General features: G+C 34.6%; 3 protein-coding genes and 1 non-coding gene across 6 annotated transcripts; 2 read left to right on the forward strand and 2 right to left on the reverse strand.

The window, feature by feature from the left end:
• Positions 1 to 1,513: 1,513 nt before the first annotated feature.
• Positions 1,514 to 3,669, reverse strand: LOC112710534 (universal stress protein A-like protein). The gene is made up of 4 exons (XM_025762789.3): positions 3,309 to 3,669; positions 2,407 to 2,519; positions 2,189 to 2,307; positions 1,514 to 1,887 (listed from the first exon to the last, which is right to left on the reverse strand). Exons 1-4 carry the CDS (start codon positions 3,472 to 3,474, stop codon positions 1,812 to 1,814), a joined length of 474 nt encoding a protein of 157 aa, XP_025618574.1. The 5' UTR covers positions 3,475 to 3,669; the 3' UTR covers positions 1,514 to 1,811.
• Positions 3,670 to 9,974: 6,305 nt separating this feature from the next.
• On the forward strand, positions 9,975 to 19,394 carry LOC112708949 (histidine kinase CKI1-like). Its single transcript, XM_029288987.1, has 10 exons — positions 9,975 to 10,031; positions 10,531 to 10,770; positions 10,918 to 10,973; positions 12,974 to 13,059; positions 13,529 to 13,572; positions 15,156 to 15,845; positions 16,188 to 16,563; positions 16,848 to 17,431; positions 18,073 to 19,110; positions 19,182 to 19,394. The coding sequence occupies exons 1-10, from the start codon at positions 9,975 to 9,977 to the stop codon at positions 19,392 to 19,394; spliced, it is 3,384 nt and encodes a 1,127-aa protein (XP_029144820.1).
• A 20,613-nt stretch (positions 19,395 to 40,007) lies between these two features.
• Positions 40,008 to 40,111, forward strand: LOC112713521 (small nucleolar RNA R71). The gene has a single exon (XR_003158494.1). It is a non-coding gene; the product is annotated as a small nucleolar RNA R71 (small nucleolar RNA).
• A 4,310-nt stretch (positions 40,112 to 44,421) lies between these two features.
• On the reverse strand, positions 44,422 to 60,465 carry LOC112710535 (uncharacterized). Of its 3 annotated transcripts, none has more exons than XM_025762790.3 (25): positions 60,050 to 60,465; positions 59,005 to 59,380; positions 58,016 to 58,170; positions 57,234 to 57,472; positions 56,826 to 56,935; positions 56,645 to 56,722; positions 56,465 to 56,568; positions 53,675 to 53,769; positions 52,982 to 53,112; positions 52,775 to 52,878; positions 52,610 to 52,687; positions 52,427 to 52,505; positions 52,088 to 52,256; positions 51,179 to 51,249; positions 50,776 to 50,856; positions 50,614 to 50,684; positions 49,302 to 49,398; positions 49,149 to 49,208; positions 48,982 to 49,036; positions 48,520 to 48,905; positions 47,699 to 48,450; positions 46,612 to 47,527; positions 45,626 to 46,183; positions 45,392 to 45,450; positions 44,422 to 44,861 (listed from the first exon to the last, which is right to left on the reverse strand). In XM_025762790.3, the coding sequence occupies exons 4-25, from the start codon at positions 57,409 to 57,411 to the stop codon at positions 44,660 to 44,662; spliced, it is 4,434 nt and encodes a 1,477-aa protein (XP_025618575.1). In that variant the 5' UTR covers positions 57,412 to 57,472; positions 58,016 to 58,170; positions 59,005 to 59,380; positions 60,050 to 60,465; the 3' UTR covers positions 44,422 to 44,659. The 3 variants fall into 3 exon arrangements, with proteins under 3 accessions (XP_025618575.1, XP_072058747.1, XP_072058748.1); XM_072202646.1 differs by having other exon boundaries at positions 57,790 to 58,170; positions 60,050 to 60,227; XM_072202647.1 differs by lacking the exons at positions 56,465 to 56,568; positions 57,234 to 57,472; positions 58,016 to 58,170; positions 59,005 to 59,380; positions 60,050 to 60,465.
• Positions 60,466 to 62,137: the final 1,672 nt, after the last annotated feature.

Genomic DNA, 62,137 nt, shown 5'->3' on the forward strand with positions numbered 1-62,137 from the left:
CCAATTAATAAGAGAGTAAGATACAACTCAATAATAACTAACTACATCAAATTAAACAAATTATCAAAATCTACATCAACATTTAAAATTAAAAAACTGAAAAATTCAATATTAAAAAATTTATGGAATAAAAACTGAAAAAGAATTAGTGAAAAGATTAGTGAACTCACCCATACGGCAGAAGCAGAACCAAGAATACGACGATGGAAGAATCACGAGAAGAGGAAATAGAGGACGGCAATGTGGCAGGAACTAAGTACAACTATCAGCGAGAATGCGAGACGGCGAGAATGTCTGAACCACGGACCATGGTCACTGAAAAAAGGAGCGAGATAGGGTTAGGATTTTTTTATTTGAAATAAAGTAAAAGGAGGGATGGAATAGGAAGAGGGAGGAAAGACGCAGGTCGGCAATTGAGGGAGCAACGACGGAAGCAGTGGCTGGGGCAAAGAGCAATCAACGCGTTGCAAAGAGCACCTAGCCGAGTTCACGCAGTCTTTGGACGCTATTGGTGGTAGCCAATGTTGGCGAAGGGCTTCTTGGAGGTGGTTTAGAGAGAGAGAGAGAGAGAGAGAGAGAGAGAGAGAGAGAGAGAGAGAGAGAGAGAGAGAGAGAGAGAGAGAGAGAGAGAGAGAGAGAGAGAGAGAGAGAGAAGTGTTCGCGGTTTGAATTTAGGGCAAGATTATCGTTGAATTTTTTAGCAGATAAATCCGACAGTAATCTCAGCGCAAAATTTTTTTTCAATTATTTCTGACGAATTTATCGTCAAAAAATCAAATCCAAAATAATTTTTTTTATCCAACGAATTTATTACCAAATTCACTAGTAAACCTGCTACTAATGTCTGACGCTAAATTTAATGATAGATCCAATAATATTTAACATTTTTTTTTGTAGTGATATATAATGATAGATCCAATGATATTTAACATTTTTTTTTGTAGTGATATATAATGTTGGAGGAGGGAGCCAGAGTGAGAGTGTTTTTTTGTTTTTTTTTTTTTTTTTCATCAAGTTACATCTTAACATACATACTCCTTTTTCTTTTTGTTGGATATTCCATATAAACACTCCTAGTCATACCTAGGATTTGAACCGTGATACACCTTCTAGCAATATGTTATGGGCTATGCTCACCCCGATGTTGGAAGCAATTGGTTTCTGCTTCATATATCACTCCAAAATATTAGTGGTTAAAAATTTATTCTATTAATTTAAGATAAATTCTTTGATCTTTTTCTATTTGGCGTCGAATTTATTAAACTTATCTTTTAAAGTAAGTATTAAGTATTTAAAAATGATTTATTTTTATATTTTTAAATTAAATATTAATTTTTAATTTTTTTTAAATAAATTAGAGAGGTACATATAGACAACATAGCAATAAGTGCACTTAAACCACGATAATGGTGCCATTATATAGAGTAATGATACGCGCATATGGACTAAAATTAGCCACTAAAATCAGTTATCAGTATAAAATATATGTTAAAATATAAATACACAATAAAAATAAATTAAATTATAGATATATTTATACATAAATACATTAATGACTTATTTTAATAACTAATTTTAACGTACAAATAACCATTTTTACATTATATATGTACATGACCGTCTCAAAACTAGATCATATAATCAGCAACATAATAATGTACTTTGCTACGTCTATTATAGATCAAACTAACAATAGAAAATATAGAAAAAAGAAATATTCATGGACTATGTATAGTGGTTGAAGCTATGACTTTGAAACTGCTTCCCTTGAATCGAGCCAGCACTTACTTAAAGAAAGTTGGGAAACTCTTTCATGGTTGTTTGACAATTATAACAGGACACTTTGCATGCTTGGCACAGTGGTCGCTCACACTTCCAAGGAGTGTTCTGCAATTGATAAAGAAAGCTACTTAATTATACTAGATTTCACGTGTATTTATTACTGTTCAATAATGTTTGTAGACAGTAAAAAATTATTTTAAATAATTTAAAATTACTTTATTTAATATTCATTAATGATAACTAAAATAACTGTACAATTTTAAATGTAATAAATATATAATTACGGAGATTATGTATATAAAATTATAAATCCTATGTGATATAAATTAATTTAAATATTGTCTCTGCGGCATTGTAGATATATCATTTCATACACAAATAAGTACCAATATTAGCTTTAATTTACCTCTTGAAGAATCCATAACCATGGCTTCCCATGACCAAAGTGTCAGCATCTAACTTCTGCACTGTACTGCAAATTACATTCTTTGCATCTCCCATCTCAATTACTCTCTCCATAGTTATCTAAGCGCAAAATTATAGACATAGCCACAATGATATTAATAGAATGGGGGAAATGGACACATTATAGTAGAAGAATTTCTGAATAAAGAGGCTTATTACATCGGTGGCGTTCAAATTTCTGCAAATGGCTTCAGCTTTATCCATTACTGAATTAGCAAGCTCCATACTGTACTTTTCCATAGCAGCAATAACTTCAGGGGAAAACACATACCCTGTAAAAAATTATCATATTGCAGTGCCTCTGTCAGACAAAACCTCAAAATAAGAATATAATATAAAAGGTAGTTTTTCTTTCAAAAATGATATAAGTACACAACAAAAATGTTTTAAGTCAAGGTATACTCTTTCATTATATGTGATTTGCATAATATTTTTATATTTTAAGAAACATTACAGAAAAATTATAAGCGTTCAAATTTTTATGTTAAATATACAAAAAAAAATCAGTTATTCACTTATTTGTATGGTTAATAAACGTATTTTTGTTTATTTTTTATAAATATTTAATAAAGTTTAATCTTTTTTAATAATTTTATACAATTAAAAATAGTTAATTTAAGAAAAAGTAAATATAAAATAAACAAAAATTAAATAAATATAAAAATAATATTTAATTAAATATTTTAAATTATATATATTGATTAAGAAATTGAATATATGATGATTATGTAATATATTTTTAAAAAAATATAACATATAACAAGAAGTAGCTTGGTATAGTGGTAAGTAAATTGATCTCCATCTCTCAAATCTTCTACATATAGAATTTTTAAATACGTATAAACCCAAAAAAAATAATTAAGATATATAAAATATAATATATAAATATACACATATATGATTGATTAGTGTGTGTGTATATAATATTTTTTTAAAAAATTGGTATAAAATTCTAAAAAATATAAATCCATCCTGCAAAAGGCCTTAGACTTAGTAATCAATTGTAATGGAAGTATGAATTTCACTTAGAAGTATTTCATGGTGTGGGAAGAAAATAAAACCTGCAGTGTCGAAGGAGCAGATAGCAGGAGGAGGCTTGACATGGAGCAGAAGAAGCTTCTTTTTGTTGGTATCTGAAATAAGATTGCTTAGGCACCATGACAGTGCATGCATGCTTTCCTCACTCTGATCCACAGCCACCATAATCTTTTGCTCTTTCTTTTCCATTTTTTTTTTCTTAGCCAAAGTAATCAAAGAAATGTGTCTGGCTATTGTTGGAATGTTGGCCTTATAATAAATAAAGTGTGGATAAGGGAAGGAATTGAGATTATGTACTATGATGTGCTTGCTAGTGTTATCTAGTAGCACAGTAGCTACTGGTTTTTGACTTGTCACTCCTTTTGCCAAGTGTTTTTCAGACACTGACATATTAGCACAACGACTGATTAGATATTTTTTATAAAGAAAGTATATATTCAGAAGTTTTATTAAAATTTAATCAACATTTAATTAATAAAAAAATGAGTAATTTTATATTATTAGATAAAATTTTACATTATTAAAAATATTAATAATGACTAATTAATTATTATAAATTACAAAATTTATTAACCTCTAATACTCTTCTAAATTAAAAACTACTCAAATAAAGATATTAAAAATATTCTTTTATAAAAATATTTTATATAAAAATGTTATTTATTTATTTTGTCACACTTTAAATAAAAACAATATTTTTATAACATATCAAAATCTAACTCTACAATTTATTATTCAAAAATAAAAAAAATTTATATAAAAACAATTATAAAATTTTCGTTGAAGTATTTGCCTTTTATATTTTAGAGTTGCGAATATTTTCAAACAATTACTAGTACAAGAAGCTTATGCTAGAAAGGATTTAACTTACATATATTTTTAAAGAAAAAATTATGAAAGAAATGTAAAATTTAGAGTAATATCTAAATCAATTTTTAAGAAAAATTTTAATTTTTAATAAATTTTAATTATTAAATTAGCCTTTAAATTTTTAGTTTAATTAAACAAATTAATCTCCACGTTAAATTATTTATTTATAAAAAATTAATGTAAAAATGTTGAAATTTTTTAGGAACTGTTATGTTTTTATTAAATAATAATAAAGATTAGTTTATTTGATTTTTTACAAAAATTTAATATAAAGATAAATTTATCTAACAAAATAAAAAGTTAAGAATTGACATGATAATTAAAATTTATTAAAAACTAAAATATTTGACTAAAAATTTTTTAAAATTTTATTTGGAATATTAGTCTAAAATTTAATATTTTAATATATTTGTATATATTTATTACTATAAAAAATAAAAAATTTTATTTATAACAAAATTTTATTGAAAAATTAAGTTAAAATTTTTTGGACCGTTACTGTTGAATTTATATCAATTTATCACGCTCAAATTAAATAACAAAATCCGTTATTAAATTTAAAGATAATCGTAGCGCAAGGTATAACATAGCATAAGAAGAAGTGGAGTACGAGGAGTATGTCCTCTTTCAAATTACTCTGTTAGAATTTTTAACTTAATAAAATTTTTATGCAGTTAAGATTAATGTTTTTTTTACACATATCATAATTTTATTCCTAACTTAGAGTCATTCTATAACCTAGGTTTTTTTCTATCTTTTTTCTCTTGGCATTACCTCCCTGAACCATAGCAGAAAGTGAAGGGAATTTAATTGGCTCTGTTCTTTTGAGTAATGAAGAAAGGGATGATGTAATACAATTGTCAGAGAAGGATATGAAGGTGGCTATTCACAATTGCATTAATAGTCTGGTTGGAAGACTTTTGCTAATAAATAATTTTCAATCAAAATCATAGATGGGACACTTAAAGCAATTTAGGGGAGATCAGTAGAGTTTCGAGTAAAAAAGATTGATCACAATCAATTCTAATTCTTTTTCGATAACGAGTGGGATGTTATGAGAATTGAGAGAGGCTCCTTATGGCTTTTCAAAGATTATGCTCTTCATATCCAGCGTTGGAAAGAGGGGATGTGCATTGGAGAACAACCAATAAATGAGATACCAATATGGGCCCAATTTTAAGGAGTTTCTGAAACCTTTAAGGTGCTGGAGGTTGCTTGAAAGCTTGGTGAAAGGCTCAGTAAGGTGATGGATATGAGACTGTTTGATGTTAAATAGAGAGAGACACGTATCATCAAAGCAAGGGTGGTTATTGATGAAAATCGAGCGGTAAAAGACTCTGACACCTGGACGTAGTTTAGGTTACCAATCTTGACGAGGTTAACAACCCCATTATGATGAAAATAGTCAAGAACCCACCCTGGTTGGCTAAGCCAAGGATGTACCCCTTTACTCTCAAAAGATCCTAGAAGAGATAAGCGCAAAGCTTTTAATATAAGAAGTATTTTTTACTCAAGTTACGTGACAAATGAAATACATGGACTTATTTATAGTAGTAAGGGAATGGGGAGCCTTTGAGTATTAGGCAGTATGGGACTAATTCATATGTATACTATAATAACATAACTAAGTTTTACTACTTCAACTAGTATTTCTAATAACCTAATAGATCCTCCTGCATCATTCTTCCTGGGTTGGAAGAGGCTTGGTCTTATCTTCTATTGGTTCTGCATCTTCTTTATAGTAAGGTGACAGATCAGCAATGTTAAAGGTGGCAGATACTCTATAGTCTCCTGGAAGCTCAATCTTGTAAGCATTATCATCAATGTGCTCAAAGACTCTGAATGGTCCATCCGCTCGAGGAGATAATTTTTCCCGAGACTTAGAAAATTGTTCTTTTCTCAGATAAATCCATACTAAATCTCCTATATTGAAAATATTTGGTCTCCTATGTTTGTTGGCTTAGGCTTCGTACCGAGCAATCTGACGTAGTATCTTCTTTTGTACCTCCTCGTGGAGCTTCTTGATTTGTTCATCACGTTCATCAGCATTTGCACTATACTCTCGTGGAGTTGGTAACGGCGGAAGGTCTAAAGGGCTCAGTGGTCACTTACCATATACCACTTCGAATAGGCACCTCCCTGTTGTTTGACTAGTAGAATTGTTGTAGGAGAATTCGGCTTGTGACAACACAAGATCCCACTGGCAAGGGTGTTTGTCCGCAAAATTTTGTAGCAAGTTTTTCAGCCTTTTGTTGACCACTTTTGTATGACCATCTGTTTGCAGATGACTAGCAGAGCTAAACTGTAGGTGAGTTCCCATTTTCTCCATAAAGTTCTCCAGAAGTGACTCATGAACTTCACGTCTCAATATGAAGTGATTATTTGAGGAATACCATGCAAGCGCATAACCTTTTTAAAGTACAAATTTAATATGTAAGAAGCATCATCTATCTTATGACAAGGTACAAAATGAGCTATCTTCGAGAATCTGTCAACAACCACCATAACAGCATTCTTTCGTCTCTGTGTCCTAGGTAATTCCAAGACAAAGTCCATGCTAATATCTTTCCATGGGGCATTCAGAACAGGCAACGGCTTGTACAAACCAGTGTTTTGATTCCCACTTTTAGCAATGTGACAAATGTGGCATCTTTGAATGTGTAGAATGACATCCCGCTCAAATTTTGGCCAATAGAATTTCTCTTTTATGAGTGCCAACATTTTGTCCCTTTCAAAGTGTCCTGCTAATCCTCCATTATGGGTATGTACAACGAAGAATGCACAACTGATTATCAAAAGATAACCTTAAATGAAGAATTGTCAATAGGGTTGTTGCAAGCAACACGTTCAGATTTCTCCGAAATCTTGATCTTCTTCATATAACTCCTTTACAACCTCAAAACCAACAATATTAATTTGTAGAGTGGAAAGGAGAGTGTGTCATCGACTTAAGGCATCAGAAACCTTATTTTGAGTTCTAGATTTATGCTTACGAAGAAATGAAAAAGATTGTAGAAACGCACTCCAAGTGGCAACGCATCAATTCAACTTTTGTTGGGAGTTAATATGTTTAAGAGCCTCGTGATCAGTATGTAAGTTGAACTCCTTAGGCAATAGATAATGGCTCCAGTGGCTTAATGACCGCACGATTGCATAAAACTCCTTGTCATAAATGGAATACTTTAACGTCCTTAAGCTTTTTACTGAAGAAAGCAATTGGTCAACCTTCTTTAGAAAGTACAGCACCAATACCAATATTTGAAGCGTCACAATCAACCTCAAACATGGAATCAAAGTTTGGGAGTGCAAATACAGAAGCCGTAGACATCCTTTCCTTCAAAGGCTCGAAACTCTATTGCGCCTTAGCACTCCATTGAAAGGTATCTTGCTTAAAACATTCAGTAAGTGGAGTAGCAATGGAGCTAAAATTCTTAATTAATTGCTGATAGAATGAGGCTTATCCATGAAAGCTCCTTATATCATGCAATGTCTTTGGAGTAGGCTAATTAACAATAGCATTGATTTTACTACAATCCACCTCAATGCCTTACTTTTCACAACATATCCCAGAAATATGACTCTATTCGTCAAGAAGTCACACTTCTTGAGATTAGCATATAGTTTTTACTCTCGAAGTACCGCAAATATTTGACATAGATGTACTAGATTTTCATCATAATCTTTACTATATATTAAGATGTCATCAAAGTAAATAACAACAAACTTTCCAATGAAAGATCGAAATACCTGGTTCATCAAGCACATAAAGTGCTTGGTGCATTAGAGAGGCTAAATGGCATAACCGTCCATTTATACAATCCATTTCGTGTCTTAAAAGTTGTCTTCCATTCATCACTAGGCCTCATATGGATTTGATGATAGCCACTCCTTAAGTCGATCTTAGAGAAGATAACAGCACCATGTAATTGATCCAGCAGATAATCAAGCCGGGAAATAGGAAATCTGTACTTGATAGTGATCTTATTCACAGCATGACTATCAATGCACATACGTCACGAACCATCTTTCTTCGGAAATCAATTTGGGGGTTAAATTACCATCCAAAGTAAAAAATTTTCTGTGAAGAGCAGTCCATAAAAAAAAACCTGTACTCAATTTGATCAACCAGAGATTCTCATATACTTCACCAATGTGCCCAACATGCAGAAATTATAACGAAACAATCCTTCACGCCTTGGTGCAAAGCTGTCCCACTCCTAAGATTTGGTCTTCCTCTCCTTTTATGAATGCTATAGTGCAAAATAGAACCATGGAGTTTGCAGTCTGGTAGCAAAGGACAAGTGGAGGCATTGGAAGAGAACAATCTTCTATAGCTCTCTTTGCATCTCTGTGTTGGGCATTGTAGAAGGTGAGAAATTTGGAGGTCTTTGAAAGTGAAAAGCTGACGGTAACAATAATTGTGGAAACAGCAAGGAATGACTCAAGTCATAGAGCGCCGTTCTTTGTGAATCCTCAATCTCTTCTGTTAGTTTTCTTTTTGCTAGTATTTGGTATTTACCAAAGTGGGAGACCCCCTTTTTCTTTTGTCTTTGTCTCTATAATGGAAAATGTATTTCTTTCTTACAAAGCAATGTAATTACATATCTTTGAAAAAAAGGATAACGTAATATAATATTTAAGTTAAGTGTACACTAAAATTATTTATTAATATAAAATACATATTAAAATACAAAATATATATTAAAAATGAGTTAAACAACACATATATTTATATGTATTTGTACACAAATACATAGTGATTGATTTTAGTTACTAATTTTAGTGTACAAATAATATTTTTACATAATATTAGGTGGGAGATTATGTCAAATTTTCAATAATAAAATATTAACTAACAAAAAATGTTATAAGGTTAACATTTTTTATTAATATTAGCTAACACTTTGAGTTAATATCTTATTTTTATACTATTAATTTAAGATTTAAAGTTCATAATTGAAATTTTATTCTTTAAAATTTAGAATTAATCAAGTATTAATAAAAAATAATAAAATTTATTAATCATGTAACATTATTTTTAACTAGAAAAAATATAAGAAGACAATGAGTTTAGTGAACAATATGAATAATAGAATTAAAAAGAAAATTAAAATCAGATGATAATTAATTTAATTAATTCTATAATTTCGAATTTTGAATTTAAAAAAAAAGAATTTACAAATGGTAGTGCAGTTATGTATACGGTAACCTCCCTTCTCCGCGTGTGATTTTTGTTCTGCAGAGCCTTCCTCTCGCCATTCTTTTCCCATCTCTCTGGTCCACCGTCGCCTAGAACACCAGCCGACGCCGCCCAGCTCTTGCGAATGTCCGAGCAGGAACCCTCTTCGTGGACATTATGTCCCTCGTGCAACCCACCAACGCGCCAGCCATGCAGGCCCCACCGCATGCCGCCGTCTCCCATTGCGCCATTTGTGCGGCACCCTTCCTCCCACCGATTTGACTTCTCCTCCTCTTCCATCTCAGACCGCTGCGCGTTCGGGTTCGAATCCCACGGAGCAGATTTGCAACCTCACCTAGCTGAAGTTGTCGTTGCGTGACTGCTCTGTCACCGGATCTCCTCCCTTGTCTCCATACGTCAACGTCGACTTGATCCACCCCTGCAAATGTGCTGGATGTTCAATTCACTAGATATGTAGATGGTTATTTTGTTTGATTCAGTTTAAGTATATACAATTAACAAATAATGGATGGTCATTTCACTAGGTAATTGGATGATTATTTTAATAACTACGTGGATGGTTGTTTCATGACGATCTTGCGACAGTGACGGGGGAGGGGGTTACAGGGGGTGGATGATGATGGCTGGTGAGGGAGCTTCTAATAGCCAGAAAGGTGGGATGATTGATGAGGGTGGGGTGGCATATGGTTTGGGGAGAAAAAAGTGTTTCGGTGAATTCTTTTGGTAAATTAGAGTTGGGATGGTTACTTTTTTTTTAAATAGCTATTTGGATTTCTTACTTTCCTTGTGTTGGGCCTAATTCGAAGCCCATTGTTCACAACTTCACATTGTTAAGATTTTTCATTGTCTCTTTAGAGGAGTTTTTTTTAAAGTATTGGTAGTAATTTTTAGATCCAGTTGGATTCAGATGGTTTACATAACTCAGTCTGAATTTACAATTCGAACCAGGTTCACATAAACCGACCGGGTCTTTGTTTTTTTTTTCTTTTTTAAAACACGATGTGATTTAGCATTCCTTCCTGAGCTCTCACATTCTCCTCTCTTAGTGTCACTCCCTCACTGAATCTCTCTGTCACTGCTCTCACTGTGGCTCATTACTCTCGCCTTCGGTCTCTCTCACTATCTCCGGTGTCGCATTCAAGCTCCTCGGCTCCAGTCTCTCTTATTGTCACCAGTCTCGCACTCAGTCGCTCTCGCGCGGCTTTCCTGCTATCGTCGTCACCGGCTGCATAAACAGCAGGTCCCGGGATTGGTCATCATTGTCGCTCCCTGTCTCATCGTCATCTCGCACTCAGTCCGAGCCTTTGTTGCGTTTGTCGTCACCGGCGGCAGAAGCAACAGGTCCTATTGCTGGTCGTCAGACTCATCGCTGTCGTCTTCTTGGTTCGACTCTCGGCATCAGCTTCCTCCTCGCTGTGAGCTTCCTTCCCGTCGTCAGCTTCCTTCGCGCAACCAGAAGCTGGTCCCACCCAACCTAGAAGATTTGCATCGATCTCCTTCTTCCTCGAGCCAGAGGCGCTGGTTGCCTAGTTCCGTTAATCGGTTCTTCCCCCTTATCGCAGGTGTTATCCATCTTCTACTCTCTTGTAGCTTCTCGTGCCCCAGATGGTCGTCTCAGGTCCCATTCCTCTTTTCTGTATCGCCACTTTTCCTTCTCTTGCTTAGTTCAGTTCGTCTTCTTCCCACGGTTCTGTCCGTGTTGGTGCTCTGGCGACGCAGCAATTTGGATGAGGGACCCGACAATGCGATGAGAGAACTTTATTTTCCAATATGCGACTTGCCTCCTCGATGTTTTCCATCCAGCTGCTGCCTCCATTAGCCTGCTTCCTCGCCTTTGCCTGGATTTTTGCCAGTGGTGATGTTATTTTGTCTGAGATGCTGTTTTCGTAGTCTGGTTAATACTCGATTTTTCAGCAGCATCATAATTTCTCCCCTTCTGCGCCGATTCTCTTTTCTTGTTGTTACTACCGATTTCATCTTCTCCAGTAAGCTCTGCTGCAATTTGTCGCCGCCCATGTCACGTTCCATAATTCTTCCCTCTTACGGGATTTCACGCTAATAAGTCCGCCAGTGGGTATCTTTACACTATTATTTTGTAACAAATTCTCAAAGCTGAATTCTCTATTTGGGATGGCATACTGTTGGGTCATTTCAAGAGTAAAAGGTAGTGCTTTTATTTTTGACTTCATCAGAATTAGTTGTATTAAACTATTGTCCTTATCAAAATAGTATAGAAAGTAAGTTATTAGCAACTTCAAGATATCAAATGTTGGCATCTGTAATGCTGTTTTTTTCTTTCATTAGTTGGCATGTTCAATGCATAACTAATAGAAGCAGCAACTTAGGAGACATTCCATGGATTTACCAAGATAGCATTAGCACCAAGAAACTGTACAGCACTTCCAAACTGATAAATAATATAGAACCTGCAAACTCATGTATAATTTGTAATGAATTTTTTTTTGTCAGAGATGTAATAGATTAATTTTAGTTTTTTTATTGGTTTTTTGTTAAACATAAATAGTCCAAGTCTAATCTTGTGTTTCTCCAAAAAAAATTTATGTAAAAATAAAAAACTGCTTAAAATGAATCAAATTATTCAAAAATTTAGCTTTTTTTTTTAAATAATAATCGGTTCGAAAGAACCAAAACACAAGTGAGGACACTTGTTGCATTCTCATGCATAATCTTTAAAAAAATTATTTTTTGTGTATGTATGTGAGTGGTTCTCAAATCATAATTCTTCTCCAATAAATTGTAATTGTAATAAGTACGTCCAATCAACTAACAAGAGCTATCATTTTACCAGCATTTTACGTATTTATTTTATGTATTATATCAATAATAAATTTAATAACTAATTTTTTTGTTTACATATAATGTGGATGATATTTTTTTCTACTTCTTTGTATGAATACTTTGATCGTATCATCATGTATTATCTTTGATTAAAGGTTGTTTGTATCCACAAATTTAAGAAATAAAAATAAACGACATTTAGACAAATAAAGGTGAACAATAAATTGAACAAAAATTTTTTTCAATAATTAAATGTAAAAATTATATTAGTTTAAAAAAAATTTCTAAATTTGAACATAGGTTTATGCCCACCAACTTCTTATAGAGGTAATAAAATATTTCCTTCCTTTTTTCTTTAAACAAATATACTAAGAGAAAAGACTTTTAATGTTGATCAAGTTATATTTTCTGAATCAAATTATTTTTTAAAAAATCTTTCTTTGATCACATTTCTTATAAATATTTTTCCTTCAAACGAAATCTCATATCACTACGTTCGCACAATTAATTTTTTTGGTTAATAAAGCATTGGCAAATTAAAATAAAAGTAATAATAAAATAGACTAAATAAATGAGAATATATGGTGCTAACTGCTAAGAATAAAAGAATATCAAATCTTCATGAGAGATCTTTTCATACCCTAATTAATATCATGCCATATGTATAGAACAGTTCCATCTTTACAATTTCTATTGCCAGAAATTTATCATTCACAAGAAGTCAAGAACCTGTGGCTATGATAGATGTAGTTTCACTATTATTTAATATATATCATCACATTACACATACAAGATAATTTGATTTTATGGAATTTCCAGGGCAGAATCAATAGAACATAGGTTTGATCACATCTCTAGAAGATTCCATGAATCTCTTTCGACTTTCGTCACTCATGTTGGTGCTGGTATGTGCTAGTATGTTTATATTATTTGTGCACTTTTTATAACATATTTTCTTCTCTTGTAAACATTCTTTGTTTTTGTACAATTGAGATGATGGTATATTTCCACTATAGGTACTCTTATTCCTATTGTACAATTTTTTAGTATAAAATAAAGTTAACCCCTCTTAGACTTTGGTTTATCTGTAGTTTACTCCCTAACGTTTTATAATTAAAAGATGGATTTTGATATTATTATTGTATGATTATCACATAGTGTAAAAAGGTTCAATTTTCAAAATTATCTTCGTATGACATGATTTTTCAAAGGATAATTATGTGAGAAAATTTAATAGATTTTTTTTCTCCATTTTACAATGTTAGAACATGGAATTGTATATTTTAAAATATTATTAAGACATAAACGGCATATGAATATATTATATATCAATATACTAAGAATATTGGGTGCTAAACATAATTTTTGTTCTAGGTATATGGCTCGTTGTTAGTTCTTGGCTCATTGATGACATATTGGTACATTATAATCTCACAAAAGGAGGAACATGACACTTTTTCAATATCAAAATTATTTTTAAACCAGCTTCAATCAGAAATTAGATACTCACTCGGACACATGGAGTCATCCTCAACTAATTTTTCAAGATTTTTCAGCTCTTCCCTCAATGCTTCTTCTAGTATCTCCTTCATGGATATTAAAACTAAGGTTAGCATCTCTATTAAAGAAAATCCTTGAATAATAATGCAATCAGGTTCAATGTTTTTATTTTTTTTTTTATTGTTCACTGCATGAATATAGCTATTTTTTCAACAGTGCTTTTAAGTTCTTTATTATTCAAAATTGAATTTAAAGATTTTTATTTTATTTTTGTTTACTACATAGAGAATAAAATAGTATATTTGTCTTCTATTTAAAGTTAAATATCTTTAAAATAATTTTGGATTTTGACACAATATTTAAATTTTAAATTAAATATGTTTAATACATCTTAGACAATATTTGTTTTAGATAATAATACAATTACCTAAATGCTATAGATCACACTATGTCAATAAAATTTGTTGCGAATAAATTATGCATTGATAAATTAGGCAACGTCCCAATCAATCTTACACAAGGATTGGAAAAGGTTACCTTAGAATTTTTTTTTAATTTTTTTTTAAATAAATAACACTCACTTGGTACCAAGCAAACCACGGTGTAACGAGGCACCATGATGCCACTTATAACTTCAGATTCAGCTATAGTACGCAGAATATAGTGCTACTAAATAAAACAAAAAGACCACATGTAGCCGCAAACAATTTCTTGAAAAACTACTAGGCAACTAATATATATATATATATATATATATTGTTGATTGAAAGTTTTAATTTTTATTTAAAATATATTTAAAGCAGTAAATAGATTTAAATATATATTATTCTCTAATAATATATTTTTGATGAACTATAAATCTAAAATAATTTCATACATGTATCTAATTATGTAATATTATATTAGTAAAAATAATTATCTTTATATTAATTACGTAAATAGTCAACTAAAAAGATTATAGTGTAAGATATTTTATATTGTCAGTGTATCAAAATTAAATTATTTTTTAAAAATATTAAAAAAATAAACAAAAAAAAGTTAAATTTTTTTTTCTAAGAAGTTAAGAGAATAATTAATATATATATATATATAAATTAAAAAAATTAAAAATTTTATCAAGATTTAATCAAGTTAAATCAAATGTAATAAAATTATAAATTTATTTAAGAAATATAATTTTTTAAAGAGCAATAATATTTAGTATTTTATTATTTTAAATCAGTTAAAACACTAAAAAAATCGTATTAGTTTATCTACTTTACCAATTTTCATCAAATTTTTTAATTTTTTACATAAATAAAATCGATTTAATATTAGTTTAATTCGGTAAAATTGGCTGATTCGATCTAATCTTTAAAACCCTTAATAATTTGACACCACTATGACATTTTAATTTTCCATATATAAATAGACACCACCATATATAAATTTTTCAATTATTACCGGAAAGAAAATTTTGTTGTAACCTTACTTACCATCTTTTATGTCATTATTATTTCAGGTGGCTCCGTTATTATTTCAAGCATTTGAGAGGGTTCCTCACTTAGAGCAAATTTTATACATAGTCATGCAAGGTCTCTCATTTTCATATTATAGAGATCATCTTCAAATTTTGGCAATGTTCTCCAACTCATCATCTTCATCTACTCTATATTATATCCAACATGTAGATCAAGATAATGGAGAACCCTATGGTGAACCTACAAAATACAATTTTTCGTCTATTAACACAAGTTGGATTTCTGAAGCTCTTCAATTTTCTTATTCATATGCATTCAGCAATGCCTCATCATTGCGAACCAATTGGAGCATTATTGTTGATAATGGCCACAACCCTTTGTTTCTCAACTCCGCAAGAGTCACAAGAACAAGTGTGATCTCTCTAGGGTTCTCGGAAACAACAATAACTGATTTTCTCAGGGCTCAAAACAATGATCTTCATCAAAGTTCAATGAGCATGTCTTGGGCTACAAAAGATGGAAGGGCTATTGTACAAGGGATCCGAAATACTCGTTTGGTGATTTCTAATGATACAGTTTTGCTTCAATTATTGGACCAAAATGGAAACCCTAAAGGTGTTGGAGACACTGCTATACCATGCAACAATGAAAGATTTGGATCTAGTTTGAATATTCAGAATACGGAATATTTGATCCACTGCAGCACAATTGATATCATGGGAATAGAATCGGTAAGTTTCTATATTATTCATTATAAGTAGAGTTTAATTTTAGCATACTAATAATAATCGTCTATTCACATTTATTCTTTTAATGCACTTATATTTTTATATTTTTATTAAAGGGGTGTTAAAGGAACAATGATTATCTTGAACAACATGAACAACCATCAATCAAATACAAGTACACTTCACCCTATACTTTTTTTATTAATTCACATAATTCACACATTGTTCAAGAATGTTATTAGTTACCTATACTTTTCTTTTTATTAATGTAATGTTATGTAATTAAATGGACTTATAAAATTATACTAACTGGCATCAAAATTAAATGGTATGTTTTGATTTCAGGTATATGTTGTGGCTATTCGAAAGAATGAATTACTTAGCTTTGACCAGCATTATAAGAAAAAAGGGTTGACTCTGTTGATTGTAATGATATTCATGATATTGATTGCTCTCGTGAGCTTTCTAAGCATGAATGCAAGAAATGCAAAGAGAGAAATGAGATTGCGTGCCTCACTCTTGAAACAAATGGAAGGCACCCAACAAGCTGAGAGAAAGAACATGAATAAAAGCCTTGCATTTGCTGCTGCCAATCATGATGTTAGGGCTTCTCTTGCGGGCCTTACTGCTTTGATAGACATGTCCTTTGACTTTGTTCAAAATGCGTCTGAATTGGACACCAACTTAAAACTAATGAAGGGTTGCACCCAAGACTTACTAGGTAATAATTTCATCTTAATTTGTGTCACCCAATTTGAGTGCAACTATTCTATTTATCAAGTGCTAATTTTTGAGGTTGAAGTTTGGTGTTTAACTTTATGTGAAGTTGATAATTGAGAATCATTAAATAATTTGATATGTTTAACTATCATATCTGAAGATTCTTGACTATCAACTTCAAATAAATTTAACTGCATCTAAATTTTCACCTTTATTATATAGTACTCACACCCAGATGTAAATTGAAAGTATTAATTTGTTGTCATGTTATAAATACTTGCTTAGGGCTGCTGAATTCTATACTTGACACAAGCAAAATTGAGGCTGGAAAAATACAGCTTGAGGAAGAGGAATTTGATGTATCAATTCTGTTGGAAGATATAGTTGACTTATACCACCCTATGGCCTCAAAGAAAGGTGTGGATCTAATCTTGGACCCTTGTGATGGTTCTATTATTAGATACTCACGTGTCAAAGGAGACAGAGGAAGACTCAAACAAGTTTTGTGTAATCTTTTGAGCAATGCTGTTAAGTTTACTGATGAGGGGCACATAGTGGTTAGGGCAAGAGCTCAAAAGCCAAGCTTGCACAATTCATTAATGGCTGGTAATAGTGAAAAACATGGATTCACGGGACGTTTATCATGCTTATGTTTCAAGAAAATTAGCAGTGATGAAATTGAAGGCACGAGTAATTCAACACACGCAGATCCATATTGCGTTATGGATTTTATATTTGAAGTGGATGATACGGGAAAAGGAATCCCCAAAGAGAAGTACGAGTCTGTGTTTGAGAACTATATCCAAGTCAAAGAAACTTCCCTTGGAGTTGGAGGAACTGGCTTGGGACTTGGGATTGTGCAATCACTGGTACGTATTTGCTTTACTTACTAATATTTATACGAAGGTAAAAATGTAATTAAGACAGAATTAGAAAGTAGAATTAGTTAGTTAGTTAGGTTGCAGAATTGTTATTCTGTTTTGGGATGCTGCTTTTGCGTGTGTATCAAAGCATTCTCACTGCATTGGTTAGGAGTTTATATGTATAGGTGTTGCAGTATATAGAAGATAGATATCTGAATGTAATTTGATATAGCATCAATATACTCTTTCAGTTCTTCTCTCTTCTATTCATCATTTGAGTCTCACTGCTGTGTTCATAGTTTTTATTCTTGTTCATCGTTGTTAGAAGAAATCCTGAGTTGTCTAAATCATAACAAAATTGGTTTAAAATTTGTTTATAATATGATACACATCAGTTTAAGTCAGTTCATAAAAATGAAATTGATTTTAATTTAAAAAAAAAAAAGAAAGTCTAGAGGGACAGCATTTAACCATTAAAAATAAATAAATAATCTCATACTTTTAAATGTAATCTCACACCATTAAAAATATTCATGATGGCTACAAATCACAAAATCTGATGGTCTCTAGCACTCCTTATTTATGTAATTTCAGGTAAAACAGAAAAAGAGTGTCTAACTTTTTTTTTTTAATTTTATTTTATTTAGGTGCGTTTGATGCATGGAGACATTGAAATTTCAGAGAAGGACGTGGGAGAAAAGGGAACATGCTTCAAGTTCAATGTTATCCTTAATGTATACGAGACAATCACGAATGCTGCTAGCACAAAAGAAGAAGAAGGTGTTGATGAAAGAAACCACACTCAGGCACCATTACCAACCCTTCAAAGTTGTAGCTCCGGTTCAAGCATTCGTTCCCTTAGTCCAAGATTCCGAATCCGCAGCTCCAGTCCCAAGCCAGAGCCTTCTCGTGTCATTATGCTAATCGCCGACGAGTATCGGCGGAAGGCCACAGAGAAGTTCATGGAGGGCTTAGGGATCAAAGTTGCCGCCGCGAAACGGTTGGAGGATCTATTTGATGTCTTGAAGAAGATGAAACAAAAGTGTCTGTATTCAAGCAGCCACAGTAGTGATTCTCAAGGATCAGAGTATTTGAGTGCGAGCTCTCACTCCCGTTCCAGCAGAGTTAGAGTTGCATTGAGTTCTATGGATGGAAAGACGGATATTGGAGCAGCATCTGATGGCTTTATCCTTATTGTGGTTGAGACAGATGCAGGGCCACTTCTGGAGCTGTGTAAGATAGTTTCCAACTTCAAAAGAGGGCTTTGTAACCCTTGTCAAGTTGTTTGGTTAGATAAGAAGATTCTCTTTAAGAATCTTGATAAGGACACGCTTGATCCCAAAGACATGGTTCTATCGAAACCGTTTCACGGTAGCCGTTTGTTCCAGGTTATAAAGCTTCTTCCCGAGTTCGGTGGATCCAAATTGAACACTCAGGAATCCTTTGTGGATCAATCTTCTGTAATACAAGAATGTGAGGATACAGAAAAGCCGTTGAGTGGTAAGAAAATTTTGGTGGTTGATGATACTCCATTGATGCGCATGATTGCTTTGCGTACTTTGATCAAGCTTGGAGCGATTATAGAGCAGTGTGAGAATGGAGAAACAGCTGTGCATCTAGTTGGTGATGGTTTAATCAAGGATTTTCCTAATCCCCCTTACGATTACATCTTAATGGATTGCCAGGTAACGTTTTTGTATTTGACTTATTTTGCCAGGTAATGTTTGGCTTACTCCTGATGTAATTGATTCCACAGATGCCAGTAATGGACGGGTTCGAGGCAACAAGGAAAATAAGAAAGATAGAGAAGAGGTATGGTAATATTCGCATTCCTATAATTGCATTAACAGCTGACAGTGACAAAATGACCATAGATGCTGGAATGGACTTTCACTTGGTAAAGCCTATCGACAGAAACAAATTTCTTGAAGCCATTCGAGACATCAATGCTAAAAAGCGCTCCATTTAATGTTATGTATCATGCAAAATGTTAGGAGTTTACATATAATCATATAGTGTAGCGTGGTTGTAATTTACCTTGTTTCTTTATTATATGGTAAAAAGTATGATTCTCGCTCTTAGCCTTCGTTTCGTAAAATTTTTATTTTTTAAGATAATTTATAAAAGTTAATTTATAAAAGATAATTTCTTAAAAATCATAACACTTATATTTAATAAATCAAATTAAAATTTACTTTTAATAAATACAAATAATAATAATTATATTTGATGAAATAATTTTTAACATTTAAAAATATCATAATAAATTTGTTTTCAATCACTTTGGAACTCACTAGCTCCAAAAAAAAAAAAGTGAGCGCCGACTAAAGCACAATAAAAAACAAAACACTCAAACAACATACAAACAGCAATGAACTACTTCAAAAAATAAGGAAACTATAAACACATATCTAACAAAGCAAGACTCCTAGGGTCTTCATCCTCCACCGAAGGATCACCATTAGATACATATACTCCATTAAACCATTATGTCCTCTCTTATGATACAAGTTCTTTCATCAAGACAAAACACAACTATTTTCCCTTATTCTTCAGCCACCGGTTGGCAAAGAATTGGACTTGGTTAACACAAGCATCAAGAGTTCTTACCTTCTTCTGAAAATTCAGGAGTTACGCTCCTAAATTGCCCAAAGAACAGCAAAAAAATACACAAACCATTCTCTTTTGCGCAGTTTGCTAAATAGGCTGATTCATCCAACAATAAAAGCAGTCCTTAGGCGTTTGATGCCAAACTCAGGTCAGAAAATATATGATGAACCGACTCCTTACTCGTACCGCCACCTCATTATCGGACAACATCTTCAATTTACAGAGACATCTGTCCATAGTGTTTAACCTTCCAAAATTATAAACCACGTGAGGAAAGACTCATGTTTGCACACCAGTTTATCAACTTTGTCTGCCTTGACAACTACTTTAGAGAGCATTTGCAAGATAGAATTCAAATCCACCATCTCCCAGTCCCGAAGCTCTCTCTCACAAACCCTACTATCCACATTATTTGAGACTCGGTACAGCCGTGGAAACACCTCCTTCAATCTGCCTTCTTTGACCCATAAATCATGCTAAAACTGAATTCTTATAGACTTATACCGTTCCTAGCCACAAGCTGCATACCATCTTCAAAGGCCTCCACCAGCCTAGATATTTATTTTTGTTAATGTATTGTCATGTGATCGGATGTAGGTGTAAAACAATTTTAAAATAACAGCTCATCAAAATTAAATTCTTATTCTAATCCAAAAATTTTTATTTATAAAAAATTTTAATAATTAAAAAATTATAATTATATATAACAACTGTCAAAAACCACTTGTGAAATCTTCTTTGTATTACAAGAAGAATGAAATAGATAATCATGGGCGGCTCACCTTTTTCATACTGAAGTGCTATGTTATCAAAGTCCTTATATTTAATGATAATGAAAAAAAGTAGCATCCTTACATGTATAAATAGAGATTAAAACCTCATTGCGTAACACACATTACAAGTTATAACAATAAACAAATCAATAACAACAACCTTCTCTCTCTTTTTATATTGTTTATATACAAAACATTTTCTCTCTTTCTCTCTGGACAAAGTTTTTCTTTATCTTTTCTTCATATACTACAACATATAATATTAGTAAATATATTAATCATCATTATTATAGTGAGATAATTATATTAGTGAATATCAAAACTAGAGTCTTCCATTTATATTTGTTTTATATTATATCTTCCTTATTTATTTATTCTACAACACATTATTAGCATGAGACTCTGATCAAATTTTTAGGAAGACTCAGGTAACAAATTTTTATTATATCGAAACTCTCTCATCTTGAATTCAATGCTTTTGATATATCTGTAAACAATTATTTATCATGGATATTAGATGCTGAAATTCATCTTGATTCAATGAATCTTGGAGATACCATTAAGGCTGAAAATAATGCATCCCAAAAGGATAAAGCTAAAGCCATGATTTTTCTTCGTCATCATCTTGACGAAGGATTGAAAAATGAATATCTCACATTAAAAGATCTTGCAGATTTTTGGAAAGACCTTGAAGAAGGGTATAATCATCCCAGAAGAATAAAGCTAAAGTCATGATTTTTCTTCGTCATCATATTGACGAAGGATTGAAAAATGAATATCTCACATTAAAAGATCCTGCAGATTTTTGGAAAGACCTTGAAGAAAGGTATAATCATAAAAAAAATGATGATACTTCCTCAAACCTGATATGAATGGACGCACTTGCGTCTGCAGGATTTTAAATCCATAAATGAATATAATTCTGCAATGTTTTGAATCACCTCACGAATGAAATTGTGTGGGAAAAAGATAACTGACAATGATATGTTAGAGAAAACTTTCTCAACCTTCCATACCTCGAATGTGCTCCTGCAACAGCAGTATTGAGAATAGGGGTTTAAAAAGTATTCTGAGTTAATTTCTTACCTTCTTGTTGCTGAACGCAGCAATGAGTTGCTTTTAAAGAATCATGAAGCGCGCCCAATTGGCGCCGCCCCATTTTCTGAAGTAAATGCGGTAAATTACCCCAGAAGAGGTAAATAGCAAGGTTTTAGTAACAAGAAAAATTATGGAAGAAAAAGGAATTATATTCAAAAGAGAGGATCTCACCAGAAGTGGGATAAAGAAAGAAATATTGGGCAAAGTAAATCAACAGAGGATAAGTATTTCTGTTGTGGTGGAAAGGGCCATTGGTCACGTACCTGTCGTACCCCAATGTACCTAGTCGATCTTTACCAGGCATCTTTGAAAAAGGATGATAAAGGAAAGGAAACAAATTTTGTTTCAAATGATGCTGAAAATTCCACTACTCATTATGATGTATCTAATTTCTTTGAGGATCTTGAAGAAAATATTGGTCATTTGATCAATGATGAAATAATTTAATATGTGAGATTGTTAAGTATCCATGTAAATAAATAATGTAAAGAACTTATTGTTAAGTTTTATTTTCTATGTATTTGAGTTTCAAATATGATGTATATAAATAATGAAATATTAATGTTCATAAATTTTGAAATCATTAAATGTCTCAAGTTTTAAAATAAAATTTCGGTATATGACATTATTTTTATGTATAGTGTTTCTTAGAAAAATAATTCCGATCAAGTATTCAATTTAACTGTGCATACTACTCATTTTATTATTATTTGTCTTTGAAGAAAATGGCAAGAATATATAATGAAGATGTATGCCTTGCGGATAGTACAAGTTCGCACACCATTCTCAAAAGTGATATATATTTTACCCATCTTGTGCGAAAAGAAGAATATGTTAATACTATTATTGGCTCAGGCAATGTTATAGAAAGCTCCGGAAGAGCTATAATTTTTTTTCCTGGAGGAACGAAATTTATAATAAATAATGCACTATTATCTACCAAGTCTTTGAGGAACTTGTTGAATTTCAAAGATATTCGCCGAAATGGATATCATATTAATTAAAACAATGAATGAGGGAAATCATGAGTATTTATGTATCACAACTCATGATTTAAATAAAAAAGTTATATTAAAAAAGTTACCCTCACTTTCATCTAAGTTGTATTATACCAAGATTAGTGCAATTGAATCACATGCTATTGTAAACCAGAAGTTTACTGGCCCAAATGAGTTCATAACTTGGCACGACCGATTGGGTCATCTAGGAACAACCATGATGCGGAGAATTATTGAAAATTCCCATGGACATTCACTAAAAAACCAGAAGATTCTTAAATATAGTGAATTTTGTTGTGCTGCATGTTCTCAAGGAAAGTTAATTTTAAGGCCATCACCAGTAAAGATTGGATTTGAGTCTTCTGAATTTCTAGAAAGGATTCAAGGTGATATATGTGGACCTATTCATCCACCATGTGGATCTTTTAGATATTTTATGGTCCTAATAGACGTATCTTCGAGATGGTCACATGTGTGCTTATTATCTTCTCGCAACTTGGCGTTTGCGAGATTACTGGCTCAAATTATTCGATTAAAAGCACGATTTACAGAAAATCCAATCAAAGCAATTTGTCTTGATAATGCTGGTGAATTTACTTCCCAAGCATTTGATGCTTATTGTATAGCTAATGAAATAAGTGTTGAACATCCAGTAACTCATGTTCACACACAAAATGGGTTAGCAGAATCACTTATTAAACACCTCCAATTAATTGCTAGACCCTTACTTATGAGAACAAATCTCCCAACCTCGGTTTGTGGACATGCTATTTTACACGCCGCAATACTTATTCGTTTGAGGCCAACGAGTTACCATCAGTTTTCTCCTATGCAATTAGCATTTGGCCAACAGCCAAATGTTTCCCATTTAAGAATATTTGGGTGTGCGATATATATTCCTATTGCACCACCTAATCACACTAAAGTGGGACCCCAAAGAAAATTGGGGATATATGTTGGATATGATTCTCCCTCTATAGTGAGGTATCTTGAGATACAAACTGGAGATGTATTTAAAGCCTGATTTACGGATTGTCAATGAAATATTTGCATATAATGTGGCATTAAATATCATGCATGAAAGTAAGGATCTTGAGCCAAGATCAGTTGAAGAATGTCGACAAAGAAATGATTGGCCAAAATAGAAAGAAGCCATGAAGGCTGAGTTAGACTCACTTGCAAAATGTGAGGTCTTTGGACTTGTAGTCCGTACACCAGAAGATGTAAAACCTGTTGGATACCGATGGGTATTTGTGAGAAAACAAAATGAGAAAAATGAAGTTGTGCGCTACAAAGCCTGACTTGTGGCACAAGTTTTTTCACAAAGGCCCGGAATAGATTATGAAGAAACGTATTCCCCTGTAGTGGATGCAATAACATTGCATTATTTGGTCAGTTTATCTGTATATGATAAACTACATATGCATTTAATGGATGTGGTAACAGCCTACTTATACGACTCATCAGATCGTGATATCTATATGAAAGTCCCTGAAGGATTAAAGATATCCAAACCATCCAATGAATATTCACATGGATTATACTCAGTTAAATTGCAAAGATCTTTATATGGTCTAAAGCAATCTGGACGAATGTGGTATAATCGTCTTACTGAATATCTGGCCAAAAATGGATTCAAGAATGATGATATCTGTCCATGTGTTTTCATAAAGAAATCTGCATCTGGATTCATTATAATTGCTATGTACGTTGATGATTTAAATATCATTGGAACTCCTGAAGAGATTCCAACAATTATAAAAACTCTAAAAAAAGAGTTTGAGATGAAAGATCTTGGAAAGACTAAATTTTGTCTCGGCTTACAGATCAAGCACATAAAAGAATGGGATCTTTATTCATCAAATAACATACACATAAAAGATCTTGAAGAGATTTTATATGGATAAGTCACATCCATTAAGTCCCCCAATGATCGTAAGATCTTTGGATGTGAAAAAAGATCAATTCTGTCCTAAAAAAGAAAATGAAGATATCCTTGGTCTTGAAGTATCATATCTTAGTGCCATTGGAGCACTAATGTATCTTGCTAAAAATACACGACCCGATATATCATTTGCTGTGAATTTATTAGCAAGGTATAGTTCCTCTCTAACCAGAAGACATTGGAGTGGAGTCAAGCAAATCTTTCGATATCTTCATGGAATGGTTGATATGGGATTGTTTTATCCATATAGATCCAAGTCACAACTAGTTGGCTATGCAGATGCTGGATACTTGTTTGATCCACATAAAGGGAGATCTCAAACAGGATATTTGTTCACATATGGTGATACAGCTATATCATGGAGGTCTACGAAACAGACAATTGCAGCAACTTCCTCTAATCATGCTGAAACACTAGCAATACATGAAGCAAATCGCGAGTGTTTTTGGCTCAGGAGTTTGATCTAATATATCCTGTCATCGTGTGGACTGATTGATCATAAGATAGCCCCAACTGTCTTGTTTGAAGATAATACAGCATGCATTAATCAACTTAAAGTGGATAGAATAAAGCATATTTCTCCCAAATTCTTCTTCACTCATGATCTTCAAAATCAAGGGACAATTGATGTCCAGCAGATCCGCTCAAGTGACAATCTGACAGATTTATTTACAAAGTCACTCCCAAAATCCTCCTTTGAAAGATTGGTACATGAGATTGGGATGCGCCAATTTTGAGACATTAAATAATGTCGATAAGAGGGGGAGACTGTACTCTTTTTTCCTTGGTCAGGTTTTTTTTCGCATTGGATTTTTCTTGACAAGGTTTTTAATGAGACAGTCCCCATCACAAATGATATTGTACTCTTTTTCCTTCACTAAAGTTTTTTTCCATTAGGTTTTCTTTTGTAAGGTTTTAACGAGGCAATAATCCTAAATGGTCATCCAAGGGGGAGTGTTACGATAAGAATGAAATGGATGACCATGGACGGCTCACCTTTTCCATACTGAAGTGCTATGTTACCAAAGTCCTTACATTTAATGATAATAGAAAAAAGTAGCCTCCTTGCATGTATAAATAGAGGTTAAACCTCAGTGCATAACACACAGTTACAGCAATAAACAAATCAATAACAACAAATTTCTCTCTCTTTTTATATTGTCTATATTCAAAATTTTTCTCTCATTTTATACGTTGCTAATATATAATAATAGTAAATATATAAGTTATTTCTATTATAGTGAGATAATTATATTAGTGAATATTAAAAATAGAGTCTTCCATTTATATTTATTTTATATTATATCTTCCTTATTTATTTATTCTACAACACTTTGTTAATTTTTTTATTGAAAACTTGTTGTGTAGACATGGAGTGGATCCTCTCCAATGAAGAAAAAACTGGATGGTGTTAATTGTGATCTCTCACCCTTCATTACTCTCTCTCTCTCTCTTATATTTAATTTTGGTCCCACTTATAAAATTAATGGTGAGAGATCACACTTTATTTTCTCAAGTGTTAAAAAAACTGGAGAGGATCCATTTCCGTGTAGCCACCCTTAGACAATTGGTATGGGAAATTGTGATCACACTTTTCACAACTCCGCATAGCTGACCAGCAAGTGTACTGGGTCGTCCAAGTAATACCTTACGTGAGTAAGGGTTGATCCCACGGAGATTGTCGACTTGAAGCAAGCTATGGTCATCTTGTAAATATCAGTCAGGCAGATTCAAATGGTTATGAGGTGCTGATAATTAAAAGATAAATAAAATGGAAAATAAAATACAGTTACTTATATAGTTCCTTGGTGGGAATTTCAGATAAGCGTTTGGAGATGCTTTGTTGCCTCTGAACCTCTGCTTTCCTATTGTCCTCATCCACTCATGCGTACTCCCTTCCATGGCAAGCTGTATGTTGGTGGATCACCATTGTCAATGGTTACCATCCGTCCTCTCAATGAAAACATGTCCTCTACGGTTTCCCGCATGGCTAATCAGCTATCGGTTCTCGATCGTGTCGGAATAGAATACATTTATTCTTTTGCACACTGTCACTACACCCAACAGTCACGAGTTTGAAGCTCATCACAGTCATCCCATCCCAGATCCTACTCGAAATACCACAGACAAGGTTTAGACTTTCCGGATCTCAAGAATACTGCCAATTGATTCTAGCTTATACCACGAAGGTTCTAACATCACGGATTCGAATGCTCTGTTGTCAGAAAAGGTGATTCAGATCCGTGGGTCAGAGACCAAAGAGAGTATACTCCAGCTGTCGTCCAATGACTACGTTGAACACCATGTAGACCGCTTTGTGGTTGTCAGGCACGCGGATCTTGGCTAAGCGAGTAACGAAGATTGGGTGATTGTCACGGGTCACCCCTTCATTCTGACTTAACTGAATTAAGTACAAGAGTATATGTTGCGTGACCATCTTTTCTATCTTTTCCTAGTGAATTTGCATGGATTTCGTTGAGTTAAATCAAGAATTAATTATATTTTAGCCAATATGGATGCTATTTTGAGTTTTGTGCAATACTGTTTATTTTAGGTAGCATTCGGTTGGATTTAATGGAGTTTTTACAGCACAAGAATCAAAGGAGATGGATGCGAGGAGCGACGCACACGCGTGCGCGAGATTTGGAGGTATCCATGGTGACGCGTGCGCGTGACTGACGCGTGCGCGTGACTGACGCGTACGCGTACGCGTGACATGTGCCACGTGCAGAAGAACGCAGAAAAATGCTGGGGCGATTTCTGGGCTATTTTGACCCAGTTTCCAGCCTAAAAAACATAGATTAGAAGCTGCAGAATGGACAAATCAAGTGGTCCGCACCCATCAGCTGAAGACTTGTTAATAATTCGAATTTAAATTCAAATCTTATTTTTAGGAAAAGATATTATTCTTAATTTTAGATAATTAGATTTTAAATTTATTAGGATTAGTTATAAATAGGAATTTAGATGCCATCAGATGGGAACTCGTTACATTTTGACAATCCTTATTTTCTCTCTGAACCATGAGCAACTAATCCTCCATTGTTAAGGTTAGGAGTTCTGTCTATTTGTATGGATTGATTCGTTTGATCTTTCTAATTTAATCCATGTTTTGATTTATATTTCAATAATTTGTTTTCGTTCTTTATTTTATGAATTTGGGTGGAATGGAAGTATGACCCATGTTCTAATTGAGTTCTTGTAAAACTTGGAAAAGCTCTTTACTTGAACAACAGCTTGAAAACATATTATCCTAAATTTCTAATTGTTTGTATTTAACGGGATACGTGACATATAATCCCCTTATTTTTGGATAATAAGGATTTTTGTGGCATATAAACTGGAATTTGAACTTCACCTTCTAACTGGAATTAATTGACCAAGGAATTAGCAGTTGATGAATTTTAGAGGAGACTAGGAAGGTTTAAGGAATTAGGGTCTAGTCACATATAGTTTGCCATGAATTAAATCTTGCATGATTAAATTAGTTAGTAAGAAAAATTAATCTGGAAAAATAGATAACTCTGAAACCTTAACTGTTTTCTCCATATTTTATTCCCAACATATTTATTTGCTATCCTTTTTATATTCTGAGTTCGAATTTAAACCTTTTGAATATCTCAAAACCCTTTTCTGCTTGCCTAACTAAGCCAATCAATTAATTATTATTGCTTGATCCATCAATCCTCGTGGGATCGATCCTTACTCATGTAAGGTATTACTTGGTACGAATGACATGGCAAAAATTGGCAGATTAAGAATTATTAAGAAAAATAACGTTGCAATTACAACTCTTAACCAGCAAAAATTCACTTGTCAATTTAGAAAAGAGTTGTCACAAATTTTAGAAATAAAATACTGGGAGTATGAGTCCCAGGTCGTCTCCCAACGAGTTGCAGGAATATGTGCTATTTTAGGGGTGAGCACGGCTCGGTCCAGCCCAAGACCCGTCCCGGGCCCGATGAAATTTGGGTCCTTAAGACCCGGACCCGAAGAGACCCGGGGTTGACCCGGGAACTAAATGAAACCGGGACCGAGCCAAGGCTCGGGTCACCCGGACCCGGCCCGGTAACTCAATATGCGCTAGTGCATTAGTGGCTTAGTGATACAATTTGTCAATTTGAATCAGGGGAAAAGAGGGCTAGGGCATTCACGCGTTCAGAATTCAGATCTGAGATATTCAACCTCACTGACTCACTCCCTCATTCATTCAACCTCAGCCCAGTCCTCAGTCTCCACTCCGCCACTTCCCACGGCCAACACTAACCCAGTGACCCCTGACCTCATCTTCTCTCCCCACGGCATACTCTCAGTCTCCCATCAAGCAGTCACAGACGACGTACTCCCAGCAGCAGCAAGCACGCATCACGCAGTCGCCCGCTACTCCGTCCTCGTCTTCCCAGTAAGCACGCACAAGGAAGTCTCACCCCACTACCCCAGTCTTGAGTCTCTGGCGAAGCCGTTCCTTCTACTGACGACGGTGCTGCCCTGCTTCTCGTGACGTGTCGCATCTGTGCTAGGCCGGACCCGGTCGTCTTCTTCCCTGCTTCTCTGCTAGTCTTTTTCCTTCTGCTCCGCTCTCTTCTCCGGTCTTCTTCACAGGTAAACAATTAATTTTGTTATTTAATTAATATTCTGATTAAGGATTAGGAATTTTGATAATTTGATTATAAAAATTTGTGAATTTAGGGACGTGGAAGTTGATTTTGATTATTAGAATTCTGATTAAGGTTGTGGGTGTTGATTCTTTATTATTGTGAACTTTGATTATTGTGAATTTAGTTGATTATTGTTTTGCTCAGTGTACTATTTAGCTGATTATAAAACTTATTCAACCATTATCATGTCATAAAGGGAAACAAGCGTCCTAATCTTCAGCTTCCACGAACCCGAAAAGGAGGTTATACTAAAACTCACCGTGTCAACACTGGATACAAATTGAGGGAATAGCTATATATTTGTATGCTTTTGATCTGTACCCTGTAATTCCCCAAATGTATATAATTATACATGCCAAATAATGTTTGATATTCTCTCTATTAGTTGTACCTTAATCTTCTTATCTAGTTACCTCCCAAACGGTGCAAACTCCGATGACAGCAGCGTTTGCTGATTTTTTTGCTAATTTATTTAGTTGATTATTATTTTGTTCAGTGTATTGTGAATTTAGTTTATTATTGTGATTTTAGTTGATTATAAAATTGGTGTTTGCTGATTTTTTTGCTACTTTGTTTAGTTGATTATTGTTTTGTTCAGTGTATTGTGAATTTAGTTGGTTATTATTGTGAATTTAGTTGATGATTGTGAATTTAGTTGATTATAAAAGTAGTGTTTGCTGATTTTTTTGCTAATTTTTTTAGTTGATTTTTGTTTTCTTCTTCATGAATTATTATAAGGTTTCTCTATCTTTATGATTGAGGAGAATACAAGAATGGAAATTGAAGCCCAAAATCCTGTTCCTTCTGCTGAAAATCTTGCTGTTTTTGCTGAAAATCCTGCTCCTTCTGCTATAGATGCCGCCACAACTCCTGCTGAACTACAAGTTAATGAAGAAGATAAGGATACAAACATTGCAACTCCAGAGGCTTCTCGTAGGGGAAAGAAATCGTATGTTTGGGAGCATTTTACTGAACTTCTGTTGACTGAGACAAAGGGACAGCACCAGGCCAAATGTAATCATTGTCAGAAAAAATATGGTTGTCATCCTACTAAGCATGGAACAAATTCTCTAAATAGGCACTTAAAGAGTGCTCATAAGTGGATATTTACTAAAGAGGGGAAGAAGGGGACACTTCATGGCTATATGCCCAAAATTGAGGAAGAGGATCTATGCAAAGCCTTTAAGGGTTATAACTTGGAAGATTGTAAGAAGTCTGTAGCTGAGTTTGTTGTACTAGATGAGATGCCATTTAAAGTTGTTGAGGGGATTGGGTTTCGTAAGATGTTAAATCGTTTTGAACCAAGATTTACGGTACTATCTAGGTGGACAGTCTCAAGAGATTGCTTTCAACTGTATTTAGATGAGAAGAAAAAGCTAAAAGAATGGTTGGCAAAGTCATGTGCTCGGGTTTGTTTGACAAATGATTGCTGGACATCAAATCAAAATTATAATTATATGAGCTTGATTGCACATTTTGTTGATGACGAATGGAAGTTACAAAAGAGGATTATAAATTTCTGTCACATTGAGAACCACAAGGGTGATACGGTAGGCAGAGAAATCGAGAAATGCTTGAGAGAGTGGGGAATTGAAAAAGTTTTCACAATCACAGTAGATAATGCAAGTTCGAATGATGGAGCTATTACTTATCTTCAAAGGAAATTAGGTGCAAGAGGTGGGTTGGTGTGTGGAGGAAAGTATATGCAAGTGAGATGCTGCGCTCATGTTCTTAATTTGATAGTGAACAAAGGAATTAAAGAGCAACAAACTTCAATTAAAAGCATTAGAAATGCTGTCAGGTATGTTAGGTCCTCTCCTCAAAGGATTAAAAAATTTAAAGATTGCATTGAGGCCGAGTTAATTGAATATAAAAGTCTTGTGTGCTTGGATGTTCCAACTAGGTGGAACTTTACCTATCTAATGTTGGAACATGCCGAGAAATTTGAAAAAGCTTTTGATAGACTTTATGATCAAGAACCTGATTATCTTATATGGTTTGGAGAGGACAATGGGGGAAAAAAGAAAGTTGGTCCACCAACACCACTTGATTGGCAACATGCTAGATTATTTATTGACTTTTTTAGAATATTCTATGAGATAACTTTGAGTTTCTCATCTTCTTTGCATGTTACATCGAACAAATGTTTTCATGAAATTGCATCTGTTGCTTCTCAATTAACATCTTGGAGCCAAAATCATTCTGAATTGTTAGGAAGCATGGCATGTTCTATGAAACATAAATATGATAAATATTGGGGACCGGTTGACAAATTTAATCCATTGTTACTTGTTGCTGTTGTATTGGATCTTCGGTACAAACTAGATTATCTCTGTTGGTGTTTGGAGGATGCTTATGACAAGGAAGTGTCTACTAACATGACTGATTTTGTTAAACTCACATTAGACACGTTGCATAAGTTTTATGAAAAAGAGGTTGCCGATGATAAAGGGAGGGATGATTGTGGAGATTCATCTAGAGATATTTTTTATGACAATATTAAAGTCTCAGCTGGTGCCAAGGGTGTTTCTGAAAATAGAGTGAATATGTGGAAAAAACAAAAAAGAGAGAAGGCTAATGCAAATAGCAAGTCAGATGTGGAGAGATATTTGGCCGAGAATACTGTGGAAGATGAGAATTTTGATATATTGGCTTGGTGGAAAGTGAATGCTTCAAAATACAGAATTCTTTCTCTCAGAGCCCGTGACATCTTAGGTATTCCAGTTTCAACTGTTGCTTCTGAATCATGCTTTAGCACTGGTGGACGTGTGGTTGATGTCTTCCGTAGCTCTTTGTCACCATTAATGGCTGAAGCTTTGGTATGCACTCAAAGTTGGTTGTGCCCTTCTAAACAAAGAGATGGAGATCAAGAATTTGATTTATTTGATAGCAGTCAGAAGATTGTTGAAGGTACATTTATGAAATTTTTATTATTTGTAACTTATTTATTTCAAGTAATAATCTTTTATATGAAAAATGAGTAACTTTATATGTTTTGTAGGTTTCACTAATGCATCCACATCATAAGGAACAAGTTGACAACATTAATGGCTATTGATGGATGATGGTTATTCATGTGGAATTAATGTTTTGTAAACTTTAATATTTTCATTTGTTTAGTTATTACAAGACTAAGTTAATGTTTTATATTTAGAATGCACAAGATTTTAAGACTAATGTATAATATTGTGTTGTTTGTATTGACTTAAATATTTAGTGTTATAAGACAATATTAGTATTGATTGTGGTTAATGGTTATGTTTTAATTTTAGAAAAGGTAAGGTGATGTGAATGGCCCGGTTTTCACCCGGTATAGACGTGGCCCGAAATGGTATAGGTTTCATCGGGTCTAGGGTCGGGTTCGGGTCTCATAAATGGACCCGGTACATATTTCGGGCCGGGTCTGGGTCACACCAAACCCGGTTTCACCCGACCCATGCACACCCCTATGCTATTTTACTAATCAGAGGTTTTCGAAAATGGTTTTGAAATTGGTAAACAGGAAATTAAATCAGGGAATTTATGTAATTTAAATAAAATCTTGACCAGGAGAAGATTAATCGGAAGTTTTATCCTTGTTAGAATTTTCTCAAAATCAATTAATAATTAGTAGTTGTTTCTACTTAGTTAACCCTCAACGAATAAAGGAAAGTCAAGTTAAAAGTCAACTTCTATTCACAAGTCCTAATCATCTTCCTTAGGAAGGATTAGAGTTAGTGACTAACAAGCCAACCAACAACGAACCAATTACAATTGAACTCTTGAGTGTTCCAACTCAAGGTTCTCCTTTTAATCAACTCCCAATCAAGTTGGGCAACTACTCCATTATCATAAATATAGACTTCACAAAATTAAGAGGGAAAATAAAAAGAGACATGATAAACAATAATCAAAGAGATTAATTAAAAAATAAAGATAGTCTTGTATTAATGAATTCTAAGAATAATCCAATGTCAACTCTGGACAAATTAAGAATATGGAAGAGTAAATGAAAAGTAGGTAAACAAACTAGAATGACCGGTTCCGGAGGTAGACTCTTCTCAATAACCAAAGCCAAATTCTTCAAATCCTAATTTATGAATGTATATGAAAAACGTAGAGGAGGAGTAGAAATCAGATCTAAAACTAAAAATTATGCGGAATGAATGTTCTCCTCTGTCTCTACATGTTCCTTGGCTCTAATCTGCGTTTCTGGGCCGAAAACTGGGTTAAAACGCGGCCAAGAATCTATGCCAGCGACTTCTGTAATTCTACAGATCGCGCACGTCACGTGACCGCGTCGTCCACGCGTTCGCGTCACTCAGCATTTTCCATACCACGCGTGCGCGACGTCCACGCATTCGCGTCACTCGTGCAGCTTCCAATCCACGCGTTCGCGTCAGGCACGCGTTCGCGTCGCTGTGAATTTTTCCTTTTCGCGCGGTCACGTGAGCCATCCGCCCGCGTCACTTCTCGCTAGTCATCTCCTCAATTTCTTGTATTCCTTTCATTTTTGCAAGATTCATCTCCATTCTTTAAGCTATTCTTGCCCGATGAAGCCTGAAATACTTGACACACAGATCACGACATCGAATGGTATAAAGGAGAATAAGAATATACAATTAAAAGATCTTTGGGAAGTAAGTTTTCAATCAAAGAACAATATTGGGAAGGAATTGTAAATACATGCAAATCATATGAATAAGTGGGTGAAGACTTGATAAAACTACTCAATTAAATACAATATAAATCATAAAATAATAGTTTATCAACGACCCGGTACACTTGCCGGTTAGTCTGTGGGTTATAAAATACCGCATCAGTATATCTTATAGGAGAAGTAGGCGTGAATTGAATAGAAAAATAATAATACTTGCATTAATGCTCGAGGAACAGCAGAGCTCCTCACCTTAATCTGTGAGGTGTAGAAACTCCACCGTTGAAAAATACATAAGAACAAGGTCTAGGCATGGCCAAATGGTCAGCCTCCCCAAATAGCATAATACATTCGAAATAGGATTCAAAGACCTAATCAAAGGATTGAAAAGTGGTCTAGAGATGTGAATACAATAGTAAAAAGTGCTATTTATACTAAACTAGTAAATTAGGTTTACAAAAAATGAATAGATAATGCAGAAATCCACTTTCGGGGCCCACTTAGTTTGTGTTTGTGCTGAGCATTGAAGCTTTCATGTGCATAGGCTCTTCTTGGAGTTTAAACGCCAGTTTTGGTGCCAGTTTGGGCGTTTAACTCCAGCTTTGGTGCCAGTTCTGGCGTTTTACGCAAGAAAAGGGTCTCTGGTTGGCGTTTGGACGCCAGTTTGGGCCATCAAATCTCGGGCAAAGTATGGACTATTATACATTGCTGGAAAGCCCAAGATGCTCTTTCCAATGCAATTGAGAGCGCGCCAATTGGGTTTCTGTAGCTCCAGAAAATCCACTTCGAGTACAGGGAGGTCAAAATTCAACAGCATCTGTAGTTCTTTCTCAGCCTCTGAATTAGATTTTTGCTCAGGTCCCTCAATTTCAACCAGAAAATACCTGAAATCACAAAAAAACACACAAACTCATAGTAAAGTCCAGAAATGTGAATTTTGCATAAAAACTAATAAAAATATACTAAAAAGTAACTAAAACATACTAGAAACTACCTAAAAACAATGCCAAAAAGCGTATAAATTATCCGCTCATCACAACACCAAACTTAAATTGTTGCTTGTCCTCAAGCAACTGAAAACAAAATAGGATAAAAAGAAGAGGATATACAATAAATTCAAAAACATCAATGAAGCTTAGTTCTAATTAGATGAGCGGGGCTAGTAGCTTTTTGCTTCTGAACAGTTTTGGCATCTCACTTTATCCTTTGATGTTCAGAATGATTGGCATCTATAGGAACTCAGAATTCAGATAGTGTTATTGATTCTCTTAGTTCAGTATGATGATTCTTGAACACAGTTACTTTATGAGTCTTGACCGTGACCCTAAGCATCTTGTTTTCCAATATTACTACCGGATACATAAATGCCACAAACACATAACTGGGTGAACCTTTTTCAGATTGTGACTCAGCTTTGCTAGAGTCCCCAGTTAGAGGTGTCCAGAGTTCTTAAGTACACTCTTTTTGCCTTGGATCACGACTTTAACCACTCAGTCTCAAGCTTTTTACTTGGACCTTCATGACACAAGCACATGGTTAGGGACAGCTTGATTTAGCCACTTAGGCCAGGATTTTATTCCTTTGGGCCCTCCTATCCACTGATGCTCAAAGTCTTGGATCCTCTTTACCCTTGCCTTTTGGTTTAAAGGGCTATTGGCTTTTTCTGCTTGCTTTTTTTTCGCAAGCTTTGTATTTTTCACTACTTTTTCTTGCTTCAAGAATCAATTTTATGATTTTTCAGATTATCAATAACATTTCTCTTTGTTCATCATTCTTTCAAGAGCCAACAATTTTAACATTCATAAACTTCACTATAAAAAAAATGCACTGTTCAAGCATTCATTTAGAAAACAAAAAGTGTTGCCACCACATCAAAATAATTAGACTAATTTCAAGATAGAATTCGAAATTCATGTACTTCTTGTTCTTTTGCAATTAGAAACATTTTTCATTTAAGAAAGGTGAAGGATTTATGGGACATTCATAGCTTTAAGGCATAGACACTAGACACTAATGATCATGTAATAAAGACACAAATATAGACAAACATAAAGCATAAAAATCGAAAAAATAGAAAAATAAATAACAAGGAAATTAAAGAACGGGTCCACCTTAGTCGGCTAGTTCTTTTTCTTGAAGATCCTATGGAGTGCTTAAGCACCTCAATGTCTCTTCCTTGCCTTTGTTGCTCCTCCCTCATGGCTCTTTGGTCCTCTCTTATTTCATGGAGGATAATAGAGTGCTCTTGGTGCTCCACCCTTAGTTGCTCCATATTGGAACTCAAATCCCCTAAAGAGGTGTTGAGTTGCTCCCAATATTTGTGTGAAGGAAAATGCATCCCTTGAGGTATCTCAGGGATTTCTTGATGAGGGACTTCCTCATGCACTTGTTGTGGTCCATGAATGGGCTCTCTTGTTTGCTCCATCCTCTTTTTAATGATGGGTTTGTCCTCTTCAATGAGGATGTCTTCTTCTATGACAATTCCGGCTAAATTGCATAGGTGACAGATGAGATGCGGGAAAGCTAACCTTGCCAAAGTGGAGGGCTTGTCAGCCACCTTGTACAGTTCTAGAGGTATGATCTCATGAACTTCCACTTCCTCTCCAATCATGATACTATAGATCAAGATAGCCCAATCCATAGTTACTTCGGATCAGTTGCTAGTAGGAATGATAGTGCGTTAGATGAACTCCAACCATCCTCTAGCCACTGGCTTAAGGTCCAGCCTTCTTAGTTGAACCGACTTGCCTTTAGAATTTCTCTTCCATTGAGCTCCTTCCATACAGATGTCCTTGAGGACTTGGTCCAACCTTTGATCAAAGTTGACTCTTCTAGTGAAAGGATGAGAATATCCTCTCATGATTGGCAAGTTGAACGCCAATCTCACATTTTTCGGACTAAAATCTAAGTATTTCCCTCAGACCATCGTGAGCCAATTCTTCGGGTCCGGGTTCGTACTTTGGTCATGGTTCTTAGTGATCCATGCATTAGCATAGAACTCTTGAACCATTAAGATTCTGACTTGTTGAATGGGATTGGTGAGAGCTTCCCATCCTCTTCTCCTAATCTCATGTTGGATCTCCAGATATTCGCTCCTTTTGAGCTTGAAAGGGACCTCGAGGATCACCTTTTTCTTGGCCACAACTTCATAGAAGTGGTCTTGATGGACTTTTGAGATGAATCTTTCCATCTCCCATGACTCGGAGGTGGAAGCAATTGCCTTTCCTTTCCTCTTTCTTGAGATTTTTCCGGCCTTAGGTGCCATTAATGGTTATGAAAAATTAAAAAGCAGGGCTTTTTCCCACACCAAATTTAAGATGTTTGCTCGTCCTAAAGCAAAAGAAGAAAGAAGAGAGTAGAAGAAGAAGAGAAGTGGGAGATGGAGGCGTGAGAGGGTTTCGGCCAAGGGGGAAAGAAGTGTTTGTGATGTGTGAAAGTGGAGGAGTAAGTGGGGGGTATATATAGGGTAAGAGGAGGGATGGGTTCGTGTGAAGTTGGGTGGGTTTGGGAGGAAAATTGTTTGAATTTTAATGGTGAGGTAGGTGGGGTTTTATGATGGTTTTTGGGAATTAAGGGATGGATGTGACTGATAAAGAGAATATGGGGAAGAGGGTAAGATTTGATAGGTGAGTGGTGTTTTGGATAGAGTGTTATAGAGAGGTGTGAAGAGGAGAGAGAGTAAGGTGGGGTAGGTGGGGATCCTGTAGGGTCCATAGATCCTGAGGTGTCAAGAATTTCTCATTCCTGCACCTTTCTGTCGTTTAAACGCCCTCTATGTGGCATTTCTGACGTTAAAGGCCAGTCTGCTGCACTTTTCTGACGTTTAAACGCCAGTCTATTGCCCTTTTCTGGCGTTTAACGCCCAGAATGGTGCCAGGCTGAGCGTTTAAACGCCCATTTTTCTTTCTTTACTGGCGTTTAAACGCCAGTTTGCCTGCCAGTTATGGCGTTTAACGCCCAGAATGGTGCCAGGCTGGGCATTAAACGCCCATTTTGGCATCTTTACTGGCGTTTAAACGCCAGTAAGCTCGTCCTCTAGGGTGTGCTATTTTTGATGCTGTTTTTTATTGTGCTTTAATTTTTACAGTTGTTTTTGTGACTCCACATGATCATCATCCTAAAAAAAACATAAACTAACATAGATAGATAAATAAAATTGGGTTGCCTCCCAATAAGTGCTTCTTTAATGTCAATAGTTTGATGGTGAGCTCTTTTCAGAGCTTCACAATTGTTCAGAGCATGATTGTGGCCTCCCAACACCAAACTTAGAGTTTGAGTGTGGGGGCTCTGCTTGACTCTGTATGGAGAGAATTGGATGAAGCCTTTCATGCTTCTTTTCCATGTTTACAGAGGAAGATCCTTGAGCCTTAAACAAAAGGTAGTCCTCATTCAACTGAAGGACTAACTCTCCTCTGTCCACATCAATTACAACCTTTGATGTGGCCAGGAAAGGTCTTCCGAGGATGATGGATTCATCCTCATCCTTCCCAATGTCTAGGATTATGAAGTCAGCAGGGATGTAAAGACCTTCAACCTTCACTAAGACATCCTCTACAAGTCCATAAGCCTTTTTCATCGATCTTTCTGCCATCTCCAATGAGATTCTTGCAGCTTGTACCTCAAAGATTCCTAGTTTCTCCATTACAGAGAGTGGCATGAGGTTGATGCCTGATCCCAGGTCACACAGAGCCTTTTCAAAGGTCATGGTGCCAATGGTGCAAGGTATTAAGAATCTTCCAGGATCCGGTTTCTTTTGAGGTATCTTCAGCTGAACCAAGGCATTTAGTTCATTAATGAGCAATGGAGGTTCATCCTCCCAAGTCTCATTACCAAATAATTTGGCATTCAGCTTCATGATTGCTCCTAAATACTGAGCAACTTGCTCTTCAGCAATGACTTCATCTTCTTCAGAAGAAGAATATTCATCAGAGCTCATGAATGGTAATAGAAAATTCAGTAGAATCTCTATGATCTCTGCATGAGCCTCAGATTCCTTTGGTTCCTCATGAGGGAACTCCCTAGTGGTCAGTGGACGTCCATTAAGGTCTTCCTCATTAGGAACCACTGCCTCTTCCTCTTTTCCAGGTTCGGCCACACCAGGTATAGTTATGGCCTATCACTCTCTTTTTGGATTCTCTTTTGTATTGCTTGGGAGAGTACTAGGAGGAGTTTCAGTAACTCTTTTACTCAGCTGACCTACTTGTACCTCCAACTTTTTTATGGAAGACCTTGTTTCATTCATGAAACTAAGAGTGGCCTTAGATAGATCAGAGACTATGTTTGCTAAGCCAGAGAAGCTCTGCTCAGAATTCTCTATCTGTTGCTGAGAAGATGACGGAAAAGGTTTGCTATTGCCAAACCTATTTCTCCCACTATTATTGTTGTTGAAGCCTTGTTGAGGCTTCTGTTGATCCTTCCATGAAAAATTTAGATGACTCCTCCATGAAGGATTATAGGTGTTTCCATAGGGTTCTCCCATGTAATTCACCTCTTCCATTGTAGGATTCTCAGGGTCATAAGCTTCTCCTTCAGAAGAGGCGTCTTTAGCACTGCCGGATGCTGCTTGCAATCCAGTCAGATTCTGAGAAATCAGATTGACTTGCTGAGTCAATATTTTGTTCTGAGCCAATATGGCATTCAGAGTATCAATCTCAAGAACTCCTTTCTTCTGAGTCACCCCATTATTTACAGGATTCCTTTCAGAAGTGTACATGAACTGATTATTTGCAACCATCTCAATGGGTTCTTAGGCTTCTACAGGTGTTTTCAGATGAAGGGATCTACCAGCAGAATGATCCAATGACATCTTTGACATTTCAGACAGACCATCATAAAATATACATATGATGCTCCATTCTGGAAACATGTCAGAAGGACACCTTTTGGTTAATTGCTTGTATCTTTCCCAAGCTTCATAGAAGGATTCACCTTCCTTCTGTCTGAAGGTTTGGACGTCCACTCTGAGCTTACTCATCTTTTGAGGTGGAAAGAATTTGGTCAAGAAAGCATTGACCAGCTTGTCCCAAGAGTTCAGCCTTTCTCTAGGTTGTGAGTCCAACCATGTCCTAGCTTTGTCTCTTACAGCAAAGGGGAAAAGCATAAGTCTGTAGACCTCGGGATCAACCCTATTGGTCTTAACAGTATCATAGATCTGCAAGAATTCAGATAAGAACTGACGATGATCTTTTGATGGAAGTCTATGAAATTTGTAGTTCTGGTGCATTAGAGAAACTAATTAAGGCTTAAGCTCAAAGTTGTTTGTTCCAATGGCAGGAATTGAGATGCTTCTTCCATAGAAGTTGGAAGTTGGTGCAGCATAGTCACCAAGCATCTTCCTTGTATCTCTGGCATTGTTGTTATTTTCGGCTGCCATGTCTTCTTCTTTTTCGAAAATTTCTGTCAGGTCCTCTCCAGAGAGTTGTGCTTTAGCTTCTCTTAGCTTCCTCTTCAGACTCCTTTTAGGTTCAGGATCGGCTTCAACAAAAATATCTTTATCCTTGTTCCTGCTCATGTGAAAAAGAAGAGAACAGAAAAGAAGAGGAATTCTCTATGTCACAGTATAGAGATTCCTTTATGTGAGTAGAAGAAGAGAAGAAGAGAAGAATGAGGTAGAGAGAAGATAAAGAGAATTCGAGCACAGGGAGGGAGAGAGGGTTCAAATTTTAAGAAGGAGATATGTGTTAGTAAATAAATAAATAAATAAATAGAAAGAGATGAGAGAGAGGGAATTCGAATATTAAATAAAAGAAAAGGAAAAATATTTTTATTTTTATTTTAAATATTAGTTAATATTCAAAAATTAAGAAAGGAATAAAATAAAATTAGATTTTAAAACAATTAGTTAATTAAAAAGATTTTTGAAAAGAGGAAGGTGATTTTCAAAAATGAGGAGTGAAAAAGTAGTTAGGTGGTTTTGAGAAAGATAAGAAATAGTAAGTTTTGAAAAGATAAGAAGTTAGAAAAAGATTTTGAAATTAAAATTTGAAAAAGATGTGACTTGAAAAAGATTTTAAAAAGATTTGATTTTTAAAATTGAAATTGATGACTTGACTAACAAGAAACTAGAAGATATTATTCTAGAATTTAAAAATTGAACCTTTCTTAACAAGAAAGTAACAAACTTAAAATTTTTTTTTGAATCAAATCCTTAATTGTTAGCAAGGTTTTCGAAAATATAAAATAAAAATTAGAAGAAGATTTTGAAAATTAATTTTTAAAATTTTTCAAAAATATTAAGAAAAAAATGAAAGAGATTTGATTTTTGAAAGAGATTTGAAAAGATAAAAATTTTTAAATTGAAATTTTGACTTGACTAACAGGAAACAACTAAATTTTAAAAATCTTTGACTAAGTCAACCCAAAATTTTGAAATTTATGAGTGAAAAGGAAAAGATATTTTTATATTTTTGAATTCTAATGAGGAAAGAGAAAAAAAATTGACTCAAAACATAAAAATTTTGGATCAAAACCAATGATGCATGCAAGAACACTTTGAATGTCAAGATGAACACCAAGAACACTTTGAAGATCATGATGAACATCAAGAACATATTTTTTGAAATTTTTTTAGAAAAGAAAGATATGCAAGACACCAAACTTAGAAATTTTTAATGCTTAGACAGTAACAAATTAAAAATATATATGAAAAACAAGAAAAGACACAAAACAAAAAAATCACAAGATCAAACAAAGACAATCATCAAGAACAACTTGAAGATCAAGAAGAATATATGCATGAGTTTTCGAAAAATGCTAGAAAAATAAAAACATGTAATTGACACCAAACTTAAAATTTGACTCTAGACTCAAACAAGAAACACAAAAAAAATTTATTTTATGATTTTATTAAAAAAAATTTTGAAAAATTTTCAAAAATTAGAAAAAAAAATTTTGAAAGATTTTTGAAAAATTGTTGAAAATAAATAAGAAAATTACCTAATCTAAGCAACAAGATGAACCGTCAGTTGTCCAAACTCGAACAATCCCCGGCAACGGCGCCAAAAACTTGGTATGCAAAATTGTGATCACACTTTTCACAACTCCGCATAGTTGACCAGCAAGTGTACTGGGTCGTCCAAGTAATACCTTACGTGAGTAAGGGTCGATCCCACAGAGATTGTCGGCTTGAAGCAAGCTATGGTCATCTTGTAAATCTCAGTCAAGCAGATTCAAATGGTTATGAGGTGTTGATAATTAAAAGATAAATAAAACGGAAAATAAAATGCAGTTACTTATGTAGTTCGTTAGTGTGAATTTCAGATAAGCGTTTCGAGATGCTTTGTTGCCTCTGAACCTCTGCTTTCCTATTGTCCTCATCTAATCATGCGTACTCTCTTCCATGACAAGCTGTATGTTGGTGGATCACCGTTGTCAATGGCTACCGTCCATTCTCTCAGTGAAAACAGGTCTTCTACAGTTTCCCGCATGGCTAATCAGCTATCGGTTCTCGATCGTGTCGGAATAGAATACATTTATTCTTTTGCACACTGTCACTGCGTCCAACAGTCACAAGTTTGAAGCTCATCACAGTTATCCCTTCCCAGATCCTACTCAGAATACTACAGACAAGGTTTAGACTTTCCGGATCTCAAGAATGCTGCCAATTGATTCTAGCTTATACCACGAAGGTTCTAACGTCACGGATTCGAATGCTCTGTTGTCAGGAGAGGTGATTCAGATCCATGGGTCAGAGACCAAAGAGAGTATACTCCAGCTGTCGTCCAATGACTACGTTGAACATCATGTAGACCGCTTTGTGGTTGTCAAGCACGCGGATTTTGCCTAAGCGAGTAACGAAGATTGGGTGATTGTCACGGGTCACCCTTTCATTATGACTTAACTGAATTAAGTACAAGAGTATATCTTGGAGGAGAAGTAGGCGTGAATTGAATAGAAAAATAATAATACTTGCATTAATACTCGAGGAACAGCAGAGCTCCTCACCTTAATCTGTGAGGTGTAGAAACTCCACCGTTGAAAAATACATAAGAACAACGTCTAGGCATGGCCAGTCTCCCCAAATAGCATAATATATTCGAAATAGGGTTCAAAGACATGATCAAAGGATCGAAAAGTGGTCTAGAGATGTGAATACAATATTAAAAAGTGCTATTTATACTAAACTAGTAAACTAGGTTTACAGAAAATGAGTAGATAGTGCAGAAATTCACTTCCGGGGCCCACTTGGTGTGTGTTTGGGCTGAGCATTGAAGCTTTCACGTGCATAGGCTCTTCTTGGAGTTTAAACGCCAGTTTTGGTGCTAGTTTGGGCGTTTAACTCCAGCTTTGGTGCCAGTTCTGGCGTTTTACGCCAGAAAAGGGTCTCTGGTGGGCGTTTGGACGCCAGTTTGGGCCATCAAATCTCGGGCAAAGTATGAACTATTATACATTGCTGGAAAGCCCAAGATGCTACTTTCCAACGCAATTGAGAGCGCGCCAATTGGGTTTCTGTAGCTCCAGAAAATCCACTTCGGGTACAGGGAGGTCAGAATCCAACAGCATCTACAGTCCTTTCTCAGCCTCTGGATCAGATTTTTGCTCAGGTCACTCAATTTCAGCCAGAAAATATCTAAAATCACAGAAAAACACACAAACTCATAGTAAAGTCCAGAAATGTAAATTTTGCATAAAAACTAATAAAAATATACTAAAAAGTAACTAAAACATACTAGAAACTACCTAAAAATAATGTCGTAAAGCGTATAAATTATCCACTCATCAACAATTATAACTTCAATAGGAAAAAGGACATAATTGAACACTTATCCAATATGTATTTGGAACTTGATCCATAAAGCAATACTTTTTTTCTCTTGAAACTTGAAGCTTGATCGAAGTCCAACAACTTTATCCTACTATTGTTTTGTAGAACATTGATTTTGTCAGAGTTCAATAATTTGTCAAAAGTATTTTTTTTTATATAACACTACTTTTCAAATAGAGGTTCATCTATGTTGGAGCCACGGGGATTATGGTTTTCTGATATGTAATTACAATTACAATAAATGGAGGCTCAATTTCTATGATATCATTTATCAGCAGTTTTATGCCTTTGCTTAGACTCATAAAAAGTATGATGACCAAGTCTTCTCGAAGATATTTCAATTTGTACATGCTGACTGAATATATTTAACTTGTAATTAGCTTCGAAATTTAAATTGATTGAGTAAAATGTATATTCGATCCGAAGTTTTATTTGTAGTCTGTTATTAATCATTTAAAATTCATATTTGAAATTCATTGTAAAATTCATATTTAAAATGTATATTCGATCCGAAGTTTAGACTCATGGAGTGCATCCATGAAAACAAGTTATACTCTGGTAATCATGATACTCGGCATTTAAAAGGAGGGCTCAGCATTATGTACACATATGAAAACTATCAACTATGTCTAATCCATAATACATTTTATATAACCATTGCTCAGAGACCAAGAGTCTCCAAAACTAGATAAAAGAATGGGAACAAAAAATTGAAAATAAACCTAAAAAATCAGTATTACGCTTTCTAAATTTCTATATCCTTTCGAGTTTCTTTCTAAAGTAATCTTGTAGTCGCTTAATCTTTCCCAGCATCTGAACATTGTTATGATACTTAAAGTAGTCCTCGGCATTCATTAGCATTACAGTTATGTCATGCTTAACACTATCCACACTCCTATAATAATCATTCTTTAACCTTGCTTGAATCAGTTCGGGATGAAATTGAACGGTATACCTGTCATGAAAATCCAAAGATGACCAATAATTTAAAATTTCAAATTCAACCTTTATTCTTTTATTGGAATTAAATTGAAATTCCAATTGAAAAACTCTATGCACCCTGCAATCTTGTTTGAAGGCCTTGAAGTTTCCGCAATAAAGATATAGAAAGAATAATGCTACGGTGAAGAGTGAAGATTTATCTTTTTATAATAGAGAAAAATATTTAAAAAATAAGACATTGTGTGCAATGAACACTCCCCTCAAAAAATTAGTCATAATCTTCACTCATCACTGATGAAATTCCCATATAAAAAACATAGGAACGTTGGTCCTCTTTTTTCAACCAGATTTGAATTTCATATCGAAAAAAATTCGAGTGACCACCTTGCATTGTACATCAGTTTTACATTCTCTCTACCATTGGATGAGGTGAGGTTGGTGACTCCCCATGAGTCGCAAGTCCAATGGTGATAAAGATGTACAATGCAAAGTGACTTCATCTATGATGACTCCTTTGACTTTACTCTTAAGTTGTAATCTTACCTGCTTGAAAAATCCGTCTTGTCAGTTATTTCCTCCAATGCCTGGATACTGTACTTATCCTGGATAAAGGGGGGAAAATAACAATAACAAGATTAATCAGCATGCGATAAATTTAAAAGGTTCTTCCTGTTTTTAATTCCTAAAGTCAACATTAGGAACTTTGCTTAATCAAAAACTAATCTGGGGCAAGCAAAACAAGAGAGGGTTAAAGAAACTTCATTTCTACTCACTCACCCTGTGGTCTAATTTAGCAAAAAGAGACAGCAGCTTGTCTCTAGTATCTTTGTCAATGTGGGGATGCACCCATCGAGTATCAGGATCATAAAGTTCCCACGGGCTGTGCGGATAGTTTGCTCCTGGTTCAGTCTTGTACTGGACCTGACACCTTAACCAAGGACTGTCAGGAAACTCAGGAGATTTGTCTTGTAGTGCCATAATTCGACCCTCCCACCAATTTCCACCACCATCTGAATCAGAATCCTTCCACCAGACCATGCATTTATCTCTCGAAGACCAACCTTGATTCATTGAAGCTTCATACCATGTTCTTTCAATAACAAAATCAGAGAAGTTAATCAGTTCAGGTAGAGTTAATTGAAATGATTTCCCTTCTGCTGGCGAAGAAGGATCGATAAATCGAAGTGTGAGTTTACAACAGCTATCCCCAGAACCCGGCTGAGCCGCATATTCAAGTTTGTCAACCTTGCAAATCTCAGAAGTACGTAGCCCCGAAAATGATCTCCATGGACCTGTTATGCTCAGCCCCATTAACTCGATGTACTCTTGATGTCCCTGCCAATCATATATAATCAGTAATTAGAGAGATATTAGAAACACAGTAGCTTAGTCAGATGTCATGCAGCAAAATAGCCGTGCAGCTGCAACACCTTATGTTAACCAAACCAAGACATTTGCATGACAGTTAGCCTAACTATCAAGTCAAATGAGCCAAGGTTCTATGCTTAGGTCCTATACCTATACTTCTTTTATAACATTGTAACTTTCTATAAATAGCATCCTATTTCTCATACTTTGCGAAACTTAATATACAAAAAACACATTTTTATAGTTTAAAAAAATGTGATTCTAAACAGATTACAAGACAATCAATTAAGATCAAGAATGTAAAATGGGAAACAAATATTAGAAGCCTGCCTACCAAACAAAATATAAAAGTAGTACCAGCTGTAATAAGGGAAAATAATGGTTACATAAGCTACCTGTCTCAAGTATACAACTTCATCACCAAGTTGAGGTATATATCTGTAACCCTCCTCATGCTCTGAAAGCATCAGCCATGACAATTTTTTGAAACGGCGATTTGACATCTTTCGGGTTAAAATACCAGGGTCAATGGAAACATATTCACGTCTGTTTCTGCTAGACCTTGTTCCTCGATGAAGTTGATCCGAACCTCTAATGGAAGAGCCTTCCAAACCGGATAAGGCCCTGGAATTTTGGCTCCCGCGAGTCTTAATCCTTATGTTCAAAGAACTTGGCTCATCAGAATTTGTCTTCATCCTGGTAGACCGTGTCCGACGTATTGTATCACTTACAACATCTGATTCACCATTTTCTGAATCAGATTGGTTGCTGAAAGTAGAAGTATGTTCTTCCCAATTACAAGCAAGGCCATCTGGATTGGCTTCACCTTTATATGACATTCTCCTTTCATGGGCATGATCATAACTTCTTCTGTCTGAATATGAATGCCGTAATTGTGGTGAACTTAATTTTATGCCATCTTCACCTTCTGGCCCATTGATAACTAGATTAGGGTCCATAACAGAGGAACTTCTAGAAACTACATCACCTCTAGCACCTATTGAAGCTCCATTAGAACTAACAATTTTCAGTCTGCAGGGACCTACATTGTCAGCTGAAATCTGCTTTTTCTTAATAACTATCTTCGTTGATTTCATAGGAGCTTTCATTTTGTGATCCAAAGAGTGACTTGAGGAAATATTAATTGTTTTCTGTGAGCCTTCCTTTTGTTTCTCAAATCCAGACTGGCCTTTATCTCCGTCATTCAACTTATTGTAACCACATGACAAGTCATCAACATTATAATGATCAGCTGACTCTTGATTAATCATGGAACCAGCAGCTTCTAATTTGTTAACCATATGCTCTGATCTGCAAATCATGGATGAAAAGACATTTGAATACAACAAAATCTTATTGCACTAGACAGGGTCGGCTAAATAGATCAAACAACACCATTGCACCATATCATGTTAAAAATTACCCAACAAAGAAAAGGAAACAATGAAGCATTTTATTAAATTAGTGTCAGGTTTTACATACCCATTGGCATCGTGCTCAAGATGGCCATCAAATTCAGTATCAGTCTGCAATGCATCCTCTAATCTTGGAAGTGCATGTTTCTGTCTCCTTGTCTCCGTGTGATTTATAGATGATTCAGCTTGTGTTCTATCACTACATTCATTTCTGTTATGGCTTTCAGGATGTTGAGCATTATTTACATCCATATAAGATAATGCTGGGTCTATAGAACTTTCTGGTAGAGTATTTTCAGTGCTTTCTTGGTGTCTAGAATACTCTGAATCACATAGCATATTGGAATGAGTCTCACATGATGGGGTTGTGTCCTCTAAAGGCACGGTCTTCTTTGAAAGTGAAAACTTAAGAACCAGTCGCCGTCTATTTTCGACATTTACTGGAGGCTCAGAATATACAGGTGACTTAACTACATTGGCAAACTCTTCCAAAGCTGGTCTTTTAAGTTCATCATGTTTACCATGCATTTTCCTCTCAGGTTCACTAATGTCAGAATCCTGTAAACTGTCTGATGATTCATCTTCATGATCATCATCATCTCCATCTGTAGATGTTTCACCAATTTGGGAGAACATATTCCGAGCATTCCGTGCAGCAGTTCTCTGGGGTCTCAATGCCTTAGCTTTGGAAGATTTCCGTTTTGATGATTTCAAGCTGCCTTTGGATTTCTTATTTCTGCTACTTCCAGAAGGATTTCCAACACACTCATTCAAATTCCTTTTCCGGACACGCCTTCCAGAAGAAGTCATTGCTTCAACCTGAAATGTTATGGTTAGATTACAAGTTGTGAATAAGATCGATCCAACAAAAATAAAGACCGAACTTACATCAACATTATGCTTTTTCCTTCTTGATCTACGAAGGCTATCCCTGTTTCCAGAGTCTTCACTGCTTTCTAGATCACTAGAAGAGATGGCACTAATGCTCCCTCGTTCAGCAGCACTGATATGATCCTCATTTACATTGTACTCAGAGTCATTATCATCACTTACAATCTCGTATTCTGGTTCCCAGAACACAGCATCAATGAATTCTGCTTGTGGCTCAACCATTCCTTCCAAATCTGGCAAAGGTAATACCTGGTAGTCCTGACCAACACTAAAATCAGGACCAACAGCATATTTTATCAATGAAGGACGCCACTCAATGCCAAGAGCACTGTGTCGACGCTGCTGAAATTGAGTCTGATAGGGCTCTGGATATGGCAACATACCTAGTATCATAGAATAATCTATAAGAGATCTAGACTCAAAGTAGGCATTGCAGGAATATAAGAAATAAGAACATACTTGAATCACATAGGGGTTCCTGAATGTTTCTTCGGTGTGGAGGTAGTTGGGTCTCCTATAACCCAAAAAAAATAAAAATAAAAAATAAAGTAAATAAATCTTAAATTATCAATTCTGTAAATAAAATAAATCATTTAGAGGGAGAGACATAAATGATTAATGTCGACCTGATCAAGAACATTTCCCTGAGTATCCTGAATAAGGGGACGATAATCACCAAGAAAGAACTGCCAGAAAAACCAAAGAGTCACTCAAAATGAATAACTTTCTGGGGAGCAAATATAGATAACAAATGTAGCAACACTGCCATATCAGACAACCTGATCATATTTGGCATCCTTCTGAGATTCCCCTTGACCTGTATTCACAAAATATATTTGACCAACATCATCTGAAAGCACAATGGATGTTCCATCCCTACAACAAACACAGAAATAACAGATTAACGTCAAAGATTGTTCATCAAATATGGATGCTATAAGACATGGTATTTGTGGGATGGAACATCCATTATTGGTAGTTTGCTCATCAAAGATACATGGTGCATCCACATACTTCATATAATAATAATTTAACCTATTAACTGTACAAAATCTTGAAAAAGGACGCTCATATAGGGTCATCCAGAAAACTACTGTCATCCATTAATAAAATCAAAGTATGAAAATTTGTTACTCGGATTGAACATGGAACTGCATAAGAGTAAAGCATTATATATATGGCAAGATTAAGAATCATCCAAAATGTATTTAAGAAATAAAATGTTCATGAATCTTTACATGACAGGCTGGACTCTTTAGAACAGTGGTTGGAAGTTTGAAACTTACTCCCCTCATTATTCTTATAAAAAGTTGAGTTTCATCACACAATAAAGTGGGCATGTGCCTTATCCACACTCCAAACCTGAAGGGCTCTTGCAAGAGGGATGTGTTTTTATTTTTTTTGTGGTCTTTTTGGGGGATCAATTACTAAGCCTCCACCTAAAGCAGTAAAAGACCTACCTCGAGTAGACATTACTCAGTATGTAGCTCTTAAGTACATTTAATCTCTTCAGGTTAGTTAATATTTCCCTAAGAGGAGTTCCAATAAGTAGGGAAAAGCACGCAAAGGACACTGTTGTAAGCAGTACCAGGTTATGATAATTACTGAATAACCTTCTGAGTCCATATATTAAACCAGTATTCCAATGGGGAATATCAGTTTCAGAACAGTACAATAGTGAAATAACAAATTAAGTTGGGGAAAAAATGAAGAAAACAATAGGGAACAAAGCCTGGGAACATAGGACCACTTCAACCTGCTAGCATTGTTCAATTTCAGTATGGCCCCACCCTGCTCTTACCCAGCAGATTGGATAGGTCACACAAAATCATAGGGAATCAAGAGAATTCACTTATTCTTTCATAAACAACCTCAAGAGTTTTAATTCCTAAAAATGCTCATTTTAATAACAATTCCTTCACTGTTGGCTAGGGTCTGTACCACATTCATTATTACAAAAGTATGAACAAATTTTATAATACTTAAACAGGAAAAACCATAGACAAAAAAGAAAGTATTGAATTTACAAAATTAAGCAAGCTTAATAATAAATAAGAAATCCAGCAAATAAAGAAATCTTTAGACACTTACGGAGAAAACTTCCCATCAACCAACTTAAAACGTCCAAGTTCATATGTCTGAACAGGTACACCCTCCCATATCTTGAAAAAGAATATACAGAGAGCAGTAAAATTAGACTATTCTATGTAAAGAACATGATAGCACCAAGGGCACAAAACAAAAGAAGCTTACATCCCACACAATAGTTCGACCATCATAGCCAGCACTCATAGCTATCCGCGGGTTGAAAGGATGAACATCCAAAACGTAAGACTGCAAACCATTGAAAACTCAGCATCAGTCATGAAGGAAACTACAAAATTCAAATGAACATAAAACCAGGAATTGAAAAGGCAACGAAACATCAAATCCACAATAAGAACAAACACATTTTAAATTTGTCCCCCACCCCAAAATCAAGAACAGAAAAAGACAGTTGAGTTCGTGATTAGTCAACAGGAAGAGTAGAATTAACAGATATATGAAGACCAGACACAAGAAGAGAGAAAGAGAGAAAGAGAAGACAGAAGGCTGATTGTGGTTTGTTTTCCGCCGGGGGGGGGGGGGGGGTAGAGGAGGGGAGGGCGGTGCTTACAGATGCTGAATGACCAGTCAAAGAGTGCACTAAGCTGCCATCAACTGCATTCCAAACACATATCCTGCAATCTTCAAGACGAAAAGACAAGCCTTCAGTTAAAGCAGTAATCGTGAAACTTATCAACCATGAAGTAACTAAAAAACTAGTAAGCAGAAGGAGTACAAAAATCTGTTGGTAAATGAAAAGTCAAATGTATGATGGACTATCATGACATGACAACAATCAGGAAAATATGAAGTTCAGTGTTCCTAATGTATGTTCTACTCCAAATGTGAATACTTAAACAAGAATTATCGAGGCTTGGGGGAATATTAACAGCAGCAATCAGTGATGCAAATGTCAGCAGATTATAAAGAACCAAGACAACTGTCTCCAGGACAAATGATCAGCAAACAATGCACGACACAAATTTAACCCATTCAATAATAGTCCTGCCAGTAAGCTGCATCATTTAGAACTGTTGGTAGTTAACACTAACACACAGAGGTCCTTCAAAGAATAAAAAACCTATGGAGAGTGCATAAAAGTATCCCTAGGTCTACTGCAGTGGATCACATGCCAACAGCCAGCTATGCTATCTGAAGTAACTACCAGCTATTTTATATTCTGCCTTTGCATAGCTTGCTCAGCAAATCACCAAAACCTGCTCTATATATTCGCAACCACAGCAAGAGAATATCAGTTACTACGTCTACAGTCTCTCTAAGACTATCCCAGATTCTCCTCTTCTTTCAATAGATAACATTGGAAAAATGAGACGATCAAATTTTAATTATAAGAATCTAATTTTCACGTATTGCTTTGATTAATGTCAACATAAGATGCCATCAATTTATATGCGCATAAACCAATTATGCATAGTAAATTTTACAAGCTGTAATAGTTTTAGCCATTACAGTGCATTACCCATGATAGCGGCCAGTACAAAGCGATTGTCCAGGCTCCACACAATCATGTTGACACCACGGGGAGTAGGAAGGGGTCTCTGTCTAGGACCCCCTCGTGGAGGTTGAGGAGGCAAAGGTGGTGGTGGCACTTTCAGATGATATGCACGAACCCAGCGACCAACCTTTCCCTGAAATGGTAATAGGAAACTTAATGCATAATTGCTGGAAAACTATGAAACTGACAAACTGCACATGCCATGAAGATGCCCAAAATATTTCTGGAATATCAAACAGCAATATGATGTCGCAACTAAAAGTAAACTATGGTTAAATGATAAACTTATTTAAAAAAGCTCACATGAGATCTACGAGATCTAGGAACCCATATAATAGCACTTCCATCACGAGAGCATGTAACTATGTTATCATGACAATACCTGAAAAAGTACAATTCATGACATCAGCATGCAAAATATTTAGTAATGAAAACTGGGTACATTGAAACAAAGTGTAGTCAAAAGGCTACAGCAAATATATTTACCAGTAATTTCTGAGCTTCAGGTTATTTTCTTCTCTCCAAGGGTCAGCTGTCAAAAATTTTGAAGGCACAGAGCAACCACTGCATAAGGAAATTGTTAGGATAATAAGAACCTTTTCAAAATAAAATGTAAACAAATTGAAGTAAATCTAACTAGGAGAAGCTAACCTAAACTGCACATAATTAACATCATTCTCATGGCCGGCTAATACATCCATCTCATGTATTGGTTGTTCTGAGTCTTCCGAGTTGGACTTAAAAGCATTCCACACCTGCAAATAGCAATAAGTATTTATGGAAGACGAGGACATATCTAAGTGGCAAATGTATTTATGGAAGACGAGGAGATATCTAAGAGCACATGTGTAAACGCACCCGGGCATAAGTATCAGAGCTACCAGTAACAAAAACAGTTCCATTTGCATTAAATGCACAACAAAGTATCTGATGGCTTTGTTGTCCATTACTTGAGGATGGTACATTAGCTGGTGCGCCACTGCTCCTCCCTGCAAAACTTGCTAATTCTTCAAACAATCCAAATGATCGTTGATCAACAAGAGTAACTTTTCAAATCTTTTTTTTATTATTATTTATATTTCTGAAGAAAAAAAGATAAAGTAGGTTGAAAAACAGGCAACTCCTACAACCTTAACTCTGAGAGCATTAGCAATGTTAATAGGAGGAGAACTCAGCTCAAGAAAAGTAGAACTTCTTGTCACACCATTGATTAAATTAAACATAAAAGCAATTATAACAGTCAACAACTCAGAGCACTGATCTGACAGGTTTAAGCAATAAAACTTTGATTGAAATGTTCAAACTTGCATAATTTCAGTTTAAACCACAAAATATAATTCAATATATATTCGTAAAATATAGCATTCATTCAAAGTAATAAATAGTTTAATGTAAAAGAACGTTTTAGACTGGATTAGGTGTTAATAGAATCTCTTTGATCCAACTCCAATCCTGAACACATTATAGCACCACATTAAATTTAGTATCATAATAAATCAAAATTCAGACCACATCTAGATCTATCAACATATTTAGAAACAATGATCTGACCAGTTACAGCATCTGATGGTCGTGGCAGGTATATTCGTGGTTTCTTTTGCGAGTGCCTTGCGTCCCATATTCTACAAGTCCCATCATCTGATGCCCTGCATACATCAGAAGTAGTAACGACATAACAATCCATTTTTTGGGGTTCACAAAAAAAAGGCGAAAGAAAGAATTGATATGTTCAAAGGTATTAGGGTCAGTGCCTGGACCGGTGATTGACCAAATTGGTGGTATATACATAAGACATTAGGATAATGTATCTGTGCAAAATCATATCAACATATCGCACCAAATGACTACATGTTAACCATTATTTCCCATTCTACTGGATGAAAGTTAATAAATGGATTTATTATATACACAACCAAACTTTTTAATATAAAACATGTTAAAAAAATTATTTAGCACATTTTGAGGGAAAAGAATACCATTGCCAAGAAAGATATTAAGAGGGTGGTGAACAAAGCAATAGCTAGAGCATTCAACGAATTCTACAAAACCTTAAGCACTACAGAAGAGAATATAAGTATTTGCAGGCTTCCAAAAGGTAATAAAACAGCCAAGGGACCCAAACCGAGTCACAATATGGACAATGAGGGTAAACTCTAGTTAGAAACAACATATCAAGAAAGGTAGAAGAGTTAGTATCACAAGATACTTAATGAAGGACACTGGCCTGTTTCACACCAGAAAGGAGGACCAAAACTTCAAATTTCATCAAAGGACCCCCAAAGTTCAAGGTAAAAGAAACATTGGAAAGGATTGATAATAGTTAAGCACATGCTAAGCCCTAACAGCCATTCAATATTCTTTAAGTTAGGAAAGGATGTGCAAATCCTATCTTAAATTAACAAACAGAAACACATTTTATGTATCTTGCTTCTTACAAAAAAATGATAGGGAAAGAGAACGAAACATAAATCACGATACTCAGGCTGAGTAGATAAAAAGGAGTGCATCTCACGTTATTTGTAATGAAGAAAAGAGTATCAGTGAAACTGTAAGGAAAATTTGACTACGCTCCTAAATAGTGATGTTGCATGGAACTAAATGCTCCACCACAAAAACCTACTACAAAAAATAGTTTAATGTAGCAAAATGAAGATGTTTAGCTAAGACTGAATACACTAAACATAATAGTGATGTTGCATGGAACTAAATGCTTGACCACAAAAACCAACTACAAAAAATAGTTTAATGTAGCAAAATGAAGATGTTTTAGCTAAGACTGAATACAATAAACATAATAGGATTGGAGATGAATTTATTAGAGAGAAAAAATTTGCATAGTATCTATTTTAGAAAAAAAAAATGGTAGAATGAGAAACCAAGAAGTTTGAGCATGTGCGGAAAAGGCCTATAGAAACTCCAGTAAGGAGAGCAGGTCAACTATATGTGAAACTTTCAGATTGCATAAAACATAGACATGATTTACATGAGAACACACGGTAACGACAACAGGAATTTCAGCTGAAGAAAGAGACAGACAGGGTTTTAGCCTCAGGAAAAGTATTGCAGTTACAATGTTGGCCACAATATGTGCCGTGATGGCCATAACAGAAAAGACCAACAGGTGCCAAGGGTTGGAGCAGATAACTTCCACACCATGAATTCTACAGCCATAGCACTGATATTGGCACAATTGACAACTAAAAATAACACTTTGTCCGATGTTTACTGACATGGATCTGAAATATGACAATGTTAATGCTTATCTAATGAGTAAGAGCCAACACACTGTGACTCAGGTATGGTATCAAATTAACCATACTCTTTGTATCAATGCCTAGTGGGAGAAAAAAAGAAGGGGAGTGAAGGAGTTCCTGCATTTTCGTGAATGGTTGTGGCAGGATTCATTTTAGAACTTCATGATTTGTATTGTGAATTGACAAGTTTGTATCATTTATATGGAATCGGACCGATTCCAATTATTCGTGATTCATGGCCATGCCCAATTTAGTCTTGTTTCTGTATTGCTGGGATGACGAATTGAATCAGATAATACAAACAACTATGATGTCCCTAATACGCGTGTGGGTGCTGGAATCAAAACAAAGATCTCATCTGTTTTAATTAACACTTAGTTTGGAATTGTTGGTAAGTGTTGCTTGCACCGTATACAACCCTACATCTGTTTGACAAAATCAACTGCCATTGCCCTTTGGGAGTAGCAGAGAGGTAAAATATCCGTGGCATGCAGTATATGCCTTGTTTGGAGGGTTAGGAAGGTATATTCACCCACCTTTAATGATAGCTTTTGAGGAAAGCAAATTTTATAGAATAATATTAAGACATTTGACATCTATTAGTGCAAAGCTTGTGGTCTTTTTAGAGGACTTTCCACCTGAAACGTATTGAGAGTTTGGAAAGCTAGGTACATTGATACCATTTCCTTTTGTTTGTATTTTGCTCTTGCAAGGAGGATTTCTTATCCTAACATCTTGTATTACTCTTCTCTACAATTTAACAGTAGTCTTTTATCAATATATATAAAGATTTCCTTGAATACCTTGCTTGTATAAGGGTACTGTGACACCTTTCATAATTAAAAGTTAAAATTAATTTAATAAAAAATACTTCTCGAAAATTATTAATTTGAATTAGTGGGACATGTGGCAAATACTACATCACAACTAAGATAAGGAAACCAATACCCTTGAATATCATAGGTAACACCATTTTACAATTTTTTTTTTTTTTGGACTAAAATAATCAATTTGAAATAAGACAGATGAAGCACAATAATCATGGATAAAGTATAGAAAGAAGCAACAACTCCTAAAATGGACTTACGATAGCAGCTCATATGCATTGGGTCTGGGACTAAATGCAATAGTATTAACAGCCCCAGTATGTCCCCGTAAAACTGATATCGGCATCCCATTTGGTAAGTGCCACTGTTTTAATGTAAACATTAATTTTTAGTTGATTGTGTTATCCAAGGAAAAGCAAAAATTAAGGTATGCTACTTACAACTCGAATCACAAAATCATTTGATGCAGATGCTACCAAAGCATTGTTTGAGCTTACAGCCAAGTCAGTGATATCACCCTTCAGTACAAACAGTAACAAGAGAAGATTAAACGATAGCAACAGGAAGACAAATTTATAGAAATTACATCTGTGTAACACTGTAACTGTACTCATAACTCACTTCGTGTCCACGGCAACTAGCTAAACAAAATGCAGTTTCCATAGACCAAATCTTGACAAGACGATCATCTGAACCACTGATAACATATCTACCTGATCGATCAAATATAGCTGCCAGAGAAAAAAAAATCTTTTTAACTATTCAACAGGGAGTTAAGCTACTGAAATTATTACCTATATTTCTCAAAGTGTTAATAATTATCAAAACCATATTTAACTCCAAGAAGAGAAAGCAGCAGTTATCCCAAAATAAAAAATAAAAACATTGGAATAAACTTTTATAGATGTTATGTGATTGATGTCTAGATGTCTAATTGATGGCTTCATGATAATTAATGAACACAACCTCACCAATGCCATGCCCATAAAACCACCATATTAATAGCAAATATACAAGATTATGCCATACCACAATAGACAGCAACACGGTGCCCCCTTAACTTTTTAATATTTTGCATCTTTTGCACCAAAGTTGATGGTTTGGCGATAGCGTAACATACAGAGCGAATAGATGGAGCACGATGGTGTTTTGCAAAACCACCACCTATTTCCCTCAAGCTCAACCCCTGAACCTGATTAGCCTCCATGTGTGGCCAACGCAAGTAAACTGGAGGGGCTTAATTTGCCTGTCTGTTGTTTCTCTGTCAACTGTACACACAGATTAAAACAAAATAAATGGATAAATGTCCCATTCATCCACAGATCTTATCAAGTGCATTCTGAATGTTCTAAGCTAAAGACAACTATCAAATGAAGTATTTAAACATTCAGCATCATGGACCTTTGCCTATTTATAAATTACATACAAAGATTACATAACACATTCTCCAGAACCATTCTTATTGGAGTCACTAAAAGTTATCACCGTAAACTGTATTCCAAGAAGAAAATATGAATTTCAGAGGTTCATTTATTCAATTATGAATTCTGCAAAACAGAAAATGAAATATTTGAATAATAAATACCCTTCAAATCTAGAAACTTGTGTAGCCCTCGCACATTAGATCCCTTTCTCGATATTCCACAGAACAAGAAAGGTAAATGATGATGAAATATAAAGACATTACTAAGACATTGTAATATCACAGGCCTTTATGTCAGTGTACCAAAGTAAAAAACTATAGAGTTAAGATTGAATTAGAAACTAGAGTTAAGATCAAATAATTAACTAGTGAAAGTAGATTACTCTACCATCCAAAAGTGAAAATGAACCATATCCAAGTAGAGTAGGAACATCAGCTGCATTAGGACTACTTCCTCCAACTTTTCCATGCAAAGGATGAGCCATATTCAGCATTAATTGTTTCAGAAGCTTTACCAAGTGATCCTTAGCTATGTGAGGATACCTAGTAGTTACAAAGAATCACCAATAATTAATGTCGACACATGTAATATTAAGAAGTAGCCATTAACTCAATACAGATTTCTAAACAAAAAGAATGCAGTTGTTTGACTAAAAGACGTAGCAATTAGAAATGCCATTTCCATGTAATATCTAAACAGTGTTACCTCTACCAGTAACAAATATCAATCGCACTCCTCCACCATAGGTACTTTTCCTTCTTTTTTTTATTTTTTGTGTGTGTGTGCGTGTTTCTGTTGTTGGGGGGCGGGGGAGAATATTTCCAATACTGAACTCCAAAGGAATGAAAAGGGAAAGAAATGACTCAATTAAAGTTCGAATATCATGAATCTCTCAAGCGAACTTGCATCAACCATAGAACATACCCTCTAAATGTTAGTCACTTGTTGATAATTTTTATAATAGACCATCAGATTGAGAGTGACAGTCAACTACTTAGAGATAACTATAACAAAAAGTGCCATATAATGACTACATATTTAAATAAAGAAAACATAGTGACATATTTATAGGAATCACTTTCATCCTATTAAGCAAAGCAAGAGGTCGAGTTTGTCAAGAATATAGAAGCATATACAATTTTGAAGAACCTTTACAGAAGTCTGGTTAAGAAATACGATTAATCTTCCAAGAAAAGTTGTTTTTCTTTCTCGTTAAGATTTTAATTGTAAGCTGTTTTGAACACAGAATACACTAATCAAACACAAGCTCTATATGACTAAACCTCCAATCTCATTTTCAGAAATAAAACAACAATAACACCATCAAAATATTCCATCTATGGTTACTTGACGATTTGTATATAAATCAAAACTACCTTTCCAGCAAATTATTGTAACTCAAAGGAAAAGAGATGCCATCGTCATCTTCAGCAGCATCCTCACCAGGTAAACCACTTCTTGAATACCAAGCATGATATCTTCTCGGTAGAAGCTGATGTTCTTGGAGTTCATTCCAGAACTGCAGCAAAGTCTTCTGGCATGGCCCAGCAGACAAAAAGTGCATAATCAGAAAGTAAACTTCCCGCAGGTCTATATCTATATCAGTCCGAATAGCATGGCTGACACCTCCCACATCCTTGAGGGATCGGGCCATCTCATTCATCTGGCTCGAAACACTCAAAGGTGTAACAGTCTGGGAAGATACACCACCCAAAGGTTTGCACTTCCGCAAATCCATGATTGCCAAACAGCCTACCAACAAAAGAAAGAACAAACAAACAAACAGTACATTTAAGCACTGATCATGCCACAATTAACAACATTCATAGTAGCATCAACTCATAAGCATATTTTAGTTTCAAATCTATTAGACTGAAGACAAGATTCCTTATTTTCCTTTTCCTCATTCTTAAAGCATAGCCATAGAGAAATCAAAAGACTATTCCAAATCTAAATGAAGTCACAGGCTAAGTACCAAGAAATCAAAATTGCAACTTGCAACCGAACGAGATGCTCCAGACACTAGAGAGAAAGAACCAGCATAACCAAACCAAACAGTACAAACCATGAAAACAAACTAACAGAAAATATGAACAGAAAAAAAAATTTCCAAAAAAGCGAGTTTTCGGGAAAGATTCTGAAAGACCTGTGGAACGGTTACAGTTGAAGATATCAAGAAGTGTTGCACTTTCAGAGGTTACCAAAGTGCATTTGGGAATTAAAAGAGAGCACAACACTAAGGGGCACCGAATCCGAAAAAGTAAAACAAAACGAAAGCTTTGTTCTACTAATAAATTGATTAGCTTCAAAAAGAGAACAATCTTTTATGTAAGTGTTTCTAAAAAAAGCCGAGAATTAATAACAGTCCAAGATATAAAATATCAGAAATACAGAGAATTTAGCTGGGTCTTGGTAACTTACCTTTTCTCACATTGGATGTGCTGGGAATTGGGTAAGCGAATGAATTGATTTAGGTTGAATTCGAGTGCTAAGAAAATAAAAGTAATAATAAATGAAATGGAAAAAACTTTAATTCGTATTTGGAATTTGAGTTGGGGATGGAAGGGGGATGAGTTTTGATCCCTTTTTCGGTGTCCGCGACGGAGCCACGATGGTGGCCGAAAGTGAAAAGGGATTTAATATTATTTTTTATTTTCTTTAAAAATATTTTGGAGGAAATATGTGGGACTAATCTATAGTGGAAAATTAAAACCGGAATAAAAAATTGTCTTCTTTTGCTGCTGAAGGACTTGAATGAAAAGGTTCCAATTCGACCGGTCTTAGGCGCACACTAGACAGGGTGGTGAAAATTTTTGACAAATGGGTCACCACAAATCAAATAATAAAGACCAAAGAGTAAGGTTATTTATATCTATGCTTCTATATGACTATATCTAGGCTTCCATATCTATACCCTATATTTTAAGAGTAAATCACAAATATATTATCGATTAACCAAAAAAAAGTAAAAAAGTTATTAAATTTTTTTTTGTCCGTTAGTTGTCAATGTTTAGGAATATAGATAAAGACATAAAGTATGTTATTAGATTATTATATTAAAAAATTTAGATAAGAATTTATTTGGTTAGTTTTTAAAAAAATTTTTTATGGAGTTATTTTTTTAAAAAATCTTATAACAAAAAGTAAAAATAATTATATGTTTGGATATCTGATGTAAAATATTTTTTATCTATTATTATATTTGTGTATATAATATAAAATATTTTTTATATTTATTATTAAAATATTTTTTTTTTTCAATATTTTTAAAAAATACAAATTGTAGTTTATTAAAAAGATATTTTTATTTTTCTAGTGTTTTTTATTTTGTTATTAAAAATTTACTAACACCTTAAAAAATAAAAAAAAAGATATTTTTCATTGAAAAAAAATATTTTTATTAACTTAATGGCATTCAAACAAACAATAAAAAAATGAGTTTATGACTAGTAATAATAAAAATAATATTCTATGACTTCTATCTAACATTTCTCTAATTAAAATATGGTTTAGCTAACATGTTCCCAAGGGATATAATAAGCTTACAGAAGTTTTAAATGTTTTCATTTAATAAATCTAGAATAATGCATTGAAACTTAATTTTTTATTTTCATTAAAAAATTTTGTTTTGTAATCTTAACATGTGTAAGGACACATAAAGAAAAACTTTAAAAGTAAAAAATATCTATCACTTTTAAAATAAGACATTTAGTCTTTTCATAAAATCAATTTATTTATATATTTGAATGAAGAACCTAAATGTCTAATATTTTAAAAAATGAAAAACATTTTTGTATTTTTAATTAATCAAAAATTATTTATCTTCAAATTAAGAAGCTATAAATCTATTTCTCTCTCATAAAAACATGAAAAGATTGATATATAAATTTCCTTTTTAAATATCTTTTATTATATGTAATCAATAATAAAATATTTTGCTAACTCCAAACTTAATCAATAAAGCTAGGTGTCCAATCGTTTTTGTAACAAGTTTTCAACCAAATCATCACGCGCTTTCTTCCTCTTCTTCTTTTTCTCTTCTCCTTCGTTATCGTCGTCGTTGTCTTCTTTTGCGCGCTTCATTCTTCAACATTGGTGGTCGCTACCGCCATCTTCGTCGCTACCACCACCACAACTTCTTCTTCCTTTCTCTTTCTCTTCCTCTTCTTTTGTTGTTGTTATTGTTGTTTAATTTCTTCTTTTTTTTTTCTCTTTATCTCCTTTAAATCATCATCATTGTCTTATCATCTCTCCTATGTATATTTAGAAATTAGAGTATGAAAATTTTGATGGATAAAATTTCAATCACAGCAAAAATTTTTAAAAAATCACATGCTCAAAACATTGATACCAACAAAAAAACACAAACAAATTTTGGTAATAACACAAATCTTGTATATAACCAAATTTTGGTGTATAGTACAAAATTTTTGAAGAACCACATACTCAAATATTGGTTCACTCAATTAGCAAAATACATCATAACAAAAAAATGTGCTAGTATAAAAT

This window comes from Arachis hypogaea, chromosome 9 (genome assembly GCF_003086295.3).
Source record: "Arachis hypogaea cultivar Tifrunner chromosome 9, arahy.Tifrunner.gnm2.J5K5, whole genome shotgun sequence".
NCBI lineage: Eukaryota > Viridiplantae > Streptophyta > Magnoliopsida > Fabales > Fabaceae > Arachis > Arachis hypogaea.

Coding starts and splice junctions, on each gene's coding strand:
- LOC112710534 (XM_025762789.3), bottom strand. CDS start 3,474: ATGGAAAAGAAAGAGCAAAAGATTATGGTGGCTGTGGATCAGAGTGAG. Junction 2,520..3,308: donor CTGCTCCTTCGACACTGCAG/GTTTTATTTTCT, acceptor AATTTTTTACAG/GGTATGTGTTTTCCCCTGAA. Junction 1,888..2,188: donor GGTTATGGATTCTTCAAGAG/GTAAATTAAAGC, acceptor TATCAATTGCAG/AACACTCCTTGGAAGTGTGA.
- LOC112708949 (XM_029288987.1), top strand. CDS start 9,975: ATGGCTGGTGAGGGAGCTTCTAATAGCCAGAAAGGTGGGATGATTGAT. Junction 15,846..16,187: donor ATATCATGGGAATAGAATCG/GTAAGTTTCTAT, acceptor TTTTGATTTCAG/GTATATGTTGTGGCTATTCG. Junction 19,111..19,181: donor ACATCTTAATGGATTGCCAG/GTAACGTTTTTG, acceptor TTGATTCCACAG/ATGCCAGTAATGGACGGGTT.
- LOC112710535 (XM_025762790.3), bottom strand. CDS start 57,411: ATGGAGGCTAATCAGGTTCAGGGGTTGAGCTTGAGGGAAATAGGTGGT. Junction 51,250..52,087: donor TGTACTGGCCGCTATCATGG/GTAATGCACTGT, acceptor TTCGTCTTGAAG/ATTGCAGGATATGTGTTTGG. Junction 49,209..49,301: donor AGGATGCCAAATATGATCAG/GTTGTCTGATAT, acceptor TTTTTCTGGCAG/TTCTTTCTTGGTGATTATCG.